A 72,089-nucleotide genomic window follows, 5' to 3' on the forward strand; every position below is an offset into this window, starting at 1 on the left:
ATATATCCAAATTAACCACAGTTATCAACCCGACAATCCGGACACTTTAAAAATTAAGTGTATATATATATATATATATATATATATATATAGATTAGTTAGTTAAAAAACTGAACTTATATTGTTAAAATATCTTGCGTTCATCAAATTTGGTGTTGAATTTAAAATATAAAGTGTTATTAGCTTAGTTGGTTAAACGGTTGTACTTATTTTGTTAGGTTGCAAATTCAAACCATACCTATAGCATTTTTTAATTTTATTTTTAATCGTTATGGCCGGATCAACCCACAATACGACCCAAGTATTCATTTACTATCACATATATATCCAAATTAAGCTCTCGACCTGAAAATCCGGACACTTTAAAAATTAGGAATCATTATATATATATATATATATTTCATTAACATCACAATTAAAACAAAATAAAATTTTGAGAATGACTCGTTTATATTGAATTTATTATGATTTTTTTTATGTTGTTAACAAATATATGTATCTAGGTGAACATATTTAGAAAATTAGATGTCAACCAAAAATTGAATTGTTATTGTCGAAAATCTTTGTGTTAAATAATGGTTCATAAATAGCACTAGGGGTGGCCAAAAAATTCGATTCGAAAGATCTGATCCGTTGATCCGATCGATCCGATCCAAAAAAAATCGTATTCGATGGATCGAATTCAGATATCGATCCGATCCGATATTTTTACCAGATTTCTGGATTGGATACGGATCGGGCAAAAAAATCGGATACCCGAAACCGATCCGATGATATTTAAACTTTATTAAATAAATCTAAAAACAAAATATTATTAAATAAATCTCTCTACCTTTCTTTTCCTTCCCGTTCTCTTTACAAACCCAATATCAAACAAAAATCATTGCCTCATTTTCCAGATCTATTTCTTCCATTCGTTCTTCTTCACATTTTCTCAGAAGATTGATTTTTTTGTTCTTCTTCACATTTGTTCTTCAAATCATTGTATTTTTGTTTTAAAAAATATTGATTTCATTTTGACATTTGAATTATATTTTTGATATGTAATTATATTTTTGATATGTATCGTATTTATGACTTATGAGTTGAATTATGAGATTCTTAATGAACAATTTTAATTTTCTAGCGTACGAAAAAAAATTAAAAATATGAAAAAAAATTAGATCAGCGAATATTCGGCTGTCCGATCCGGCGTTTTTGGTGTTTTGGATCGGATAGTGGTCGAATACCGGATCGAATACGAATCGCAATTTTTGAAAAAAAATAGAGTCGAATATCCAATCCGAAATATCGGATTATCCCACAAATTGAATTTTGCTTTGTCAACACTTCTTTAATCTATTATTCTAAGCCACCTTTCAAAAAATATTAATTTTATATATCTAGAAATTAAAATAGATATATTTATTTGTCTACGTGAAAATTAAATTACAAAACTAGAACCTAACTTCAATTAAATGTTGTGAATATTCTTCATTTTATTCATAAAATTATCATTTTTTGTGAAAAAATAATATAAATATATTTGAAAGATCTGCAATGTTAAAAATAAAAATTGGTCTTTTATATAAAAAAAAAAAACAAAACTATATTTGAATATATATATATATATATAGGGGCTGAAAAATATTAAAGAGTATTGTTTTAAAATATTAAACTATGAATTTACTTATAAATACAAAATAACAAAACAAAAACAATTACAAACGCAAAAAATTTCTTGTCAAGCAATATTTTAAATCAGTCAGTTCATGTATTTCACCAAACAAATTTATTTTAAAAAAAAATCTAAAATAAGCAAAAATTTAAACAAAACCAGCTCTAAAACAAAAAGGTTAATGATTCATATGAGCAATAAATTAAACATAACCTGAAGTGTCTTAAAAAGCCATCTAATAAAAAAAAGCTCCAAAATCAGATTCATAAAAATTCATTTTAACAACAAAAATTATCCAAAACATGTTTTGCAAATGGCATCAACTAACAAGCATAGAACCTTAGTTCATTCTCTGAGCAACTTCCTTAGCAATAACCTTCTCCTTGGCCTTGGTCTTGGCTTGAGACTTAGTACCCATAATTCCACCACCCCATTTCTTCCTGTTTTCCTCAAACTTATCGTTGAAGTTTGCCTGAAAAACAATAAAAACAAACGGTTCAACACATTACGCTTTCTTAAAATAAATTTGGATCAAGATTTCTAAAAAATGACCTTGATAGCCTCCAATACTCTGCTGAACTCCATCTTATCCTCGTTCTTGACAGTGGTCAAGCACAGAACAGATGCAGTTTTCTGGTGAACAACCTGTGAATATGGGTAAATATTTGAGTACCCACAAAAAAAATTCAAATCTACAAGGGATTTTGTAATTATTAATTAGATATTACCGTTCCCAATCTAGACTTTCCCTTAACAATACAGTATGGAATTTCCATTTTCCTGCATAATGCTGGCAGCCAGACAACCAACTCAATTGGGTCGACATCATGAGCAATAACAACAAGCTGGGCTTTGTTCTGCATTGATGATAATTGTTAGATCAAATAATGTAAAGAATATAAAGTTTTACAAATCTTCAGTACACAAGATAGACAAATGACCTGTTCAATTAGATAGGTGACATGGTTAAGACCATATTTGACAACAATAGGCTTCTTTGTCTCAATTGTCTTTCCTTCAGCCTCGGCCTGAGCCTTCTTCAAAAGTCTATCTTTCTTTGCAGCTTTATCCTCAGGTCTGTATTTGATGAGCATCTTGAAAAGGTTTGTGGCTACATGTTTCATAGAAACCAATCAATGTCCATTCATGATAGTTTCAGTAAAACTATATAAGTTCATTACTTAACAAGCAGATATCAAAAGGATATCCATTGAACAGAACCTAAGAAGCACAAACCAATTATTCTAATCATCAATATGTTGTGGATATTGCTTTGTAAGTAGTTTCAAATCAACATTTAATCATATATAAACATGCTGCTGAGATATTCAACATAAGCCTAGGAGATGTTAATCTAATCTAATCAAATCAACTAAGGTTGGCACAAACAGAGAAATTTAATTCAGTTAGTGATCATAAAGAGATTACAGCTACAAATGATCTCATTTCTAATACTAAAAAAAGAAAATTGATTGAACAAGTCCTAATCTTACCTAGGTTCTTGTCAAGGGTCTTGGTGAATTGGTTCAATGCTGGGGGCACCTTCAATCGCTGCCTGAGAATTCTCCTTTGCCTTTGAATACGAACAACCTTAGGCCATTTCACATAACGGTGTAGATCCCTCTTGGGAGGCAAAGCTCCTCCGATTCCAAACTGTTTTGGTCGCTTCTCAAACAGAGGATTCGCAACCTTCTCCTACAGATTACAACAACGGATAAATCAGACACGACCATCGCAGTGTGTTAACATAGTAATTGAAAACGATAATATACCGGTTTCTTCTTGGAAGCTGCAACTGGTTTCACACCTTTCTTAGGAGCCTTGAGATTGAAAAAGATAGGAAATGGCAATTAGATTAGAATGAATCGAAGCATAACGATGAAAGTTAAGATCTAGAAACAGCATAAACAATACGAGTAGAGATTAGATAGAGAGAGAAACTCACCATTGTTGAGGGATTGCTTCTCCAGAGGCTCGGCGATTAGGGTTTAGTCTTGAAGCGCAAAAGTGTTTGAGAACGTATTTCGTGATTTTATATTATCAGCAATCAACCCTATTTACCTTAATGGATATTAGACCCATTAAATTGGGCCCGTAATTTGAGAAAATCAAGCCCAAATATTGTTCGTCTTGGGCTTTCATATCTTAAACTAAATTATCATTGATTAGTGTATTAGTGTAAAATTCAAAGAAGTCTTTTTTTTAAAAAAATTACAACAATTGATGATTTTTTAAAATAAAATAAAAATATCAATAAGTGAAAACAACTTATCTTGGATATTTATTAAACTAGATAAAAATAATAATATAATTAATAATTTATTTATTTTAAATGATTGATGCAATGATATTATGAAAGGTGTAGTGGTTTAAGTAAAACAAACAATTTTAACAGTTAAAGAATAATATAATATAACTAATAATGTATATACAGTAGGTGAAAACAACATATAAAATATTTGTTCAAATAAATAAAAATAATAATATACATAGAGTATATGGGTTACATGGTGGTCAGATTTTTATCCCTATAATTTTTTATTTTGAATTTTGGATTATCTGGTTAGGAAAAAAATGCCGAACATTTGACAATGAAAATATGTCGTTAAAAATTATTTACAGTATCATTATTATGATGACGTGGGAGATTAGATTCGAAAATTCGTTGATTCGTTTGAGAAGCTCAAGACTTTTAGCTAATTAGTTGTATTTTTGTAATTTTTTTTATTTTGAACTATATTTTTCTTTCCTGTTATGCTATTATCTGTACTTCAACTAATTTTATTTTAAATTACATGGTTATTTAAAAAAAATATGGGTCATAATGGTCATTCCATAATAAATCTGTTATAAAAAAAAATCATATTTTAAAATTAATTTTAAGAAGAAATGAGATTCTTTTATGATAAAAGTTGTAAGGAATGTGGTCCAACTTTTGAGATATACTTGAAATCACATCCTTACTTATACAAACACTATTTAAATGTTTTTTCATACAAAAATAAAATAAATTGTAAAAATAATTAAGGCTTAACTTAATTAATATATGAGCAAAATTGAGACCAATAATTTACACAATATTATTGAATCTTTTTTATATAAAGGGCCCTATATTTGGGTACAAAACACAACATAGATCTGAAAATAAAAGGCACAACATACTAATTGATAAAAGTAATTAATCAGTCTTGCACAAAGCCATATCATGTTTAGACGGCCTATAATTGAGAGAATTCATACTATAAATACATAGATTAGCTTGAGTAGATTTGATAGTTATTTCATCAGAAGTAGTTATACGACCAGGAACATTACAAGATGAAGAAGATGAACTCTTGATAAGACTCGCCCTACAAGAAGTTTGCACAGATCTTTCTCTAGCACATTCAACCCCATCTACAGAAGCTATTTCCAGCTTATAGATTCCATTTCTATCTGTGGTTCTGTTCACAGAGAACGATATTAGCTCAGCTGTTCTTGGAGACTTTGCTTTGAACAAACAATCTATTCTCACTTCAACTCCTGTTTCAATTCATCAATCAAATTGATTAAAGATTGCACTTTTAATTATGTACAAGACATTGTTGGAAATTACATGAACCTGGGATGAAGTAGCTGTGAGTGGAGAATGTGTTATTGGAGCAGATGTCGCAATAGACCATACCCATGACAGTGATTTGAGGGTTGGACTGGGCCATCTTTCTGGGTGTCACTGCCATGGATTCTGTCGAGGTTAGAGCTAGTGGAGAGAGAAACATGAGTAGGAGGAGGAGAAGAAGATGGGTTGCTTCCATTGTTATTGTTTTGTAGAGAGATTTGAAAGGATTAAAGGTTTTGACAACTTTTTTATAGTTGGTCAGAAGAACAAACAAAGACATGTGAATGTCCTTTGGATTATTGTGGGGCTGGATGAGTAGGAGAGAGAAATCTTTAATTGGTTTTTTAGATCTGTAAACTCATATATAGGAGCTATAGTTAGCAAAGAAAACACAGTTTTATGGATTAAAATGATTATAAGATTCAACTAGTAGATATACTAACAAAAAAGTTGTTTGTTGTGGGGTTATTGAAATCTATTGTGCAATTAAATCCAAGTCTTTCAATAATTATTCCATATTTGCATTAAGACAGATGATATGGTATATCTAAATGTAACAATATAGATTATTTTTTAGCTAATTTATATCAATTTTTTAAAACTTAAGATGTTTTGCATGACACCCCACATCAGTTCCGTTTGATTATACTTATACCAATGGTATTTTCTGAACCAACTAATTATATTTGACATTGTATTTTTTTGAATTTTAAAATTGGTTGGTAATGAGAAAATTAAAATTAAAATTAGAAAAAAATAAAATAAAATATGCTTTAATTTATTATATATATTTTTATTAAATCGTAAGGCACAATCATGTCGTGTGGGATTGTGGCCCGTTTTCATTCGTGACATGTCGTGTCTTGACCCACTCAAAATATTATGACCCACAAATGCATTCATGTTTTTGTTATCTCGTGTTTTCAGACTTAATCGGGTTAACTCTTATTTAAATATATTTGTTCGGTTGTGACTATTAATGTATATATTATTATTATTATTATTATATATATATATATACTATTTATTTATTCCTAATTTGTCTAAAAGTATAAATACTATTATAAATTTTAATTAAATAAATAATTGACTTATTTTAAAGTGTCATTTAAACAAAATTTATTTATTTCATTCTCAAATATAAAAATTAACAGATACAATATAAGTTGTTTCTAAAATTATGAGGATATGTGAAGAAGAAATCATCTCTTACCACCTCTTCCTCTTCTTCAACACTAGTGAAGTTTTTGTTTAATGACTTCTTCAACTCTTCTCTTCTTCAATTCTTGTTTTAATCTCTTTTTCAATTACATATATACTCTTTGTGTATTCCTTGGTTGTAACTCTCCATCCCATGGCTTATTCTCTCCACCCCACGGCTTAATCTCCATATTCATAATTTGACATTTAAGTATATGCAATGATAATTCATTCAACTAATAAGATTAATTCATTGTACATATTAAGCATGTGCATCATTGCATGCAAAATTAAACAACAATATTAATTATAACTAAACATCGTGCTTAAATAGTATTAAATAGTCGTATTCGACTCGGATAATTCTTATTAGATTTTCAATAGTGTCGTGTCGTGCTGTGTCTAGGGACAAAGCCAATTCGTATTAGATTTTCAATACGTGTCTTATCCAGGGACGGAGCGGGCTGTAGCCTGTAACTCGGAGGCGAAGGGACTCATCTCCCTAGTACTAATACTAATATAATATATAAATTATATACTTCCTGAGGCCCACAGCTAACTAATAGAATAAACAACCTACATCTAACTAATTACATTATATAACTAATATATATATATTTATTCTATTAAAACACCTGATTTAATATATTTATATAACTAATATATATATATATATATATATAATATATATATAATATATATATTAATATATTATATAATATATTTATTTTATTAAACCACCTGGATTTAATTTAGTTGTTGATAAATTAATTGAAAAAAAAAGTCTAACAAGACAATACTAATATATTATAGGGCAAATTATCTGGGCGGCCCTCGAACTATCTCGATCGCTCACTTTTGGCCCTCAAACTAATTTTTGAAACAAATCACCCCTTCAACTTTTATAAAGGTCACCGGTGGCACTTCCGTCAACTTTTTGGTTAAACCTAACGGTTTAAGTTTAAAATATTATTTTTTTATATATTATCTTTAATCTTATATTTTATATTTATATATATAATTATTAAATCGCTTATATATAATATTATATATATATTATTATTATTAAATTTTATATAATTATTAAATCTTTTATATAATAAATAAATAATATATATTATTTATTTTTATCTATATATATATATATAATTTATATATATTATCTTTAACTAATTTATATATAATATTTATATAATATATATTTTAAAAAATATTTTGAGTGTTAAAAGTATTTGAGTAGTTAGAATGTTTCAATTACTTTTAATTTTTCAAATTATTTTGTAAAATATATATTATATAAATATTATATATAAATTAGTTAAAGATAATATATATAAATTATATATATATATATATAGATAAAAATAAATAATATATATATAATATTATATATAAGCGATTTAATAATTATATATATAAATATAAAATATAAGATTAAAGATAATATATAAAAAAATAATATTTTAAACTTAAACGGTTAGGTTTAACCAAAAAGTTAACGGAAGGGCCACTTGTGACCTTTATAAAAGTTGAAGGGGCGATTTGTTTTAAAAATTAATTTGAGGGCCAAAAGTGAACGATTGAGATAGTTTGAGGGCCGCGCAGGTAATTTGCCCTATATTATATAATATTTTTGTTCATAAATAACATCCTAAATTATTTATTCCTAAATAAATAGTTTACTCAATAATATATAATTTATTTATTTCTAATTAAAGAGTCTATAACTTAATATTCCTAATTAAATATAGTTACTTACCATTAAGTTATATAATTTATTCATCTTAATTAAAAAAAATATTCTCTAATAATAATAGTCACAGTCACAATTTAAAAATTAATTTTTTTTCCTCACTGACTCTTAGGTCTCTATAATCTATAATGTGTAAGACTAAAACGAAGGATGTATTATGCTGGCTTAGATTGAAATTTATTTTCTCATCATGATGGTGGTATAATTTCAATTTTACAGTAATTTGTATTTATTTGAATTATTTTTACATTATTAATATTTCGATGATAAATTTCTTAGTATTAAAAATATTATATTTCAAAAAATCTTAAATCCCAACTTCGATAGTAAATATCATGTTTTTTTTATCTTTGATCTAAGATATTTAATTTTCTTTCTTTATTTTTATTTTCAAGATGTCATGCTTTGTTTCGTTGTACTTAATTAATTCTTATTTTTTTAATAAATCAAGGACTATTTAAAAAAATATCGTGTTATATTATTTTTTGTAAAAATATTTTTAGCCCGGTAGATTTGAAATCCTGGCTCCGCCCTTGGCTGTGTCGAAATTAATTCTCATTAGTGTCGTATCGTGTATTGACTCACTCAAAATATCATGATCTACAAATTATTCATGTTATTATAACTCGTGTTAACATGCTTATTCATATTGTGTTAACTCGCGTTCAAACTTTTGTGTCACGTTGTGTCGACTAGAACAGATAATCATGTCGGCACAATCGTGCAGTGTCGATACCGTTTTTATACGTGACATGTCGTGCATTGACTTACAAATCTATTCATGCCTGTTATATATCTCATGTTCTAGGACTTAATTGTGTTAAATCGTGTTCAAATATATATTTTTTTTTGTTCTATACATGCCTATTATTATTATAATATATATATATTAAATATGGAAATTTAGGTGTGTAATTGATTTATTTTTCAGAAAAGGTTAAATTAAATTTAAGATATGATTGTTAAGTAAGATTAATTTTCAATTCAACTACTACATTAAAGTTTAAGTATATTAAAAATTGATAGTATGGTCCGGATATTGCCTATCAAATAATCAAACAAAATTATGCATTCAAAATATATTAAATTAAAGATGATTTACTCAAAATTTAAAAACTATACTTCTTTGTTTTAAGAAGTATTTGAAATTATTATTATATTAATTTTCTTTTTATTAATAACAAAATTAATTTTGAAACATATCAAATATTTAAAAAATTATTAATAATCTTATCCGAGTCTTATGTTAGAATATAAGGATATATTTAAATTTATAGAATGAAAGTGGTTGGGTAGATGGAGAGATATATTAATTAAACCAGTTACAGAAGAGTGATTTTGATGAAATAATTTATTGTACACCTTTAATAAGGTCACGTTTTTTTAACCAAAAGCGTACCACGGCAGATTTGTGATAGTTAATTAATTATTATTTTTAAAATTATTATTCTCTTGTAAACTACTATTAATTATACATATTTTAATTTTTTTTTAATGTTAGAAACTACATTACTCAATAGTTATGAAATATACTTTAATTTATGCCATTTTAAGGGAGAATAAAACTCGTGACATTTTATTTCTTAAAAATTTATCTTGATATTTGAGATACCTTATTTATCCTAATTTTTTAATTCCCACTTTTTGAAAATAATTATTTTATTATAATTAAAATTAAACTAAATTAAATTTGTTGAGATAAAAAGTAGAAAAAAGAAGTGAATTAAAAAGTAATATTTTTTTAAGTCATGCTTAAAATGTTTTTTTTTTTTTTTTTTTTTTTCCAGTTATCAACCTTTTACCATGTGATATTTTCTTTTGCCACTAAGAGAAGAAACTAAACTAAAGTTCAAAGGAATAATCGTGGATCAGAAACTATTTAGATTTTGGACAGTTGTAGTGGGCTGAAATATAAGCCCATTAGAACTTTAATTAATAGAATTGGATTTTCACCCTATTTATTTGGAAACATATTACCCATAAAAGTGAAGTCCAATTTCTTTTATCCTAGCTACGACCTACCATTCAGTTGACCCATTAGAATCTCAAAAAAAGAAAAAAGGTCTGGATCCATCCTAGATGACCCTATAAGTAACTTTTGCAATACAATTTTTTTTTTTTAAGGATAATAAATATATATGCGTGATAGAGAATATAATAACGTGATAACGTCACATGACGTTGTTGACGGAGAAATGAAATATATAAGAAGAGAATAGAGAGAAATTTTTTAATATCTTTTAAGTTATGTCACATCATTTCTTTGTTTATTTTTTTTTAAATTTTCTTTACAATCATTTCTCATAAATATAATAGTTAATGAACATTTAACTTGTGTTTTAAATATTTTTATTATTGGTTTTATTTTAAATTATTCTTTATATATTTATTTTTACTTTAAATTATTTCTTATACATTTATTTTTATTTTGAAATACTTAAGCTCTTTCAAGTAATACAAATAAAGAATCAAACTCTATGAACAATTTTTATTATATTGTCGAATTTTGAACCCTCTTAATAATTATCTTAAAATTATCGATCGCCTAAAGTTTCAACTAAGTTGTGTTTATTAGATTTTGATTAGAGCTTATTTTAACTACTAAAATCAATTCGTCTTTAAATTAAATTACATTCATTTTCACTAGGAGGATGATCGTTATTTTCGTACAAGTCTTGTTTAGTAAGTTGATTCATTCATATTACGTGTTTTTATTACAATATCATATTTTATATTTCATAATCATTATCATATTATTTATATTTTAACTATATGACTATCAAACATCATTATTTTCTTCAATATTAATATTCTTTATTACTTAGGGGCAAACACAAATACATAATATCTAAATATGGAAGGAAAGAATGAGTAACAACCTCATTATCGTCTTAGTCTTTAACATGGTTGTTTGAAAATACTGTAAGGATGAGCAAACGGGTAAATTCAATCCATTTTACTCGATCCATATTAAATTCAAATTAAATTAATCAAATCCGTAATCCAATTTGTAATATTGATTAATACAGATTGAATTTGAATTAGATTAGTATGATTTGGATAATCCAATTTAACATTTTTTTATCTGATTGTTTAATTGATTTTATTTATTTTATTTTGTTAAATTTTAAATCACTCAAAAAAAATTATAATTAATTTTTTAATAATATATTATAATATTTTATCTATACACTAGTTACTAAGAAAATAAAGAATATATAAAATTGATTACTTTAAAAAAAAAATCCTTAAATGTTATAGAAATAAACTAAAAAATAATACTATATTAGGGTGAAATAAGTAAAATTAAAAAAAATATATTTTATTTGATATTTGGATAATTTTAATCCAATTCGAATTAGTATTTCAGATTCGAATTGAATTGAATTTCAGATTAATCCGTGCACGTGTAATGCTCACCCTTAGAAAATAGTACGGTTTTGAAGAAGTCATCTCATGACAAATATGAAAGTTTTGCCTGCAAGATTTAGAAATTTTTTTTGATACACCACGTATATAAGAGGATTTTATATGCATATTTTCAATATAAATTTACGGTTTTATAACATTTTAAATGGTTTAGATATTTATTGTATAAATTCAAACAAAAATAAATATATAAAAAACAATTTCAAATAAAAATAAATGTAAAATGACAAAAACAAATATATAAAAATTAATTTAAAACAAGATAATGTGCATAGAAATATTTCAAATTAATTAAATGAAAACTTATTATTTGTATTTTTTTCAATTTTATAGGATAATTTTTATGGAATGAAATCCTTTGTTCCAATTTTCATGTAATAATGTGTTCCAAAGGATAAAACAATACCGTTTTAACTTAATTAACCTAGAAAAATTGAAATGAAAGAGTAATTCAAGAGGCAGGACGAGATTATGAAACACTTTGATACATACAAACCCGTACATAATATGTTATGTGAATTTTTATGCCCTTCTTAACTCTTCTAATATTGAGATTGATAGATCCTTATGGTTGAAAGTAATAGAATATTTATTTCTCACGCAACATAAGTGACATCTTTTCATTATTGTCATCCAAGAACAATATTAAAATAATACGTTCTAAATGTTTTAATATGTCACGTTATCATTAAATTTATAAGAAATACAAAACTGAAAATTATATTTAAAACAAGAACGAACTATAGAGCGAGGTCATTAAGCAGCCCGCCTAAGCTTACCCTCTCGCCTAACACTCTAAAAAAAATTAAAAACATTTTTCTTAAGAACCTAAGACTATAATAAATACTATCTAACATTTAATCAATTATACTATATTACTTGAATTAATTATAATTCAATATAATATAAAATACAAAAAGTTAAACAAAAAAATAATAAATAATTTTTTTTTCTCCCTAGGACACCCTAAACTTCGAGTCCTCTCTATCGATACCCAACTCATGTTCATGTGTATAACGTACTTAATGCATATGAAACACACTTAACGATAATCACGAAGGTAATATTATTAAACGGTTGTGAAATGAAACTAGGCATATTATGTATGGAAAGAAAAGGTCCTAGAAGAGGACAAGTAGGTAAAGTTGTCATGGGAAATCCAAAGTTGTAAACCTAGGCGGCGCCACCGACGATTTCGGCAACGTCCAATCTTTTGTCGATTTCCACCTCTCTCACTCTTTTTATATCCATCTCTAACCATATCAAATGCTTCCCCCCTCTTCCTAATTTCCGATTTTTTTTGTCTTTTGTTAATTCCCCACTCAATACTCATCCATTATTTATTTATTTATTTTTATTTCAAAGTCAATATAGGGATAGTTTGATTAGTCTGAGTTTCATAATTAGTTAGCACCTTCTATTTGTTTGATATCTTAGAGATATTTATATTGCAATCTTTTAAGTGTTTGATAATATATGCTTAAACACTAAATGATCATTATTTAATAGAAATAGTTTAGGATGATCTTTTGTGTATACTATATATTTTTAGTATTTTAACTATATATATGCATGCTATTGATATTTAATATCAATGTTTACTTTTTAAAATAACATATTTTATCATTTAATTGTTTTAGCAAAAAATAATAATTATATAATTTATAATAAATGAAAATGAAACAATCTTATTATTTTTATTGAATATATACATTTATTAAACTAATTATTATTTATTGAAAAAATCATGTAAAACCATTTCATTTCTTCTAATAAAAACTATTTGATTGATGATGATTTTTTATTTTTTTATATTTCTATCTTGGTAAAGCACATTTGTAAAACAAGTTTATTAAATATTTTTTTTGTTTGGAATAACTTGTCTATGTGATAAAAAAATGTAATTTATGCACAACAATAAAAATATGTATAAAGTCTATATGATACTCTTACATTTTAGGATTAACCTAAAACCACATTCTATACACATAAGAAAGTATCATCAAAACAAACAAATTAGGGAAATACACTTAAAGAAATAAAACAAACTCTTAAAAACTTACTTCCCTTAAATCCCTTTCCATTCTACTTTGCATCTTCTTCCCTTGTCCATGTTTCCATACTATATTATTTTCTTCATTCCTTTGATATTTCTTTATTCAAGTCTTCTTTGATTCTTTCTCCCTCATTTTCCTATTTTAGCTTTGTCAATTGTCTATTATTCCTTTCTTTTTATTAACTATTCACATGTACTTCATTAGAACATGAAAATTTATAAATAAATAAAAAGAGCCAAAGCAAGAACTTCCCCTCCCCATTAAAACAATATGATAGCTAACAAGAAATCAATGCATAAAATAATAAAATAAAATACATAATTATTCTAGTCTAATCCTTGAAAATATTGTCCAATCTTGGAGAAAATATAATAATTTTAGTGTTTATAAGGCTTAAGTTTACGTTTGAGTGTTTTAAATCTATTTTCTTAACGTTAGAATATAACCTAACTCTCCACAGCCCTTGACATATATATATTTGAAGTTAAAGCGTTCTAAATTAAATAAACCATCATGAATTATTTTATCTTTTAAATGATTAATTAATTAAAATACCCTTAATTATATTATTGTCTATACATTTTTAAATATTCAGTATAATTTATTCAATTAATCAAACATTTTTCCAAATCAATTGATTTTATATGAAAAAAAGTCCAAATCAAATTAACAAGCTCTTGTATTATTTTTGTTTGATAAAAAATATTTAATTTGGTGTTTTCAAATGGGAGCATTGGTTGAAACTTTTATTGGAAAAGAAAAAAAGAAGATAGTCAAACATTTAAAAATGAAAACCAAATACAGTTTCATCTCATCTTTTGTTTTAGGGAAAATTCTCATTTTAGTTACAACTATATATATACATATAGTTATACAAGAATAAGTCATAAAGAATATGCTTACAAATTAATTATATTAGTAAAAGACTTGGAGTTTGAATGTATTCTCTAATCATGTAACTAAAACTTTTATTCTCTAGCCAGGCATCTAAAAAAGGTTTTTATTCCTATTTTTGTTTCTTACCTGATTCCCTTCCTACACAAACAGATGTGCCAGATTTTAATTAATAATTATCATTATTTTACTTTTCTCCATAAAATTTGATAAAGAAAACATATTTTTTTATTGCAGAAAGATCCGCACAATTTTATTTGTAATTCAAATAGTTTATAACTTAAACTTGAAATGAAGGGTACCAAAACCTACCTTCAACACAAAAAAAAACTATAGAAAAATCAAACAAAATTTTGAACACACCTTATAATAAACACTAAATAACTTATAAAAAATTTAATCTTTTCACATGTAGGAATAACTTCAAAACGATAGAATACTTTTCAAACCAAGAATGATACCAAAATCAAGTTCTTTCCCCATTGCCATATGTAAACTCAAGCAATTTCCAAAAGAGCCTTAAGAACTTCACTAACAATGCATGTTAAGAAATATCATTTCTTTAACAAATTAAAATGCATCAATTTGATCCAAAGTCAATCTTGTTTATTGGACAAGACCCTTAAATGTTTTAAGATGAGCACACACAATATGCAATCCTTTAGTCTAATGCCATACATATTCTCTATTTACTTTCTTTCTTTCTGAGACTTTAGTCCCCAAAATAATGTATTTTATGAAACTATCACATTCCTTCATAACTTTATTTTGAAACACAAAATATTGACATCAAAATCTTTAGATACCCATCAATCTGCTCTTAGTAAACTCGATCCTTCCAGCTTATGACAATTGTTTTGTACGCTATCCATCTTGACTTTCTTCGTAAGAGACCGATAGTGTGAAGCTTGCAACTAACTCGAGATATAAGGACTCTTGTGTAGAGGACAAGAAGACCATTGAGAGTTGAAGTAAACAAATGTTACCAAATCCTGGGCAAACTAAAGAGAGGCCAATTAATTTTTCAGTGATGTCAATTATGACATTATTGTTGATTATTTACAAGATCTTGTTACACCCTTTGAGAGGCTTCAAATCCTTACAAGATCATGAGTTTGTACCAAAATTTAAACCTTCAATATTGAGTTTTGAAAATCTTTTTGAATTTTATTTGATTTTATGTTCATATCATTTAATCCATGGCAAATGATGATATATATATATATATATATATATATATATATATATATATATATATATATATATATATATATATATATTAAGAATGTACAATAAATAAATATAATTCTCCAGTAAATTAATCAAATGATTTTATAAGAATAAAATTGTCTTTTTTAGAATTTTTACTATACTAATTCTACAGTTTATCAAATAAAAATCAACTTATTTTTTTTTTTTTAATTTTATCGTTTATATATTATATATCTCTAAATGTTCTTTAAAAGAATATTGATATATATATATATATATATATATATATATATATATATATATATATATATATATATATATATATATATATATATATATATATATATATATATATATATAAGAAAATACTTGTTTACTAATAATTAATACTATTTTGTAAAAATGAACTAATACTATTATTTTATTATCATATATATTAAATTATTATAATTCAATATCTAATAATTGCTACTGTTTTTTTGTAAGTTGTATGTATTAATTAATTAAGTGTCACGGATTGCTATATGTTAAAAGGTAAAAGGAACATTAATGAAAATAATTAAATTTTTTGGGATTGGATGTCACAAGATGATGGCACTAATGGCTTATGATCATATATGGATGAAAAGAATATGAAGACTTTCAATAATAATTAATTAAGACCTATAAATATTCGAACTAACCTATCTTTATTCTTTAAATGAAGGGTGGTTAGGCTAATATATATATATATATATATATATATATATATTTTAAAAAATTATATATTTTTTTAACAAACTAATACAAGAGCATATATTTTTTTTTTAAGTAATAATTGAATATAAAACTTTTAATCTCTCAAATAAATCTCTTTACGTGAATTTTAAATATTTTGTTCAAAATCTACTTAGAATATCAAAAACATATTTAATCTCATTCGTTTTCTTCTAAATTTCGTAAATACTAGCCATAAACGAGCAATTGTAAAAAAAATAAAATTAAAAAGAAATTTTCTATTGAGATAATGATGTTATTTATGTAAAATTTTAAGGAAAATAAATAGTGATTTATAAAATATGGAAACAAGAAAAGGTGGGTACTCCCTCCCTTGTTACAAAGGGTGAGCCGGCTCAAGAAATAATTGGACCCACACCAAGCTCCAAAGTTGAATAAATAAATAAAAAATGGGCATTTTGATAAAAGTTAAAGCAAGAATCCAAACTACAAAGTTGTTTGCCTAGTAGTTGAATTGATGATATTTAACCATAATCTCCGTCTTCATCACACCAAGCCAAAACACCTTTCTTACATATATAAACCATTTATTATTTATCATTCATTTCTTATAACAACTACAAATTAATATATTAAACAAAAGAATTTTTTTAGAGTTATAAAAAGTTTATACACAAAGTTAAAAAGAACACTTATTGTTATGAGTTCGTAGGAGAATTTTGAACTGAAATATTAAAACTTTGTTTAATTTTTAGGTGTTTTGATGCTCATTATTTTTTTAAGTTAATTTGATTTTGTTGAATTACTTAACTCTATCACAAATTATGTAATCTTTAAGTTGTATATGATATAATGAAAGAAACTCAAATCAGAACACTTCTCCATAAGGGACTACTTTAAGTAAAGACCAGTTGAAACAAAATTTAAACTTCGAAAATTAGATTTATACTTGTACTTTGGATGGATCTTTCTCGATCCACTAACTTACTTGAATAAAGAAAGACATATCTTAAACTTAATATTCGCTAATGAATATTTCAATTGGAGTTTTACACCAAGAAACATGTGAAAATATGATCTTTCAAATTTGGTTCAATTATTTTAAAAGTAAAAAAAAGACCATGATTGAATAATTTATTTAAACATTTCTAATGAAAAAAATATAGTCAATATATTTATAAAGAAGTAAAAAAATATTTAAGATTTCTCCTAAATTATATATATATATAATAATAATAATAATAATAATAATAAAAATAAAGACTAAAAGATGTGAGAGATTATTGAGAAAAGTTATTTAATTAATTTTGTTTGAAAAGTAAAAAATATTAGGGTTACACTTAATTTCTTTGAAAAAAAATAAATTTATATATCGATTTAACATACAACTCGATTCTAGTTATATAAAATTCCTAAAAAATAATGGAAATATCAAATACAAATATGTGACATGAGTTTTCCCAATTTAAAAGGAAAGAACTTATACCAAAATTGAAAAATAACGTTAGACTAATTTGAGTTAGACTAATTTGAGTCATTTTCAATTTAAGAAGGAAAAACAAAATATCAAGTTTATCCATATTATTAATGAATTAAATTACTAGCTACATTCTCTGTCTCTTACTATGTACTAGACTATAAATAGAATGCATGGGGCATTAGTTCGATGTTCCTTTAGTTTTAGAGAAAAAAAGGAACCAACATTTCACAATTTTCTTTGAGACTCTCTCATTAACTTAACCAATTTACCACTAGGACTACTAGCTAGTACTATTATTATCATAATAAGATGATGAGTTCTCTATGTGGTCGGATGGGTACTTTAACAACCGAAATGAAGACCGAAATCCCACCAACAAACAATCGAAAACAAACCGACGAATCAACAACACCCGCCAATGTTAACAAGCAGAATGGGATCATGATCAATAACTACTCCGCCAACAACATTATTGATCATAACACCCTCAGCCTCCCACCAATCAAACTCGAGGCCCCAGATGGAATATCAGCACTGATCAATAGCGAAGAAGAAAAATTCCAAACCCCTCCTGATCAAAGTAGCAGCAGCAGCTCCTTCTGGGTTGAATCTCTCTTCTCAGATCAATTGACCGACGGTGATTTCATGATCTCTTCTCCGGTTAGGAATCACGATCACAATCACAATCACCATTACGGTTATGTCTCATCATCGTCATCATCTTCAGTAATAGTACAGCCAAGTCCACTTGGTAATAATCATAATAACAATAATAGTAGCAGTTATAGTAATAATAGTGGAGCCAATAATAATATTAAAGGGAAAGGGTTGAGTCCTCTTCATAGAGCGTTTAATTCACCAAACAATCAGTATATGCAGCCTGATAGTATTTGGCTTCCTGCTTTAGAAAGTTTGTTTGATGATTTTCAAAGAGATGACGTTGATTTCATGCCCTTTTCTCCGATGAAAGGGATGGAAGACGAACTTTTGGATTGCTTAACTCAACCGAACCCTTCTAGATTCTTTCTCGAGTCTATGGCTACTCATGATGACATAGTTGTCGTCGACACTCAACAGCAGCTAGTTAATAATAATAATAATAATAATTACCAAATGAAAACTTCTCTTTCGAGCATCTCTTTGTCACAGCAGCTTCAATTAGAAGATCTGGAAGATCATAAGCAACCGCTGCCACCTGCCCCATCACATGTCGTTCCTGACCAGGTAAGTTTGTTTAACGAACTCAACTAATAGGCTTTTGTATAATTCTCTGTTACCTTAGTTCATGGGCTTCAGGTTTTAGACAGGAACGACCTTAAGGTAAGCCCAACAAACCATCGGGATTAGTATAATAATGTATGATGACTGCTTTGCAGGAACAAGATAGCGGGCTTGAACTTGTTCATCTTTTGCTAGCATGCGCGGAAGCGGTTGCGAAAGAAGAGTACATGATAGCAAGAAGGTATCTTCACAACCTCAACCGTGTTGTTAGTAACATAGGGGACTCCATGCAACGTGTTGCGTCTTACTTTACCGAGGCCCTCTCCACCCGCCTCGCATCCACACTCGTGACCACAGCCACATCTAGCCGACCCTTCATCAACCCTTTCCCTCCCAACTCCCTCGAAATTCTCAAGATCTACCAAATCCTTTACCAAGCATGTCCGTACATCAAGTTTGCACATTTCACCGCCAATCAAGCTATCTTCGAGGCATTCGAGACCGAAGAGCGTGTCCATGTCATCGACCTCGATATCCTCCAGGGTTACCAATGGCCCGCCTTCATGCAGGCACTGGCATCTCGCCAGAGCGGGGTTCCATTTTTACGTATTACAGGCATTGGACCATCTCCCGAGGCTGTTCGGGAGACGGGACGATGCCTGAATGAACTGGCACAATCTCTACACCTTCCGTTCGAGTTCCACCCAGTCGGGGAGCAACTCGAGGATCTCAGGCCCCACATGTTCAACCGTCGGGTCGGGGAAGCACTAGCGGTTAATTCGGTTGGTCGGCTCCACGAGGTCCCAGGTAACAGCCTCGGGGGGCTACTTTCTATGATAAGAGACCAAGCCCCGAACATTGTAACGATCGTGGAGCAAGAAGCGAGTCACAATGGACCCTACTTCCTAGGTCGGTTCCTTGAGGCGCTTCACTTCTACTCGGCGATATTTGACTCGTTAGATGCAACGTTCCCAATTGACTCGACTCAGAGGGCGAAGGTGGAGCAATGCATATTCGCAGAGGAGATAAAGAACATAGTGGCTTGCGAGGGGGCGGAGAGGGTGGTGAGGCACGAGAGGCTTCAGAAGTGGAGGAAGACAATGGAAGGAAAAGGGTTCAAAGCAGTGCCACTCAGTGCAAACGCGGTTAGCCAGTCGAGAATGTTGCTTGAAATGTACCCTTGCGATGGTTATAGACTGACCGAGGATGCCGGATGCCTCCTTTTGGGGTGGCAAGATAGGGCTATCATTGCTGCTTCTGCATGGCGGTGTTGAAATTTTAATTATTAATTATTTTCACATATTTATAATTGTTAATTCATCATAATCAATCATCAATATGTGCCCTTTTCTCTTATTTTATTAGTATTACTATTTGTTTAATTAATCAATGTTATGTTTGCCACATAAATGGCACAAATATAATTTTTTATTTATTCTATTGTTTTCTAATGGATACTCAATAATATTCATTTATGGATTTCTGAATAAAGTAAATTCATGCTAGGGTTTTGTTCATGTTAATATGGTTACAAGATGGTGCGAAATGAATACAATGAACACAACAATACAATCACGACGTAACCAACAATAATGAGTGTATGTCAATACATGCTAGTAGAAATAAACACATTTCCAACGGAAAATGCACTTTTGACAAGACAAAATCATGATCTATTAGTGGTAGTACTGTTTATCGACCTTTTTTTAAACGCACAGACTAGATGTTCGTCTCGTCTACTAAACACACAACCGCTAAAAACGATTTCCAATCAAGGTTCTTCTTCTTAGAGTATGTAACACCCACATGCATTTTTCCTTGGAACCTCGTCAACCTTTTTTTCTGTACAAATAGTTAAACCAGTACAAGGTAAAGTGTATAAGCAAACACAAACTTTTACACAAGCATCATGTCAAAATTGAGAGACAAAAATGATTCAAGTTCCTAGGTTCAGACAAGTAGTTATATTGTTTTTAGAGTCAGAAGTCTCATGTTTGATTTCCATTAAGAACACAAGTTAAAACGGAGATCATGGCTTGCTAGTTTACTCCAAATAGAGTCTTTGAAAGAGTTAGAAGAACCAATGAACAAATCTGGAAGGTCATTACTGTATGTTGCAGCCTTCTCTAATCTCTTTAAGCTAATTGGTTTGATTTATAGCTTTACCCTCTTTTGAGAATTTGTGTGATTGGAAAGCCTGTTGTTTTAACTCTTTTTCTTTTGGTCATGTTAGCTTTTGGGTTTAGGGTTTACCCCAATTTGAAACACTTTTTATTTATATTCCTCAATCTGGTCAAATATAAAAATAAAAATACAACATAAATGCAAAAACAAACAAAAAATTGTTTCTAAAGGGTCATTAGGTTATATGGCTTACACATGTCTTATATAGCTTATAGATAGTTATTTTTACTTCTTCCCCAAAACTTCAATTAGCTTAACTTCTTTCTGGGGAAGCTAGAACAACCTCACTTCAACTTAGGATGTGAGAATCGAACCTGAGATATCTGTTCTTTTTCCACTTGAGCTACCTTATTGAGCTACCTTAGTGGGTTATTCTTTTATCTTTGGAGTAATTTATATTAAAATAACACTCTTTGATGACATTTAGATTGCTCTTTCATATGGAAAGAATATTTCGAGCACAACTTTTGATCATCCCAGATGACCAAATATAGCTTCTAACTAATCAGTCTGTACATCTTTTATTGCAGTATATACCCAAGACCCTTCACTACTCCACTAAACAGACATTACTATTTGTCAATTGGCTGCTCAGGCAGTCTTAAATTAGGCTTTCCAGAAACTATTCATTTCTCTACAAAGTTACAATTACATTAACCAGCAACAACTTATCTCTTAATCTAAACTTTCGAACAGTTCTAAACATGTATGAATGTTCATTAGCAAAGAAAAATAAAATTAAGTTCACCGGATAACTATTACTTAATTATTTATATTCAATTCTATCAAATTTGGCTTAATTTATTGAGCTATGACTTAACTCGGTAATCTATTTAGAGCATCCGGAAGATAACTTAACCCTGAACATTAATCAACTTATGTTGACATTATAAGAAAAAAATAGTCTCTAAGTACTTTCCCTAACAATATTTCCACATTTTACAATACTTTTATTTGGTTTATTCAATATTTAATTTGTCAAATACTTAACTCATACAGCACTTAAAATTTAATATTCAACATTAAAACTTAATTTTCAGTTTTGTTATTTGAATGTGATATCCTTAAAGGGGTATGTAGTAAATCTCAAGTAACTTATCAATGAAAATATAACAAGGCGTTGCAGACAGGAGGTGTTATGCCAACAATATCAAACTAAAAGGTGCAGTAAGTCAATCACAGGTCAAGGGAATCCTCAAACTTGACAAGGTGTTATGCCAACAATACCAACATACAGAACAAGACGGAATAAAACACTATCAAATTTGCATGAAGAGAAAGAAATACCTGTTTTTGCTTTTACTAAGGATGGTTGTACGACAACATGCATTGTGATGACACCAATTGGAAGCTCACCAAAGGGAATCCTGCACTGGGCAACAGTTTTACTATTCTCCAGGATTCTTCCAGCATTAATCAATTTGACGTCATTTGCTGCCTTTGGTGCAATCTTTTTATCTAAGGTACAGAACAAAATCTTTTCTAGCATTAGACAAGAAAAAACAATAAATTGGATAACTACATAGATATCCTGCAAAGAGCAAGGGCTGAAGAATATGTAAGATTGAACTTAAGCATGTTAAACCTTACAATAAACTAAGAAATGACTTGATCAAATGACATACTAAAAATAATGGAACTCCAATAGATCCACTTGATAAAAGATAACCAACATGTAGTCTTTAACACATGTTAGAAGCAGCTTATTTACAACCATACTATGTGAGATTATAAACCAATGTGTAAATTACTTGACTCCACAGTAATTTAAGGTTGATAATTAGATGTTAAGGGTTGGTTGAACTACTAAAACATCGTTGAATTCACCAAGCCTTATGATTCATAAAAGTATGCAATCATTGATCTGATCCTCAAATTAGACTTATGAAGATCCAATCTTGTTAAAATAACATTTTCATATAAAATCTGAATCCCGAAAAAGAAGATTTGAACAAAGTTCCGATGACAAAAGACCAATTGAAGAATAAGCAAAATCCCTACATTTCATTTGAAACCAATGGAATTGAGAAATGTTAACATGTATGTATTCCCTGACTACAGAATAACACCAGAAACAGCCAAACTCACTAGCATAAGAATTTGTTCTATTAATGGCAAAGAGAACCAGCCATATACATAAATGATTAATCTATTCGACCAGAACAACCTGCACATACAACATAAAGAAATCGTTCTAAAATGACAAAACAGCAAGCTAGGTTCCTGCTCCAACACACAACAATCAAATTGAATAATTATAAAGATATAAAGAAGAGAAACCATCTGTTCAAAACACTACCTTTAGGCCACTCTGAAACAATCCTCTCCTTGAGCATGGCTACAGTTGAAGCAGGTGAGTATCGAAAAGGCCCGATGTCGGTGCCATCGTACAATCGGAACTTGAGCTCTACCAAATCGTCGTCCGGCATCTGCAATTTTTTAGTCGAGTTGATCAAAACCCTCGCGGATCAATACGCAACAACGCCGAAGAAGAAGAAGAAGCCGGATTAAACGTTGGCGATAATTGAAGCCTGGGTAATACCTCCGATGACGACGAATGGGAACATGATAGATTAAAAAGAGAAAAAAGAAGAAAGCAATTGAGTAAAGAAATAGAGCAGTACCAGCATGTGTGTACCTGGAGAAACGTAGAGGAAATTGGAGAGATTTGAAGTGGGATAAAGGTGATTGATTGAGAGAGAGAAAGAAATTGAGCAGCCAACCCTAGACCCGATCTTGAGGAGGGAGAGCAGAGTAGTTACCAGTGTTAATTTCTTGTTTAGGAAAAAGATGAATTGTAAAATTGAGAACTCGTTTCTCCTTCCGTGTTCTAAACCGCGTTAAAACTCCTTTTCAGGGAGCCGTTTCATCGCCGGTGGACAGACCACACACCGTCTTCTTCATCTGCCACTCACACCGGTGGTGGGAGCCTTTTACATTTTTTTTATTTATTTTAAATTTAACTTCTTCTTTTTTTAATTTAATTTATATTTAATTATATATGCAAAGTGGAGGTATCTTTTCTCATTGTTCATATATCCAATGTAAACTGTAAAGTCCCTCATCATCTCATTACTTGAAGCTGTAATTCTTTCCTTTTATTTGCACTCATTTTCCTCCTTTATTTATTTTCTTCTTTTATCATCTCTTTGATTAAAACTTCTAATCATAATATGAAAATCCTAATTATAGTATAGAAAAACAATATAAGGAAAAGTGCTTAGGAGGTCATTAATGACGCCCTCAAGATGTTCCAATGGTGAAGTTTCCACATCTATCATATAAGGAAATTGTTCTCAAATACTCCCTTGGAAGGTTGAAGGCAGTCTTATGTTAGAATAGGAGTGGTCCAATGATGTGTACTTTACATTCACCCCATGAATATTCATATCCCAAATTTGCTCAATTTCCTGAAAAATTACTCAATTCAATTTCTTGATCCTTTCATCAAATGTCGAGTTGTTATTAATATCACACAACCACTACCCAGATGGTTCTTCCTTGCTAGAAAAAATCTACCAAATTGTTGGTTCAACTCAAATATGAACGACTAAGTGTTAGGATATGATAATATCACGTGTAAATATACCAATCCTCATGAAAAGAAAAACCAATTTGGGTCGTGGTTGAGATCATAATGGCAGGATACTTTGCCGAAGATTGTGTTAAGCTTTAAACTATAATCGAGCCTTTCGAGTTCTTTAATTCAAGAAACAGGTTCTTGATGATCGGGACCGATGGTGGAATTCAATACTCAAGCGCAACGAACATAGAATGAGAAGAGAATTCAAGGTTAAGGAGAGAAGACCCGAAGGTGAGAAGAGAAATACTACTAGATTACACCTAACAGTCCAAGATAGGGGTCCAAGACCGGGAGAATAACTTAGAGCCAACTTTCAAAAGATTCAATTCATAGCCCCAAAAAGTGGGGTGAACATCAGCATTTAAAGAGGCTGAATTACCCAAGAGTCGGTTACAAACTTGTTACAACAACTTCCAAAATAACAGAATTCGGTTTTAAATAAATATAAGAGAAGATAAAAGATGAATTATTAAACAGAACATAAAGCTGACCCAAATGCACCATAGGGCCGAGAAAAAGGTGCTGGATTTGTCTTAGGACCGAGGGCTTGATTGTTTACCCTAACATAATCTCCCCCTTCAAAGTTCGTCGCCCTCGACGAAGAGAATGTGGCCTGGTCAGCCTCTAATGCGCATCTTCAACTTCAAAACTATTGCTTCGGTCGGGCTTCAGAATGTTCAGCAAACTTCGCCGCATAGGACCGGTCTTCTTAAAAATCTTTCGGTAGAATCGTTTCAGTGGTGGAGCTAGTCGGCTCCTCGCGGTCTTTTCCACTGCCGGGTCGCTTGCCACTCCGCCCATGTGAGGAATTTCTGTGCACTCAAGGTCGAGTTTTTCAGTGTTTAGAGCTGACCTTTGTTGCTGCAATGTCTCCAGCGCCTGGTGCAAAAATAATTTCTTCCAGCTTTGATTAAACTCTATAGTGTTATCAAAAATCCAGGCCAAGTCCTTTTCCCAAACCAGCATAACAGCGATATCGAACGAGCCATAACTTCTAATTAGATCTTCAGGAATATCTTCCAAAGTCATTGCCACGAGGGAAACAGTTTGGCCTTCGGGCTTACTCTTTATTTGCATTTTGGCAGCAACACTATATTCATCTACGGTCTTTTCCAGCTGATTTCCATGCATCAAAGTGGCCTGCGACCGAGGAATCCCCTTTAGGACCGTGGTTCTGTCTTGCTTCTCATAGGATATGGTTAGTTTTTCAAAGTCCCAAGATGACGGGCCTAGAGTAACCAGCCATTCAATTCCCAACACAATATCATATTCGTCCATGGAAATTACCTTCATTTCTGTTTGGTATTCATTGCCTTCCATCGACCACTTCAAGTCTTTGCAAACACTAGAGCATAACACATTAGACCCATCGACTACTCTAACCGATTGCACCCGGGTTGCTATGATTCTGTGGTCTATTTTCTCCCAAATCCTACTATTGATAAAATTGTGGGTGCTGCCTGTATCGATGAAGATCACTACCGGCAGGTTCCCAATTTTGCCAAGAATCTGGAGAGTTTGAAAAGCTTTAGACCCGGTCAAGGTATGTAAGGATATGACTGGTTCATCCCTTGGGCCGAGCAACGAAGGTAAATCATCAAAAACAGGTTCTTGATCGGGTTCTTGGTCTTCTTGATTGGCCGAGACCATGAATAATTTTGATTTACACCTATGGTTTGGTTGCCATTTTTCATTGCAAGAGTAGCATAGGCCCTTCTTTCGCTCTTCATTCACTAAGGCCGAGTCTAATTGCTTAACATGGCCCTGGTTTGCATTTGAAGAGGACCCATATGATGAATTCTTAAAGTCGGTATTGGTGCTCGGCCCGACTGTGTTGATATTGGATGGCGTGGACAGCAACGGTGCTTCAGCGTTGTATAAGTTACCACTACTCATTAAGGACTGATATGTTGCTTCTTGGACTTTAGCCGTGGCCATGGCTTCATTTAAAGAATCTGAGAATCGCATCCTGATGTAGTTCGCAATCTCTTCCCTTAGACCGGACACGTAACAATCTAACCTGTTTTAAATTCATCAGCTGTCTCATTGGTGTGTCATGTATAGATGGCCCGAATTGAGTCATAAGGTCTCTCTTGAACACGTCCCAAGATAAGGCCTCCATATGATTTCGGTTTTGAAGATATGACCCATACCACATTCTTGCTTCGCCAGAAAAGTGAATGGGGGCGATTTCTAATTTAGTGGCATCCTTAGTTTTGTCCACCCTGAAAAATTGCTCGGCAGATATTAGCCAGCCCTCGACATCTGACCCATCAAACCGAGGAAAATCGACCTTGGTTAGCCGAGTGGGAGGAGCATAGTGTTGGTCGCGGTTCTGGCCAGGGTGCTAGGGCCTAAATGGTGAAGGACCGTGATAAAAATTATCATCATAGGGTCTGTGGCGGGGTTCTTGCACATTTCCAGATGCCCCGCTCTCAAAGGCTGCCATTCTTTCTTCAGCCGCATCAAATCTTCAGTCTATGGCAGCTTGCATCGCAGCTGTTTGTTGGGACAGATTTTCAATAAGGGCCTTGAGCGCATCCATTTATGATTGCTGGCGAGTTTCTACCATGTTGAGAATCGGCCAACTCTAAAACCAATATGTTAAGCTTTAAACTATAACTGAGCCTTTCGAGTTCTTTAATTCAAGAAACAGGTTCTTGATGATCGGGACCGATGGTGGAATTCAATACTCAAGCACAACGGACATAGAATGAGAAGAGAATTAGAGGTTAAGGAGAGAAGAGCCGAAGGTGAGAAGAGAAATATTATTAGATTACACCTAGCAGTCCAAGATAGGGGTCCAAGACCGGAAGAATAACTTAGAGCCAACTTTCAAAAGATTTAATTCATAGCCCCAAAAAGTGGGGTGAGCATCAGCATTTAAAAAGGCTGAATTACCCAAGAGTCAGTTACAAACTTGTTACAACAACTTCCAAACTAATAGAATTCGGTTTTAAAGAAATATAAGAGAAGATAAAAGATGAATTATTAAACAGAACATAAAGCTGGCCCAAATGCACCATAGGGCCGAGAAAAAGGTGCTGGATTTGTCTTAGGACCGAGGGCTTGATTGTTTACCCTAACAGATTGTTACGAGAGGATGCAATCGTATCAAGATAAATGAATCAAGAAGATTGGTAGCTTTGTAGCTTTAATATAAATTAATAAGTTTAGGTTATTATTTTTAATAAAATGTTTTAAGTTACTGAAATTTTAATACATGTAAAATATAAGTGCTATTTGTTACTTTAGTTAAAATTAATTTGGGGGTTTTAACTGATTGATACTTTGTAACTTTAATAACTGAACGATAATGGATGTGGATAAATTTCTTAGCCTTCTCTCTACAATTTGTTTTCTTGATTAGTCTAGCAAAGTCATAGTGATCTTGCTGGATTTGTTCATGGTATCAGAGCATGGTTCATATTATTCTTCAAACTCAGAGGAGAGCGATTCAACCGACAAGAATCAAGAAGTGAAGATTTCAAACCCTAATTTGACTATTAGCGAAGGATCGTCGTCTTCAAACTCAGATCAAGAAACAAAGGCTCGATTGAAGAGGAGAATGACGAACAAGAAAAAATACAACACTGATCCACTACTTCTTCAAACTGGAGACATCACAGGTGCAATAATTACTAATTCTATACTAACAAGATCTCAATACTATGAGTGGTGTACAAGTATTAGACTAGCATTAGAGGCAAAAATGAAACTCGGATTCATCGACGGATCTTGTAAGATGCCACTAGATGTAGATGGAGTAATGCAATGAAAGCTAGTGGATGATATGGTGAGAAACTAGATAATGAACACTATGGATCAAAACCTAAAAATTCATTTCCAGAATGCTGTAACTGCTCAACAACTATGGAAAGATATTCGAAGTACATATGAAGGCAACAACGGACCAAGACGTTTTCAGTTAGGGAAGGATATATCCACTATTCAACAAGGTACTTCTAATATTGTTGAGCATTATTCTAAAGTTAAATTGATTTGGAATGAAACTGCACATTTAAAGCCAACAAGAAAGTACAACTGTGATAGATCAAATGCTGTCAATTGTTATGGATGTAAGGTTGTAAATGAAGTAGCGCAAGATGTTGAAGAAGCAAAGTTGCTTCAGTTTCTAATGGGAGTAAATGACTCTTATGAATATTTCGTAAATAATATGTTAGTATCAGATCCATGACCTTCAGTTCATAAGGCATTTACTATTCTAGGTAATGTTGAAACTAAGAGGAATATTAGCATATCTAAAGGAGAATACACTGCAATGATGGTGAAGGAGAAGACAAAATTGAACAACAAGAATCAGAAAATTGAAGGGAGTTCAAAATTACCTACTGAAAAATTCAAACATTACAAGAACTCTATCTGCACTCACTATGGATTAAAAGGTCACATTAAAGAAGGTTGTTTCAAATTGTTTGGATATCTGGAGTGGTTCAAACAATAAAAAAAACAGGCTACTGTCAACACAACAAATGTGGAAAATTCTCCATTGGATGACATTGAAGAACATGTAGAGGTGATTGGAACAAAATATAAATAGTTCAAAGAATGGTACAAGACAAATTCAAAAGAAAAAGGGAAGGTAGCAGCAGGAACTTCAGAGTATAGTGCAGGTAAGTACAATAAAATTCCAACCCGTTATGATTCTTGTTATGCATTTACATTTGAACATAGTATGAGTACATATCATGATGATAACAATGATATAATGTGGCTGATAGATTCAGGGGCTAGCAGTCATATTTGCAATACTAGAAAACTGCTCATTAATATTAAAAAACTTGAGAAAGTAAGGATCCTATATTTAGCGAATGGATCAATTAAAAAAATAGTTAAATTAGGAGATATGAAACTAAATGAAAGATTAGTGCTAAAATATGTTATGATAGCAAAAGACTTCAAATACAATCTAATATCAATAGCAAAATTGATTAAAGATGAGAACATGATGTGCATATTTGATGAAGATGAATGTATTTTGCAGGACCGTAAATTGGTCAACAAATTCCAGCTTGGGAAGAAAATTGGAAATTTGTTTTTTTCTTCTCTTCGCTATTGTTCTAAAGACATTTCTAATAGTAGTTCTACTGAATTTTCATCTATTGTTATTGATTGTATTATAATGCATAATAGACTTGTCATCCATCTCCTAAAGTCATGAATAATGTCTACCCTGGTTTGGGAAATAAGATACATCATTGTGAAGTTTATTCCATTTCAAAAATGTCAAGATTGTCTTTTCCTGATAGTTTGGTTTTAAAAAAATGTTTTAAACTTATTCATGTTGATCTTTGGGGACCTTATAAAGAACCTTCAATAATTCAAGTTTCTTATATGTTAACCATAGTAGATGATTATAGTAGATGGACTTGGATTTTTCTTCTCAAAGATGAAACATGTGTATTTGAAAACATGAAATTTTTTATTACTTTGGTAAAAAGTTAATATGAATCTTCAATTAAAATAGTAAGAAGTGATAATGGTACTGAATTTATAAATTCAAAATTCAATATATTTTTTAATTTTTTAGGTATCATTCATCAAAAACTTGTGCCTATTCTCCACAACAAAATGGTATTGTGGAGAGAAAATATAGACACTTGATTAATGTGGCAAGGTCATTGATGAATCAATCCAAACTTCATATTAAATTATGGCCTTTCTCTCTTCTTACTGCAACTTATTTAATTAATAGAATGCCATCTTCAGTTTTAGATTTTAAAACACCACATTTTATGCTACATCAAGATAATTGTTCGTATAATCATCTTAAAGCTTTTGGATGTTTATGTTACATTGCAAATGTTTTTCCGCATAAAACCAAATTTGAAGATCGTGGCATTAAATGCATTTTTATTGGTTATCCATCTGATCAAAAAAGCTATTTAGTTTATGAAATTAATAACGATGTTGTTACAATTTCGAGAGATGTTGTCTTTTATGAAGATATATTTTCATATCAAAATATAACTCATAATTCACATGACACAATATCTGCTCCAAATAGTTATGAATCATCTATTATTTTTGATAATGAAATACATTTTGATGATGATAAAACACATGAAGAAATTTCTGACAGTCCACTTGATTTGCTTGAACATTCTTCTCAATCTAAGTTATAATTATCTGATAATCAACCTACTTTATCAACTGATCATATTGTTACTTTACCTAATTCAATTGATTCTCATCATGTTTATACAAAATAGAAGAAAACTAGGGAAAAACATTCACCTTCTTGGTTGAAAGATTTTGAAATAAATTATGTTGACATTGAATCCACAAACTCTAGTAAATACATCCCTAATCCTTTTATAAATTCTCTATTAGACTGTGAATACATTAATTTTCTTTGTAATGTTGATCATACTTACACATCACAATCATTTTTAGAGGCTTCACAAAATTCTGATTGGATTCAAGCCATGACCCATGAGCTTGAAGCTCTAAAACATAATCATACTTGGGAAATTACAACTTTACCAAAAGGAAAAAAGGATATTGGTTGTCGCTGGATTTTCAAAACAAAGTTAAATTCTGATGGAAGTTTAAACAAATGTAAGGCACGTTTAGTGGCTAAAGGTTTTAATCAATAAGATGAAATTGATTTCCATCAATGTTTTGCACCTGTTGCTAAAACAGTTACGCTTCATTTTTTAATTGCACTTACTGCCTCTAAACGATGGGATTTACATCACATTGACATCAATAATGCTTTTCTTCATGGCAATCTTGATGAGGAAATTTATATGAAACTGCCTGAGGGTGTACATTATGATTTAAAAAATCCTGTTTGTAAACTTAATAAAAGTTTATATGGTTTAAAACAAGTTTCAAGACAATGGCATGCTGAAATTTCTTTAAGTCTAACTACAATAGGATTTATTAAATCAGAACATGAGCACTGTCTTTATATTAAACATTCTAAATATACCATCATTGTTTTGCTCATATATGTTGATGATTTTCTTATTGCTGGAAATGATTTGACTGAATTTTCTTTGGTAAAGAATTTTATTAATTCTAAATTTACCATAAAAGACCTTGGGAAAGCAAAGTTCTTTCTCGGTTTTGAAATTGCACAAACTTAGAATGGTTTTTGTGTTAACCAAAGGAAATACATTCTCGATCTTATTGGTGATATTGGTCTTATGGATTGTAAACCAACTAAAATACCCATGATCAAAGATATTAAAATTTCCAATGATCATGAGATTATAATAACAGATCCTTCTAAATATAGGAGACTTATTGGGAGATTGTTATATCTTAATTATACTAGATCATATATTAAATTTTCTGTACAACAATTGTCTCAAATTGTTAATCAACCAATGAATTGTCATTGGGAAGCAGATTTACATTTGGTTAAATATTTAAAGGGTTCAATCTCTTTGGGACTGTTTTTTCCATTTGATAACTCATTACATATTGAGGCATTCTCTGATTCTGATTGGGGCTCATGTCCAGAAACAAGAAAATCATTATCAGGTTATTGTATCATATTTGGAAATTCGGTTATTTCTTGGAAAACAAAAAACCTACTGTATCTCGTTCTTCAGCCGAAGCCGAGTATCGCAGCTTAGCTGTGACAGTTTGCGAGATTAAGTGGCTTTTATATCTTATTAATGATTTCCGAATTGTTCTTCAATTACCCATTATATTACATTGTGATAATCAGGCAATTATTCATATTATGAAAAATCCTGTATTTCATGAGCGGACAAAACATCTAGACATCGATTGTCATGTAGTTCGAAATCAGTTTTTATAAAATTGCAGTACATATCCACTAAATTGCAGATTGCGATTATTTTTACAAGATGTGCATCTTGAGGGGGAGTAACAAGTTAAATGAATCAAGAAGATTTGTAGCTTTGTAGAATTAATATAAATTAATAAGTTTAGGTTATTATTTTTAATAGAATCTTTTAAGTTACTGAAATTATAATACATTTAAAGTAGGCTATTTGTTACTTTAGTTAAAACTAATTTGGGGGTTTTAGCTTATTGATACTTTGTAACTTTTATAACTGAACGATAATGGATGTGGATAAGTTTCTTTGCCTTCTCTCTACGATTTGTTTTCTTGATTAGTCTAGCAAAGTCATAGTGATCTTGCTGGATTTGTTCAAATCGTCATTCAGTTTGACGATTTCATTGATCATAAAAACGTAACTGTAGTAGAAAATGTAATTGTTGTCCTCTTTAATAAATGAACTATTGAGATTAACTATTACTATTACTGTTGGAAAAACCTCTTTATAATGGAATAGTTCTTATTTCTCTATTTCATGGCACAATGAGATAATCAATAAAATGAATCTGAATATCAAGAATTTTCGTATGGAAAAATCTTAACTGTCACGTTCCAAACCCAAATTCATATGTTGGACGTGTAGTCGCCTGAAAGTAGATAATTCATTTATATTTATAAATACTAATACAATAGTAAGATAATCTCACAATGTTCTCAAAAGATGCTAATGATACCATATCTTCTTCTAGGCTAATAATTCTTACAAAACATCGTATCCTTGTTTTAAATTATACTTTTGTGAACAAAATACAGAGTGTAGAATATAAATGCCTTCATCATTAGTACTTATATATATATATATATTTCAATCTCTTTGATCCTTCTAGACTACTCCAGATCTCTTTCTGAAAAAAATTCATCCAATTGAAATGATCTAAATGCGCTTAGTAGGAAATAACAATCATTTAATAACTTAATTAAGTTACATGTATTATGATGAAGAAAACAAGATATGCATTATGTAAGACATACATTTATCACAATTCTACTCTAAAACTCAACTGACAAAATCCCCATTTATATATTTTCTTTAACAACAACATACACATAAACACAATTTATCATGAATTAGGACTCAAAGTTAATTCTATGAAAATAACTTCATTACTCTAGAAGTTACTTTTAATAGTCTAACAATCAACTTAGCAGCATAAGATTCATACTTATTCATTTATTAGCTTAGCAACATAAAACTTTTAATGATCCATATGTTATCATGATGGCTCAACGCCCTTAAGTTAGCATAATGACAAAGCCCTTAGGATTCAAATGTTAGCGTATTGGCATAATACCTTAAAGTTTAAATGTTAGCATAATGGCCTAAGCCCTTAAAGATTCACATGTTAGCATAATGGCACAATGCCCTTCCAATTCACATCATTTCAGCACAACCACATATACATAATAATAAATAATTTCTTCACATATTTTCATGCAATCTACTTTCTCAAATGTCTTCAAATAATCTTAACATTCCTCTTTCGAATAACTCGTATCATCAAATATCTCCAATATCTTCAACTAACTCAAGCATTCATGTTTCATATAAGTCATATCCTCAAATATCTTTCAATACTTCAATCATTTCAAACGTTCATATTTCTCTTCAGATATAGTCCTATACAATTGTAAATCTACTACGTCTTCAACTATTCCTATCATTTATATCTAATCTAAGTCATATCATCATATATCTACACATTTCCTAAACGCTAACCATATTTTATAATTTCTTCATCAATTCGTCTCTCATAAACAAGACTCAACACTAAATATATATTCCTTTATCAATACCTATCAATATTACATTATCTCAAATTTCCTAATGTATTTTTAGTCTCCTTTAATCGTCTATCATTAACATCAGATAATGTAGTTTAATTAAGACTAAGAAAATAGTTAAATTTACCTACCTTGTTAGTTCTTTTTTGTCCTAAGGCCATCTTCAACCCAAATACCTATTCTCAAACCCAAAATGCAGTAAACATCCCATCAAACAACAATTCATCTTCAACCCAAAAACTCAAACTCAAACTCAAAAGAATATTTTCAGAATATTCCTTTTTATAATAATTTTTTATTTTTTCAATATTATCTATATATTTATCTAAAATTACAAATTGAACCCATAACTTTACAACAACTTATTAATTACTTCAATTATTTATATATAAATAAATAAAATATGTAAACAAATTAAAATATAAATAAGTTATATAAATTAATTAAAAACAAACTAAAAGGACTGAAATGAAAGTTTTGAAAACCTTTTGAGTATATGAATAATGTCTCTGCATATTTGGGTTTGGAGAAGAGAGATTTTGCAAGAAAACCCAAAATGTAGTTGAGTTTGCAGGTGAATTGGAGGGTTAAAACCTATAATGGAGTTGAGTTTGCAGGTGGGCTGAAGATGATCTAAGCCAAATCATTTTTTTTTTCTCTTAGCCTTTCTCTTAGCCTTTCTCTTCTCTTCTTCACTCTCGTAAAAGAGTCTTACCAAATCAAAAAGGGGTAATGCCAAGTATCACACATGCCCATTTAATACATGGTGGACCACACCCTTTTTTATAAAATAATATATATTATTTTATATCTTTTATTATTATTATTATTATTATTATAATAATAATCACACCTCCTTAGAAGAAGTTTCGTCCTCCAAACTATACACAATTGTAGATTCAAACAGTTTAGGATACTTCTTTCTTACTTCATCTTCAAGTTCCCATGTGGCTTCTTTCTCAGAATGGTTACTCCACTGGAGTTTAACATATGAGATAGTTCGACGACGAAGCACTTGTTCTTTTTTGTCCACAATCCGAATAGGGTTCTCCTCATATGTTAGATCATTTTCCAGCTTTAGCGGGGTATATTCGATAAAATGTTTAGTATTATGAATATATTTCTTCAATATGGAGATATGAAAGGCATTATGAACTCCAGCTAATTGTGGCGGTAATGCAAGTTCATATGCAACTTTCCCAATTTTCCTTAATATTTCGAACGGTTCGACAAATGGAGGATTCAATTTTCCTCGTGATCCAAATCTCATTACTCCCCTCATCGGTGATACTTTGAGAAATACATGATTGCCTTCACCAAATTCTAAATCTCTTCTACGATTGTCAGCATAACTTTTCTACCTACTTTGGGCGGTAACTAATCTTTCCTTAATTACACGCACTTTATCTATCGTTTCTTGTAATATATCTGGCACAATGTACCTTCTCTCTCCCACCTCATCCCAACATATCGGTGAACGACATCTTCGACCTTATAATGCTTCATAAAGAGCCATCTGAATACTAGATTGATAACTGTTGTTATAGGCAAACTCTATAAGAGGCAAATGATCATCCCATGAACCTTTTAAATCGATGATAGACGCACGAAACATGTCTTCCATGACTTGATTTATCCTTTATGTTCGACCGTCACTCCGATGGTGAAAAGCGGTGCTAAAATTCAGCTTTGTCCCCAAACATTGGTGTAGACTTTTCCAAAAGCGAGAGACAAACCGACTATCTCTATCTGAAACAATAAACGACGAGTTACCGTGCAATCGTACAATCTCTTTAAGGTATAATTGTGCTAGATTGTCTAATGAAAGTCCTGTTGTTACCGCCAAGAAATGTGTTGATTTAGTTAATCAGTCAACAATCACCCATACTTTGGTATTTCCTCTTTTCGTTTTCGGTAGTCCCGAAACAAAGTCCATAGAAATGTTTTCCCATTTCCATTGTGGGATTGGCAATGGCTGTAACAATCTTGCTGGTCTTTGATGTTCTACTTTTACTTGTTGACAAGTGAGACATTGAGAAACGAAATCAACTATTTCTCTTTTCATGTTGTTTCACCAAAAATTCTCTTTCAAATCTCGATATATCTTCGTGCTACCCAGATGAATCGTATACCGTGAGTAATGTGCTTCCTCTAGTACCTCTTTTTCACCGTCTCATTATTCGGAATACATAGTCTATTTTGGAACCCTAGAAATCCATCATTATCCAATCGAAGTTCGATTTTTTTTTTCCGTTTTGTTAAATCTCTTTTAACATTCGTTAAGTAGGAATCACCTTGTTGAGCATCTTTAACCTTTTTGAATAGAGTAGGACGAATCATTAAGCTCAAAATCTGAACAGGCTCTACTCTTGATGGTTTCCTACTCAAAGCATCATCAACCACATTAGCCTTTCATGAAAAATACGGAACTCATAGGTCTCTTAAATCACATTCAGTATATTAAAACGAGTTACACCAAAATTTTCTCTAGCACTTAGAGATTCACTAATATAAAGTCTTCACCATTAATTGTAGATTACAACAACAAAAATAATAACAAAAAACTATCCTATAAAAGTGGAATACTCAAACGAATATCTGAAAAAATCTAAATAAAGATCTAGACAGATTAAATTCTAGAGAATCACGTTGCAAAGAGAAAATCTATACTCATGACTGCCTAATCTTCTCGCATAAACTCTAAATATATAACCCTTACCTTGGTTTATATTTTATCTCTCTTATTTTTCTATCTTCTGTATCTGTCTAAAAACCTTTGCTGCTTATTATATAGTATATAATAATATAATATATTATTATATAATAATATATTATATATTATTAATCCAAGCTTAATGGGCAAGTCACCTCAACACCCATGATATTAGTTGGACCTAACAAACTCCTCATCCAAATTATTGTGTAGTCTGTGCCCAACTAGAATAGACTCATCACTACCAAAACATAAACACACCTTTGAAGTGGCTTTCAGATACCTCAATATTCACTTGACTATTTCCTGGTATATTTTTCTTGAATTTGAGAGAAAACTGCTAACAATGCCAACTACATGAGCGATATCCGATCTAGTGAACAACCATAGCGTACATCAAGCTCCCAATTACAGATGCGTATGAAATTTTCTCATCTTCGCGTCTTCTTTCTCACTTGTTAGACATTTCCTTTTAGAAAGTTTAAAGTAACCCGTAAGTGTAAAGTTTACTACTTTCTCTTTACTCACGTTGAACCGTTCAAGAACCTTCTCGATATAGCTTTCTTACGATATCCACAACTTTATATTTTTCCTGTCACGCGAGATCTTCATTCCAAGAATCTTCTTCGTTTACTCTAAGTTTTTCAATACAAAAGACATGCTCAACTATGCTTTCAGTTTGACAATCTTGTCAACACCGCGACCAATGATCAACATGTCGTCGACATACAACAATAGAATGATGGAGTTGTTATCTGAGTACTTTTTAATAAACACACAATGATCTGATTTAGTCTTACCATATCCATTACTTATCATTAATGAGTCAATTTTTTTGTACCACTGCCTCAAAGCTTGCTCGAGTCTATAAAAGTTCTTTTTTAATTTACACACAAGTTGTTCATTGTCTCTAACTTTGAATCCCTTGAGTTGCTCTATATAAATCTCTTCTTTCAATTCATTATGAAGAAAAACAGTTTTCATGTCAAGTTTTTCCACCTCTAGGTTTAGGCATTCAACCAACCCTAGTAAAACTCGTATTAAGCAATTCTTTACCACCAGAGAGAATATTTCTTCATTGTCGATCCCCTTCTTCTAACCAAAACCTTCATAACTAACCAAGTTTTATATCTAAGTTGTGAGCTATTATTTTCGATCTTCAACATGTATACCCACTTATTTTTGAGTGTTTTCTTTTTTACTCGAGGTAGTTTTATCAAGTCGTACATGTGGTTATCATTAAGGATTGAATATCTTCTTACATGACTTTCAACCACTCTTTCTTGTCATTAAGTTTGACTCCTTCTTGGTAAGTTTCTGGTTCTCCTCCATCTGTGAGCATTATATACTCATTGTAAAATATCGAACAAAGGGATGACTTTCCCTATTAGATGTTCTCAAATGCTGTTCAATTAGCGTCGATGTAGTTTCTTCCTCAATATGTTCAACTGTCTCGTCATCGTTAACACCATTACCGCCGCCTTCCTAAGTGTCTCCCCCATGATCAATACTCATGGAAGGTGGAGTTGCATCCAAAATAATAGGAATTTTAGTAGAGGAACTAGCATTTCAACCTTGTCTCTATCACCTATAACTTGGTCTTTAAAAACACAACATCTCTACTTCTCATGATTTTCTTTGTCATTGAATCCCATAACTTGTATCCAAACTATTTATGATCGAACCCTATGAAGACACAATTTTTCTTTATTGTCAAGCTTCGATCTTTCATATTTTGAGATATGAACAAATGCTCTACAACCAAAGACTCTTAAATTCTTATAAGAGACATCTTTTCTTGTCCAATAATTCTTTTCGAAACGTCATTATTCAATGTTGTTATAGAAAAAATATTTATCAGTTGAACTCTAGTTCTCGCTGTCTCCCAAAAGGATTTGGGTAACTTTGAATGAGACAACATACATCGCACTTGTTCTTCAATCGTTCAATTCATTCTTTTAGACACACCATTGTGTTGAAGTGTCTTTGACTATATTTTCTCCAATCTAATGTGTTAGATTATGGTGACCCCAACTATTTGATATTGGACCCACTAGGCCCAATTATGTGACTATAAATATATGATCTTAGTTAGAATTTTATTCACTCAACACAATTTGACACACAAAATATTTGTCATTCTTCTTCTCTCTCTAAGTTGATCTTCTATTTTAACCATAGTGAATTTTTCTTCTATGCCCATGGTTTTTCCCATCTTGGGTTTCCACGTAAATCTTGGGTTATTTATCGTGCTTTCTTGGTTGATACTTCATCTCTTATTTATATTATTAGTCTTTGATTCATATCCAGTTTTTTCAACAATTGGTATCAAAGCCTTCGGCTTTTTTGATTTAGAGACAATATCTATTTTTGGAGATGTCAAGTATGAAGTACGACATTCCATTGTTGGATCACAACACCAGATTTTATTTATGGAAGATAAAGATGCGAGGTTTGCTCACTCATATGGATTTGGACGAAACTCTATTAGGGTTTGATAACATGCCCAGTTCTTGAACCAGTAGAAGAGAAAAAGAAAAGGATCGAAAATTTATGTCTCATATACATCTACATCTATCCAACAATATTCTACAAGATGTTCTGAAGGAGATGAGTGCTTCTAGGTTATGACTGAAGCTAGAAAAACTACATTTGAAGCAAAATTTATAATTTCATCGTATGTACGAAGGTACGCCTTTACAAGAGCATATATCAGCATTTAAAGAAACTGTTGCTAATTTGGAAGCCTTAAAAATCAAATATGACGATGAAGATTTATCTTTGATTCTTCTGTGTTCGTTGCCCCCATCATATATCACTTTTCGGGATACTATACTATTTAGTCGTGATGTAGTTACTACTACTGATGTTTATGATGCATTATTCTCTATGATTGAGAAATAGACAGAGAAACCAATAAAACATTTGTGTATTGATAATGGTTTAGAGTTCTGTTCTGAAGAATTTAACTCTCTATGCAGAACTAAAGGAATCGTAAGGTACCATACAATTCCTAAGAATCCACAACAAAATGGTGTGACAGAGAGGATGAATAGAACTTTGGTGGAGAATGTGCGTTGTATGCTTTTTAATGTTGATTTATCAAAGTCTTTTTGGGCTGAAGCTGCAGCTTTAGCATGCTTCCTCATTAACCATTCTCCGTGAACTGCAATTAATAAACAAACTCCGCAAGAAGTATGGTATGGTATTCCTTCTAGTTATTTTGATTTGAGAATTTTTGGTTGTTTGACGTATACTCATGTTGATCAAGGAAAATTGGAAGCTCGATCTGTGAAGTGTATTTTCATCGATTATAAATCTGGTGTAAATGAGTACAAACTATGGTATCTAAAAACTAGAAAGGTAATAATTAGTCGAGATGTTACTTTTGATGAAACACATATGTTACATGCCACCTCCTCTATATCTTTACGAGATAAAATTTATCAAGAATTTAACAAACAGGTGGAGTTTGAGAGAAGATCAAAATTTGAACCTACAACACTACCGTTAACTACACCAGAGTTGTTAGACTTCACCGCTTGCACCACAATATCATATTACTGTAGATAAGCTCATATATGAAATTAGACCTTCTCGAAGACTCGATGAGGAAGGTTATAGTCAAATTCCGGAGATTGATTTTACTAATGTGTTTTCTCTGGTTGTGAAATATATTTTGATTTGAGTATTACTTGGCATCGTGGCGATGCATATTTTGGAGCTTGAGCAGTTAGATATGAATACTGTGTTTCTATATGAAATTTTAGATAAAGACATCTATATGCATCAACCTAAATGATTTACTGTCTTAAGAGAAGATAACTGTATTTTTTATTTGAAGAAATTCATTTATGACTCTTTTATGACCATTCATGATTTCAAAAGAAGTGATTTTGATAGTTGCGTCTACTTCAAAATTCTTTATCTGTTCAACATTTTTATGCTAGTTTTGTGAGTTCTCCATTAACAACTCAAATTAAACTCTTTTTTGTTATGCCACCTTAGTCTAATGAGGATATCGAGTATATATCACGAGTTCCATATTTGAGTACAGTTGGATCACTTATTATGCAATAGTTTGTACTCGACTAGATTTGACATATTTAATAAGTGTAGTTAGTAGATATCTGACAAATCCAGGTAAAGAGTATTGGAGAGCAATTTAGTGGATATTAAGTTATTTGAAAGGTTCAACGGATGTTCACCTATAGTTTGGTAGAACTAGAGATGGAGTTGTCGGTTATGTCGACTCTAATTATGATGACGATCATGATAGAAGAAGGTCACTTACATGTTTTTTTTCTATATTGGCGGTTGTGCGATTAGTTGGAAAGCTACTCTAAAAAGTATAGTCGCGTGTCTACTACATAGGCATAATACATGGCCATTATAGAATCTTGTAAATAAGTTATTTGACTGAGTGGACTGATATTCAGGGAACTCAAGAAATATTTACAGATGACGATAGTCTTTTGTGATAGTCAAAGTTTTATTTTTCTGACAAAAGATCAGATGTTTCATGAAAGAACTAAACACATTGATGTACAGTATCATTTTGTACATGATGTTATTGCTCGTGGTGATATTGATGTGAGCAAAATTAGTACTGTTGATAATCTTGCTGATATAATGACGAAGACACTCCCCATTGTTAAGTTTGAGCATTGCTCAAACTTAGTTGATCTTGGTTGTTGAAGCCATATGGCTTTTGGAAGAGGTGGAGACTGCTATGATTGTTGTCTATATTTGAAGATCAAATTTTCTTTTGACATACTGGATCCGTGTTAAGGTGAAAATTGCTAGATTATGGTGACCCAAATGAGTTTTGATCGGGGCCTGGGCCTAGGTTCACGATATAATAAAATAAAATCCTAATTGTTTGATATTGGGCCATCTAGGCCCATTTACGTGACTATAAATATATGGTCTTAGTTAGAATTTTATTCACTCAACACAATTTGACATTATTCTTCTCTCTCTACAATCTTTTACTTTGTGTTGTATACCCATATTATGTGTGGTTGAGAAAGGGTTGATATAATAAAAGTAATGTCACGTCATTTAAAATAGTTGGAAAAGGCTCAAATGACAAAATATTTAATAGTTCGAGCATCAAATGATTCAAGTCAAAGTTGAAGTCCCAAATAGTAATTAAGCGAATACAAATATTTATAACACATTACTTCATATGTTATAATAGTCTTTGGTTTAGTAAGAAACTCCAATCTTTTTCTTTCACTTTTAATTCCCCAAAACTAAAGTTACTAGAGTTATTCCTATTATTTAATGGCATTATTGGTTGATTTGTTCCATTGGGTAATGTTATATCTTAATAACAACATGTAGTTTTAGGTATTAGTGGTCATTCCCCAGCTTAATAAACTTATCAAACCAAAAAAACTCAAATAGCACAAAGTGAATGATATATCTTCTTAAACACTATCAAACCAAAAAGAAAAACATTATACATAGTTATTAGAATTTTCATTTTAGAGTCAACCTAGGCAGTGGCGGATCCAAGGGGTACAAAAAGGGGCTTAAGTACCCCTGACTTTTTCAATACCCGATTTGGGTTTTTCTCTTTTCACCATGTTGTAACAGAATGCATGAGATGATGTAAGTAATAAAGAACGACACAGATTTTAACATGGTTCACCAAGATAAAACTTGGATATGTCCACCATAAAGAGAGAATCTTATTAGGAGATCAAAACAAAGATTACAACAGCATAGACTAGGGTTATGACACGAGTTTATGTAACACTCGGTCCCCGAAACCCTAATAGATACATTACTAAGATGGAAACGATGCTCTCAAGGTAAAGACTTCAACTTTCTAAAGTGCCCGACTACATCTTTAAATAAGCTTCAACTAGGTTAAAACTAATATTTTGGTAAATAATTTCCAAAATATTATCACAATACTTTTCTAGTTATATATTACCATAACAAAAGATCACATTTCCTTTTGTGTTAATCTTATTTCCATAAATCAAGATTACACACCAAAAATATATACTTCCCTTTTATTCAATATTCTCTTTTTTGCATCATCAATTCAAGATATCTCAACAAATCTTCACCTTGACTTAAATTCCCTTAAATTCCCCAAATGCATTAATCAATGCCCAAATATTCTATCTCCTTTCTCTTTAATCTGGATTTGTCATAAGACAACTTAGTAGATGCATTCGTCAATGCTAGATAGCCTAGATGCACTCGTCGGTGCCGGATGACCTATGTGCACTCGCTAGTGTATGGCCCAAAAGTACTTGCCAATGTCGAATGACTCAGATGCACTCGCCGGTATCGGATGGCCCAAATGAACTCTCCGGTGCCGGATGGCCCAGATACACTCGCTATTGCCGAATGGCCCAGATGCATGCGCCGATGTAGGATGGCCCAGATGCACGTGCTGGTGTCGGATGGCCTAGATGCACTCGCTGGTGCCGAATGTGGCCCATATGCATTAGTCAATTCCATATGTGGTCCTAGACGCTTTAGTCAATGCTAGCGGTGATCCAGATGCATTAGTTAATGCTAGAGGTGGCCTAGATGAATTAGTCAATATCAATGATGGCCCAGATGCATTCGTCAATGTTAGAGGTGGCCTAGATGCATTAGTCAATGTCAATGATGACCTAGATATATTTGTCAATGTTAGAGATGACTCAAATACATTAGTCAATTCTAGAGGTGGCCCATATGCATAAGTCAATTCTAAAGGTTCCTTAGATACATTAGACAATGCCAATGATATCTTAGATGCATTTGTCAATACTAGATGTGTCCTAGATAATTAGTCAATGTCAATGATGACTCATATACATTTTCAATGCTAGAAATAACCTAGACGCATTTTTCAATGCTAGAAATAACCCAAACGCATTTTTCAATGCTAGAAATAACCCAGATATATTAGTCAATATTAGAGGTGGCCCGAATGCATTAGTTAATGTTAGTGGTGTCCTAGTTAACTTCAGCTTTCTAGAGTGCCTGATTGCACCTTTAAATAAGCTTCAACTAGCTCAACATGAATATTTTGACAAATAATCTCTAAAATATTATCACAATACTTTCCTAGTTATATATTACCACAACAAAAGATCACATTTCCTTTTGTGTTAATCTTATTTCCTTAAATAAGATTTACACACCAAAAATATATACTTTCCTTTTGTTCAATATTCTCTTTCCTTGCATCATCAATTCAAGACATCTCAACACACCATAAAGATTGTTTTTGATCTAGATTTTCTAATGACAGTTTGTTGGTAAAGGAACATTTCCCAACAGAAGCAATCTCTAATGACTCGTGCAACCGTAGTAGCCATGGGCGACGGGATAATAAGATTTAGAGTTTTATCCAGTCAACGCCGTCGCCGCCGACGGTTAACTACTGTACAATGAAGAGGAGAAAGAGAATTCCCCATCATGCCCCTATGGGACTAGTTGTGGAATATTAAGAGAACCACTTAAAAATAACCGGACGGTGAAGAGGAGAAAGAGAATTCCCCATCGTGCCCCTATAGGACCAGTCGTGGAATATTAATGAAACCACTCTAAAAAAATTTTAATAATACAAGTCAAAGTTTGGCCTCTTTTATATAGTCTTCCCCACCACTACAACTAACTCTTGTTCTTTTACTAAAAAAAGGACGATGTTTACTATAGAGAAATATGTGGGAAAATGTAAAATGACTGTGTACTTTATTTAAGGTGATCAAATGTTTAGAATAAAAAATAATATATATGAAGATAGAAAATCTTGATAGAAAATGAGAGTTTTCTTAGGAATGAGAGAGAACCTAAGTACAAAATTAGGTTTCCTTTAGAAGCGGCCAAAGAGATATGAAGGATTTCTTTCTAATGAGATCATTATGTTCTTATTTTATTCATTTCATTGGTATAAATTATAATTCAGTTCCCAAATAATTTTAAATTTACAAATATATTAATAATTTTTTAATAAGTTAATATGCTTCCAATTTTATAATAAAACATAATATACAAAGGCTTTGCTTAATTAGATGAAAATAAATTACAACTTAAATTAGAATTTGGATACACAGTCTAAATTTTCTACATGATTTTTTATTAATCAAGCAACTTTATATATATATATATATATATATATATATATATATATATATATATATATATATATATATATATATATATATATAATGTGTTAAAACAAAAGAAAACAAAAAAAAATTTAAAAGAATAATTACCAACATAGATATAAGGATTATATAAAGAACTTCTTCAAATTTAATCTAAAATATTATGAAAAATACTCTTAGACAGTGGCGGACCCATAAATGTTTTCTCGGGGCCAAATATATAGTAATGTTGCAATTTTTTGACGATCAAATAAATGCATTTTCTAATTAAAATTTTACTCGGTAATTACATAAAAATACTAACAAGTACAATTACTAAATTATTCTTGTCAATGAGTCGGTACAACAAAAGACAAATTTATTTTACGAGATTTCATTTGTTGAAAATATTGCAATATTGGCTCATTTTCAATTGTTGAGAAAATATATTTCTCAACATATACAACTAAACTATCATTCATCCATTCATCTCCCATTCGATTACGCAAATCAGTCTTCACGGTCTTCATTGTTGTCCGCTGGAGCTAGAGGAATGAACAAATAGAGATTAGAGAGAATGAGAGATCAGATGGATAGGAATTAGAGTAGATAAGAAAAGAAATGAGGGAATAGAGAGAAAGAGAGATCAGAGATATGACATACGGCAGAAAGGAAAAGGTGGAGCCCAATTATTTTATGAAAAAAAAATTCTAAGGATGGGGTGGCCTAGGCCTTAAGGCCATCATAGTAGGTCCGCCACTTCTCTTAGAATATTAGAAAATAATATGGGATTAACAAACATTTACATGTGAAAATTTTGGGAGGGATAACTTTATTTCGTACTTATTTACATCAAAAAAATGTAATTCCTTCTATACTCCATCCACATAAATATATCACTAAATTTAATAAAATCAAAAAGAGAATCTTATTATGAGATTAAAACAAGGTTTACAACAGTACAGACTAAGGTTATGACACGAGTTTATATAAACTCAGTCCCCCAAACCCCAACAAATACATTACTGGGACGGAAACGATGCTTTTAAGGCAAAAACTTTAGCTTTCTAAAGTGCCCGACTACACCTTTAAATAAGCTTCAACTAGGTCAACAGTAATATTTTGACAAATAATCTTCAAAATATTATCACAATACTTTCCTAGTTTTATATTACCATAACAGAAGATCACATTTCTTTTTGTGTTAATCTTATTTCCTTAAATAAAATTTACACACAAAAAATATATACTTTCCTTTTATTCAATATTCTCTTTCCTTGCATCATCAATTCAAGACATCTCAACACACCATAAAGATTGTTTATCATCTGGATTTTCTAATGACAGATTGTTGGAAGAGGAACATTTCCAACAAAAGCAATATCCGATGACTCGTGCAACCGCAGTAGCCATGGGCGACGGGATAATAAGATTCAGAGTTTTAGCCCGTCAACGCCGTCGCCGCCGCCGCCGACAGTTAACTACCGAACAATGAAGAGGAGAAAGAGAATTCCCTATCGTGCCCCTATGGGACTAGTCGTTGAATATTAAAAGAACACTTAAAAATAACCTGACGGTGAAGAGGAGAAAGAGAATTCCCCATCGTGCCCCTATGGGACTAGACGTAGAATATTAATGAAACCACTTAAAAAAATAATTTAATATTACAAGTCAAAGTTTGGCCTCTTTTCTATAGTCTTCCCTACAACTAGCACTTGTGCTTTTACTAAAAAAAGGCCAGGATTTACTATAGAGAAATAAGTAGGAAAATGTAAAATGACTGTGTACTTTATTTAAGGTGATCAAATGCTTAAAATAAAAAATAATATATATATAAATGTGTGGTATAAGACTTATGGTAAAATAGGAATAGAATAACAAGCTTTGTTTACACCTTGTGTTGTTTCATTTAGATAATGTAATGTATATAATTATTTTCTTTAATGAAGTAATATAATATAACTCATAAAACTAGATGATTCTTAATGCATAAGAGTTCATGATTAGAGATTTGGGAAGTCTTGCTAGGAAAATTGTTGAAACTAGGAAATATAGAGTTTTTATATTGGTATATTGGTTGATTGAGTTAAGATTGGTTTTACCTTTTACGACTATTTCTGTTGAAATAATATTTTCTACGATGAAAATTATTAAGACTGATTTATGTAATAGAATGGGCGATGAGTAAATGAACGGCAATTTGGTAGTATACGTCGAGAAGTAGATTTTTACCATAATTGAAAATGAATAAATTTTACAACATTTTCAATAAATGAACACTTGAAGAACTCAATTGTCTACATTTGTTTGTACGTTTAGTAGTAGTTGAATTGAAAAGAATAAATATTTTATTAGTATCAGTGTGATTTTGTTTCTTTATTATTATCACTATTAATTATACTTTTAATATAAGTGTTGTATATTAAAAAAATATTTATACTTGTTAAATTTTGACCATTAAAATTTGGTTATTTATTCGCCACTGACCCTAGGGTAGAACCTATTAAAATATTCATACCACACTAATTCATGCATTATAATAGTCTTTGGTTTAGGAAGAAAATTTCATATATGATAATAGTCTTTCGCTTAAGAAGAAACTCCAATCTTTTTCTTTGTCATTTTAATTCCTTAAAACTAAAGTTACTAGTTATTCCTATTATTTAATGACATTATTATGGTTGATTTGTTCCATTGAGTAATGTTTATTGTCTTCACCTTTTACTTTAAAGAAAACTTTGATCCCAAAATACTTAAAATCTTCCCACTAATTTGTCATTTTGGTTTGAAATAATGAGTAAAAAACAAATATTAATATAATAGCATGTAGTTTCAAGTATTAGTATGCTTAATAAACTTAATACAACTTAATCTAAAATATTATAAACTGCTTTTAAAACTCAAATAAATTTGAACAAATTCACAATCATTCATTCAAATTAAGCTCACACATTACATTAAACATCTAACAACACATTTTGGATCAACATCAACTCATTTAATTTAATTACATTAATATGTTACATATTACACCTTCTTAATCATTTCAAAACAATTAGAAAAAAAATCCTATCCAAAATTATTTTTTAAGCTTCTAATCTTATTTATTGAACTATTTATATCTCACTCATCTCCTTTCATTGACAATACATTTATCTTCAATCATCTCCGTTCATTGACATTATATTTATCTTCACTCATCTCCGTTCATTGACATTACATTTATCTTCAAATTCAACTTCCCAGCTTTGATATTGCTTCATTTTTTTCCACTTGGCCTCAATCTTCTCTTCTCCAAACTCGTCCCCGATCTTCTCTTTTCCAAACTCGTCCTCAAACTTATTCAAACTCGGCCTCGAGTTCTCCTAGAAGCTTACCAAGATCATTTATAGCACCCAAACACAAAAATACTAGTTAGTACCTAGGAAATAAATAAAATAAATTTGGGTTAAGATAAAATAAATTTGTAATAATAAGAGATCAAATTAAAAACTGAAGATGAACATAAGACCATTTCACGAGAAAATCTACAACCAAACTCATTCTCGAAGCTGATTCTAGAGTTAATCTTATACAAATAATAAAGATAGATAATATACCTGAATTGTGTTTGATATAAATGTTGCAGCATTCCTAACACTTCTATATAAATCACCATACACATAAACTGTATCACTTATATATACATTGTATATGAATCCTCCCATGATTCTGATTCTCTATCCGCTTTGAAAACTCATTTGGATTGAAAGGTCGCACATAAATCTCAACTTTCATCGGATCAAAAATCTATCACCAAAGTCTTAATCGTCTTTGTGATCGAACTATGATCAATGAAAAAAGTAGAACGAATCAGAAATGAATTCGGGGAGAGAAAATCTAGATAGAAAATGAAAGTTTCCTTAGGAATGAGAGAGAACCTAAGTACAAAATTAGGTTTCCTTTAGACGGCGGCCAAAGAGATATGAAAGATTTCTTTCTAATGAGAGCATGTTCTTTTTTTTTTTCACTGGTCTAAATTATAATTCAGTTCCCAAATAACTTTAAATTTAAAAATATATTAATAATTTTTTAATAAGTTAATATGGTTCCAATTTTATAATAAAACATAATATACAAAGGCTTTGCTTAATTAGATGAAAATAAATTACAACTTAAATTAGAATTTGGATACACAGTCTAAATTTTCTACATGATTTTTTATTAATTAAGCAACTATATATATATATATATATATATATATATATATATATATATATATATATATATATATATATATATATATATATATAATGTGTTAAAACAAAAGAAAAGAAAAAAAAAGGTTTAAAAGAAAAATTACCAACATAGATATAAGGATTATATAACGAACTTCTTCAAATTTAATCAAAAGTATTTTGAAAAATACTCTTAGACTGTGGCGAACCCAGAAATGTTTTCTCGGGGCCAAATACATAATAACGTTGGAATTTTTTGGCGATCAAATAAATGCATTTTCTAATTAAAATTTTACTCAGTAATTACATAAAAATACTAACAAGCACAATTACTAAATTATTCTTGTCCATGAGTCGGTACAAATGAAGACAAATTTATTATACGAGATTCCATTTATTGAAAATATTGCAATATTGACTCATTTTTAATAGTTAAGAAAATATCTTTCTCAACATATACAACTAAACTATCATTCATCCATTCATCTCCCATTCGATTACGCAAATCAGTTTTCACGGTTTTCATTGTTGTCCGCTTGAGCTTGGAGGAATGAAGGAATGGAGATTAGAGTGAGTGAGAGATCAGATGGATAGGAATTAGAGTAGAGAAGAAAAGAAATGAGGGAATAGAGAGAAGGAGAGATTAGAGATTATCCATACGGTAGAAAAAGGAAAAGGTGGAGCTCAATTAGTTTATTAAAAAAACATATTCTAAGGTTGGGGGGAGGCCTAGGCCTTAAGGCCACCCTAAAATAAAAAACATATTCTAAGGTTGGGGGAGGCCTAGGCCTTAAGGCCACCCTAGTAGGTCCGCCACTACTCTTAGAATAAAAAAAAATATATTATGGGATTAACAAACATTTACATGTGAAAATTTTGGGAGGGATAACTTTATTTCGGACTTAGTTACATCAAAAAATGTAATTCCTTCTACCCACATAAATATATCACTAAATCTAATAAAATCAAAAAGAGAGAATCTTATTAGCTATGTAGCACGGATACTCCAAAAAAAAATTAGGAGTATCGGATACGGATGCGGCAAAACGAGTATCGGATACGGGAAAAGAAGTGTCGTTGACTTTTTATGGAGTTGACCAATCCGATACGGTTTGGATACGTCTTGGATACGTTTTGGGTAAATTTTAAAAAGTAAAAATTTTAGGAGGATTGAACTGCTTAAAATAAAATTAACCCTAAATTAACATTTCCTCTCTTGACTAAAACTTCCCTTATCTTACTTTGTCTATCTTATGTGTATCTTAGATAAACAAGATAAACTTAAGATTCACATCAACTTATGAACTAACTATTAATATTTTTTATTTTTTTAATTATTATTTTATATATATTTTTTAATAACTTTTAATAATATGCATATCTTAAACGTATCGTATCCTATATTTTTAAAATTTTCTGTATCGCCGTATCCGTATCGTATTTGATATGAAACTCGTATCCGTGCAACATAGCTTATTAGGAGATTAAAATAAGGGTTACAACACAGACTAAGGTTATGACACGAGTTTATATAACACTCGATCCCCGAAAACCCCAACAAATACTTTATTGGGACGGAAACGATGCTCTCAAGGCAAAAAACATCAGCTTTCTAAAGTGCCCAACTGCACCTTTAAATAAGCTTCAACTAGGTCAACAGTAATATTTTGGCAAATAATCTCCAAAATATTATCACAATGCTTTCCTAGTTATATTTTACCATAAAAAATATCACATTTTCTTTTGTATTAATCTTATTTCCTTAAATCAAACTTACACACCAAAAATATACTTTTCTTTTGTTCAATATTCTCTTTCCTTGCATCATCAATTCAAGACATTTCAACATACCATAAAGATTGTTTATGATCTGGATTTTCTAATGACAGATTGTTGGTAAAGGAATATTTCCATACAGAAGTAATCTCCAATGACTCGTGCAACCGCAGTAGCCATGGGCGACGGGATAATAAGATTCATAGTTTTAGCCCTTCAACGCCGTCGCCGCCGACGGTTAACAACCGAACAATGAAGAGGAGTAAGAGAATTCCTAATCGTGCCCCTATGAGACTAGTCGTGGATTATTAAAAGAACCACTTAAAAATAACCGGACGGTAAAGAGGAGACATAGAATTCCCCATCGTGCCCCTATGGGACTAGTCGTGGAATATTAATGAAACCACTTAAAAAAAATTAATAATACAAGTCAAAGTTTTGCATCTTTTCTATAGTCTTCCCCACCACTACAACTAGCACTTGTGCTTTTACTATAAAAAAAGGCCAGTATTTACAAAAGATAATTAAGTGGGAAAATAATGTAAAATGACTGTGTACTCTATTTAAGGTGATCAAATGCTTAGAATAAAATAATATATATATATATATATACATACGTGGTCTAAGATTTAGGGTAAAATAGGAATGGGATAATAAGCTTTGTTTACACCTTGTATTGTTTCATTTGGATAATGTAATGTATATAAATATTTTCTTTAATGAAGTAATATAATATAACCCAGAAAACTCGTTGATTCTTAATGCATAAGAGATCATGATTAGAGATTTAGGAAGGCTTGCTATGAAGATGGTTGAAACTGGGAAATATAGAGTTTTTACATTAGTATATCGGTTCATTGAGTTAGGATTGGTTTTACCTGTTACGATTATTTCTGTTGAAATAGTATTTTCTAAGATGAAAATTATTAAGACTGATTTATATAATAGAATGAGCGATGAGTGAATGAACGACAATTAGGTAGTATACATTGAGAAGGAGATTTTTACCATAATTGAAAATAATAAATTTTATAACATTTTCAATAAATGAACACCCGAAGAACTCAATTGTCTACATTTGTTTGTACGTCTAGTAGTAGTTGAATTGTAAAAAAATAAATATTTTATTAATATCGGCGTGATTTTGTATCTTTATTATTATCACTATTAATTATACTTTTAATATAAGTGTTGTATAGTAAAAAATAAATATACTTGATAAATTTAGACCATTAAAATTTGGTTCTTGATTCGCCATTGAACCCTAGGGTAGAACCAATTAAAAATATTCATACCACACTAATTCATGCATTATAATAGTCTTTGATTTAGGAAGAAAATTTCATATATGATAATAATCTTTGGCTTATGAAGAAACTCCAATCTTTTTCTTTGTCATTTTAATTCCTTAAAACTAAACTTACTAGAGTTATTCCTATTATTTAATGACATTATTATGGTTGATTTGTTCCAATGAGTAATTTTTATTGTCGTCACCTTTACTTTAAAGAAAACTTTGATCCCAAAATACTTAAAATCTTCCCACTTATTTGTAATTTTGATTTGAAATAATTAGTAAAAAAATATTAATTTAATAGCATGTTGTTTCAAGTATTAGTAAGCTTAATAAACTTAATACAACTTAATTTAAAAAATTATAAACTGCTTTTAAAACTCAAATAAATTTGAACGAATTCACAATCATTCATTCAAATTAAGCTTACACATTACATTAAACATCTAACAACACATTTTGGATCAACATCAACTCATTTAATTTAATTTCATTAATATGTTACATATTACACCTTATTAATCATTTCAAAACAATTTGATAAAAATATCCTATCCAAGATTATTTTTGAAGCTTCTAATCTTATTTATTGAACTATTTATATCTCACTCATCTCCATTCATTGACATTACATTTATCTTCAAACTCAGCTTCCCAACTTTGATATTGCTTCATTTTTTCCACTTGGCCTCAATCTTCTTTCTTCAAACTCGTCCCCGATCTTCTCTTTTCCAAACTCGTCCTCAATCTTATTCAAACTCGGCCTCGAGTACTCCTAGAAGCTTACCTAGATGATTTATAACACACAAATATAAAAATACTAATTAGTACCTAGGAAATAAATAAAATAAATTTGGGTTAAGATAAATAAATTTGTAATAACAAAAGATCAAATTAAAAAACTGAAGATGAACATAAGGCCATTTCATAAGAAAATCTACAACCAAACTCATTGTAGAAGCTGATTCTAGAGTTCATCTTATACAAATAATAAAGATAGATAATATACATTGTTAGGATCTAGGTCGCCGCTGGTGAACCGGGGGTTGGACCGGTTAGCGGTTCTCACTCGTAGGGTGGTGATTAATCCGGTTAGAGATTAATACCGGGGTTTCAATACTACACAACCTGTCACAAACCCTTGAACTAGGTTCAAGCGCGGAAGAGGTTTGCTTTCAAGTTGAAGCGGTACACGAGTATGATAGGCGGAGTCGGTTTCGGATGATGGAGATTTGAGGAATGGTGGGTCGGTTTCGGTTATCTGGATATTCGGTATGGTGAGTATGGAGTTGGTTTGGAGCGGTATGGTTAAGTTAGTCGGTTATATAATGAAGCCAACAGAAAGTAAATAACACAACAGATTTTATGGATGTTCGGAGATAAAACTCCTACGTCACCCCTTCCTCTCGAAACCGCGAGAAGGATATTCACTAAGGAATACAAGTACAATTCGATCGAGACTTATTTCCTGCTCGATAACACTCTTACAATTCACACCGAAATTGTAGCACACACTTAGAATTTAGCACTTAGGCTTTCTTAGAATACCACATTGTTATCACTTGTAGTAAATGCTCTCAACGCTTCACTTGTCTCGCTTAATGTCCCGCTTAGTAACTCTTAGTAACTGCATTTACTCTTCTGCAACTGCCTCCTTTTATAGGTGAAATATGCCAACGGTCATATTTCGAACCCTTGAATATGATTGGCTGATCAGAGATGCAGTGATTCAGTGTCTCAGACCTGCCGGTCGTCTCAGACCTGGTATCCTGTTTCAGACCTGCCGGTCTGTAAGGCAAACCTGCTGGGTTTGTCTTTTACTCAATGTAGGCACTGTCTGCTTGGACAGTTGTCTGTACTTTGAAGATTTCCTTTCTGGTTTATCCCGAAGTAGAAGGATCCGGTAGTACTGTCTTCTGCAGCCTACAGGCTTTCCTCAGACTTGCATGGATATGGAAGTATTCAGTCTGTTTCTTTGGTATCATTCTCAACAAATACCCAAAGTGTCTTCTTGTACTAGTCGGCCTCTTGACTTGGCCGAATGTCTTTTGGTAGTGAAGTAACCGGACTTCTTCCGGTTATGCTTGTCTTGTAGATAGTCGGCTATTTGATGGATCTGGCTTTTAGGCTTTGGCCGATCCTCTGTGCGGTCACGTACCGAATACTCTTGATCGGTTTGGTAGCTTGACCGGTTCGGTTTCTTCAGTTGGTTTTCTTTTGTTCATCCGGTCCGGTTTCTTGTTCCTGCATGGGAAGTTTGTTTAAGTTAGGTTTATTCGAACCGGTATGAATTTATCTAACAATTTCTCCCTTTTTGATTATTTTATTTAAAATTATCAAAATTATGTAAGTTTGCAACCGTAGGCCGGTTGTTTTGTTTGGCCGGTTTTTGAAAAAGACTTAGAGAATTTTTCGAAAAATTTTGAGGGAGGAGTTTTTGAAGGATTTTGGAAGAATCTCTATCATTTATCTAACAATTTCTCCCTTTTTGATTATTTTATTTAAAATTATCAAAACCAAGTAGAAATGCAACATAAGGCCGATATTCAAAAATAACTTTTATATATATTTATAGATAACCGAAAGACAAAGCATAAATACTGAGACAAGTAAGAAAAGGAAAGATAGTCCCTATTCCGAGTCCGTGAATTCATAGGCACTCTTCTTTTTCTTCGGTTGCGGTGGCGGTTGCGGTTGCGGTTGCGTGGAGTGTCGTGGTCGTTTAGATCGGGACCGCAGCTGTTCTTCGAATTCATCCTCGACTTGATCGTCTTGCTGCGAAGTACCCGTCTCGACCGGGTCAGAGATTGTATTGAGCATTTCCACAATCCGAACTTTCTTAGGAGCCGGCTTCTTTCTTTTCTTTGGTTCTGAAGCAGAGGCGGCCGCCTTCTTCTTTTTCTCGTGTTCCTTTGCAAATCCCGCCAGCCTTCGTTGCTCCGTTTCTAATCTTTCGGCATCCGCTGCGGCCTGTCTTGCCACTTGTTCAGCATATCCTGGATATAAAAGCCCGGCCCTTCTTATTCTTTCGGCCTCTACTTCTTCCTCGGTCAGCTGAGTCGCTCGCGGCGCCTCTTTGTCTTTGCTAACTTCGGCGTCCAGCCTTTCCTGGACTCTCTTAGCAACCAGAGCATCGGCCTCTATAGCCGCGGCATCCGCGACTTCCTTAGCTTTCAGGATTTCGGCTATCTGTTCTGTAAGTGCCTTTACCTCGGACACGAGAGTCTTATTTGATTTTTCCAGCACCGAGACTCGGTCAATTGTCGTGTCGACCCGGTCGAAATCCTTCTTTAATTCCGAAGTGATACCCTCCAGAGCTACAATATGCTGAGCACAGTTTGCTCGCTCACCGGCTTCTTCCCACAGTCCGGTGCTGAGTTCCGCTAGGCGTGCTTGATGTTGATCCACAACCTTCTTTGTCACATCGGCGAACTGCATGGCCGTATCGAAAATGTTCTCGCATCTATCCTTGAGCGGTTGAAGCTTAGAGACGTTGTGGTCAAGTATGCGGTCATCAATCTGCTCTGATATTGATGCCTCAAATTTCTGAAGCCGGTCTTCAATCTGCCCTGATGTGGACACTTCAAATTTCTTAAGTTGCTCACCAATCCGTCCTGAAACGGATGCTTCAAACTCTTGGAGCCGGTCTTCAATCCATTCCTTAGGAGGAACTGAAACGGAGGCTTCCGGTGGTGGAGAGGGGATTGACTGTTCGGTGGGATCGGGATCGGCTCTTGCACTGGAATCTATCAGTGCAGCATTCTCATTAGGAGGTTCCAATGTGACCGCATCCTCCAAGTTCATTACCGCAACCTCTGAGATTGGTACCTCGACATTTTCTAAACTCTGTACCTCAACAGTCTTTGAAGTCGGTATCTCAGCATTTTCCTGCATCGGTGTCTCAATGTCCCTCGGTGTCTCAATGTCCCTCGGTGTCTCAGTGTCCTCTCTTGAAGTTGTTGTCCAGTCAATTGGAAATTCTTCGATGACTGGAGCGGTATATACCGGTACTTGTTTCTGATTGCATATGGCTTCCAGCCGCTCTATTTCCTGCCGAATTTCCAGTTTGCCCTTTTCAAGCTTTTCCAATACTCGCGGTGCTACTGTAGACACCGATCCCCCTTCGGCATATTCTTCCTTAATCTTTCTGATACGCCTTCTTAGCTGTCGAAGATGACTTCTCGGTATCAGTAGGCAAGTTCGGCATTGTACCTCATGAATGGTATTGGATTTTGTGAGGCTTAAGATCATCTTCTCGACTTCCTCCAATCTGGCGATGCAATTTTCTTGCGAGAGGTCTGATAGGATGTCTTTATACTTTGTATTATACCGGTACTCATGCCACTCCAGATATAAGTCTATGACGTCCTCGTCCCGCTTGTTGATGCCGAAAAAGATATTCTGTGCTAATCTTTCGGCCTCGGCTTCATCGGCTTCTTCCCTGCTGAGGCCTTCATTATTGGCACCTGTGTCAACCCCGTCCTCACCCTCGGTGGTCTCAGGATTGAAGCTATGTTCGGCATCGTTCGGACTTCTAGCCGAAAGATCATCGTCATGGTCCGTTCTATTTTCGGTTCCCTCTGTGTCGGCTTCCTCATTGTCCCACTCCTCATCCTCTGTTTGTTGAGGTGGGTCTTCGAAAATTACCTTTTCTTTTCTCTTTCCTCCGGTGTTTTCTTTTGCCGGGGCATTTTTCTTCGCGGCTTTCTTCTTTCGGCCACCTGAGGAACTGGAGGCCGACTGCTTTCTTGGAAGAAATTGCCTCGAACGAATGATACAACGTTTTATTATCCCAACACCGGGACCGACATTGATGTTTAGGTGTAAGAAGATCTTACCGAGTTGTACGGCATACCCCCATGACCTGGCTGAATCTGATCTTACCATGTCCATGAGGTTGCTGAATACCGATCTTGCCCAGTTCACTTCTGTTCCTTCCATCAGACGAAAAATCATTTTGATTTTGTCTCTTGTCAGATTGCTGAAATTCCCTCCTCTTGCCAGTATCGCCCTGGCAAATACGTCACATGCCGGGATAAGCTCCGGTTTCAGCATCCGTTTCTTTCCGGATGTGGTAACCGGCTTGTTGGTCGCCGATAAGACGCGGCGAGCTGTTTTATAAGTTTCCTCGTCTATCTCTGCCATTGCGTCCATGCCGGTAGTTGGAAGACGCAAACTCTCGGCCACCACTGCTTCGGTGATCTCAACTTGAGAACCGCAAACTGTTGCGAGGATCCTATCGTATGAGATGGTTGCGGTTTTGAAGAACTCTTCGACCGCGTTCTTGTAAATTACGTGAGGGCCATCTAGAAAATATCCCAGACCGGTTTTAATCAGTCGGTCAATAACTTCTTTTGCCTCGGTTGTTCCATTCTGCCGAATCTCTTCAAAGTCCACTTGAGAGTATAGTTTGAATAATACCGAATCACGACCCATGTTTGAAGAATTTGAGAATGAGAGAATTCGGCTTCAAAGAATTTAGTTGCTTAGAGAGAGAAAGTGAATCTGTGTGAAAATGAAAAATATGACGAAGGCCCCCTTTTATAGGCACGGTTTGGAAGCCAAACCGTCCCATCATGAATGGGCGGGAGTTTTCCCTCCAAAACGAAAGGACGCCAAACAGTGGGCGGTTACGTACGGATCAATGGGCGGCATTTTTGAGCGGGAGATTTCCCTCCAAAATTTGTCTATGTCATGGATGACACAATCTTTTCTTTGATACCGAATGAACAATCGGTTTCAGACATTTCGATTAACAGTTCAGATTTTATGAAACCGGATAGGAGCGAGTTAATATTTGGTTACTTAGATAAATTTGCAAAGGTTAGAGGGACACGGTCATTGAAACTAAAGCAATATTTTAGACCGAAACGAAGGAGTACATAGAGAAAACTGATAAGATGATACGAAAGATAGACATTTAGGCAGTAAACACCATCTTGGAATACTTTTCCACCACCGCATCTGCATCAAGAATGTTTGAGGAGGATGCCGGTGTGCCCGGTCCAAAATCTGGCCGGTACTTGAGAATCAATCTGCTGATGTGGGGTGCAAAGCCGAGACCCTTCTTGGTCCGCACCATTTTCCTCAAGATTTGATAGAGAACCGTTGCCCAATTTATGGGCGTGTGGTTGTAGATGTGAGTCATCATATTATAGGTATTCTTTGAATACCGCTGACTTACAGATTGGCACAGAATGGACCGAGTGACAATCTCAAGAAGTAGCTGAGTGCTACGACCGAGACGGGTCTTTAACCCATGGGGTTCCACCGTATCGAAGGTTGCAGAGCAGCGGAACCCATAATAGTATTCATCGGTTCCCTCCATGGCAGGAAAATCAGAGAACCCTTCTTTGGGCAGATTGAAAAGGGAGGCAAATTCGGCTTCATCAAGCCGGAAGGTATGATTCCTTACAGTGGTTACAATGCGATCTCCCCAGTTGATGGCATTTCTGAAAAATTCCTTGACATCCTCAGTCAGTATGGGACCGGATTCGTCAAGGAAGGCTTGAAGACCGGTAACAATGAGACTTTCAAACATGTGTTTCTTTGGATGGTCATAGTCCCATTCGGCCAAGCATGAGCCGAAGTCAACACTTAGAAAATTTCCCAAAGTTCGGCTTGGCATGATTATGGTCTAGAGAGAAGGGATTCAAGAGGAATACAAGTGATTTTGGATGTGGTAGAGTGAGAGGAAGATGACTCCTTAAATAGGATCGGTTTTGGAGGGAAAATCTGTGCATTGATTGTCAGTTTTGTCTTATTAAGGAAGAGAATCTTTCCCTTTTAATGATGCATGGGGAAGGAGCAGATTGCAAGGCTCGAGGTAAATATTAGTTGGGAAGCAACCAGATTAGTTGGAAAGTAAATATGTAGGTGGTTGGGAGTTATCTCATTAAATAAGATTATCTCATTAAGTGCATTTATCACATAAACAACATTGATTAGATAGAGACCGAAAGTGGTAGAGATAAAGCCGAAATATGTCATACAGAAATAAGAAACACGAATAGAACCGAAGTGGACATGGATGAGGCCGATATGGTCAGATTTGAGTCGAATAATAATACATCCGGTGCATGAAGCAAAATGACCGGATGCAAGAAGGAGTGACTTAGCGGTTCCTCCTCCACTCTTCCTCAACCCGATCGTAGAACGAGTCGATGATCTCCTTGGTGAACACTTGGCTGCGGTCCAGATCTTCGCCTGGACAGGTTGGGACCCCAAGCTCCTCAAACAGTCGGCTGATCTGGGGAACGAGTGCTACTGACCTGGTGCCGATTATCCAAATAAGGACATCGAACAACACCCTGGACCAGTTGACCGGCGTCCTTGTTATGATGGCCGCCATCATATTGAACGTTGCCGTGCAATATGTGTTGGTTACATCTTTCCCGAGGATGCTCCTCCCTATGATGTCGTTGAGGAGCTGGTATTCAGCCCTCAAGGGATATTTAGAGCCATGGTCATCGACGGGCTCATCAGATCGAGAGAGAGAGAGAGAGACCTCAGCCTTAGTGTCGGCTGGAGGATGGAGGTCCGTGAGCCCTTGTTTGGGCAGACCGAAGCACCGAGCAAAATCTTGCTCGGTGAAATCAAAGAGAGTACCTCCAACTTTCGATTGGATGTGGGTATTGAAATATGGTGTCCCCCGGTACACCCTAGCATTGTTGAAAAATTCCACGACAGACTGAGGATAGATGGTTTGATTATCATCCAGAAAGTACTGGAGGCCGGTATCCTCCAGCTGTTTGATCATTCGATACAGATCATAGTGATCTGTATCGGAGCAAGATTCAAAGTTAACTTGTAGGATGTTTGTGAAGATAGACATTTCGCCTTAGAGATGGAGAGAGTGTTTTGCCTTAGCTTTGTTTTGTGAGTGTTTGAGTGAATGAGTATTCCCTTTAAATACTGGTTTCGGGGCTAGCCTATTGTCCGGGCATTAAGTGAGATGATGCGTATTAACTGCAGGGTAGGAATCTTTGCATAAAATAGGCAACTTTGCAGGTCTAGGTGTCGGTCATAGGCCTGGACTGTGAAAGATATTAAAAGATCTTCACGTCTTTTTAGGCACGACCAGGTTTATTTAAAAAGGCAATGATGCAGAGCAGAGACCTTTAACCTCTGATAACTATTCCTCTTTTGTTTGAATTTCAAATAATCTGGGGTAGCTTTCTTCCGAACCGGTCAGCTATCAGTTGTTCATCCCGATGCGGTTATGTGGTGCATGCACCAAGTAGCCGGTCGGTTTACTCTATCTGATAGGCTGTGCGGTTCTTCCACAAACACCCCGAAGATTCAAAGTTCAACATCTTAGGAAGAATTACCGGTTTGTCTGTCTGAACCGATTTCCTTTTAAGTATCCTTTGGGAGGATTTGGTTAATATCGGTTAAGCCGAGAGTAAGTCTAAATTGAGAAAACTTAGCTTCCTGCAGCGGCTTCGTGAAGATATCGGCTACTTGCTGATCGGTCGGTACGTACTCCAGCCGGATATGCTTCAGCGTGACATGCTCTCGGATGAAGTGATGTCTGATGTCGATGTGCTTGGTTCTGGAGTGGAGAACCGGGTTGTAGGTGATTGCAATGGCACTTGTGTTGTCACAGAATATCGGGGACTCTTCGGCTATGATACCGAAGTCCTTCAGCTGCTGTTGGATCCAGAGGAGTTGAGAGCAGCAGCTTCCGGCCGCCAAGTATTCAGCCTCCGCAGTTGATGTGGCCACTGATGTCTACTTCTTGCTATGCCATGACACCAGTCGGTCACCTAGGAACTGACATGTTCCACTGGTGCTCTTTCTGTCAATCTTGCAGCCTGCATAGTCTGCGTCTGAGTAGCTCGTTAGATTGAATGATGAGTCCTTTGGGTACCACAGACCGACATCAGGTGTGCCTTTTAGATACTTCAGTATCCTCTTTGCGGCTGTGTAGTGGGATTGCTTTGGATTTGCTTGAAATCTCCCACACACACCAACTGCAAACAGGATGTCTGGTCTACTCGCTGTCAGGTACAGTAGGGAACCGATCATGCCTCGGTATGCAATCTGATCTACTGATTGGCCTTCATCGTCCCTGTCCAGTTTGATTGATGAGCTCATTGGAGTGGCCGCCGAGGAGCAGGTGTCCATACCGAACTTCTTTAGCAGCTCCTTGGTATATTTCGGTTGACTGATGAATGTTCCTTCCTTAAGTTGTTTAACCTGAAGACCTAGGAAGAACTTAATTCTCCCATCATACTCATTTCGAATTTATCAGTCATCATTTTTGAGAACTTGTCACAGAGCTTTGGATCGGTGGAACCGAAAATAATATCATCTACATAAATTTGAACAAGTAAGATATGTTCCTTCTTTTCAAACTTGAACAAAGTTTTATCCACCGATCCGATGGTGAAGTCATGCTCTAATAGAAATGCGGTTAGCGTATCATACCAGGCCCTATGTGCTTGCTTTAGACCGTATAAAGCTTTGTTCAGCCGGTACACATGATTTGGAAATGCAGCATTTTTGAAACCGGGTGGCTGTTCAACGTACACTTCTTCACGTATATCACCGTTCAGAAATGCACTTTTAACATCCATTTGAAAGACTTTGAAATTTTTGAAAGCAGCAAATGCAAGAAAAATCCTAATGGCTTCAATCCTGGCTACAGGAGCAAATGACTCTTCAAAATCAATGCCTTCTTCCTGTTTGTAACCTTGAGCCACTAATCTGGCTTTGTTCCTCGTGACCAAACCGTCTTCATTGAGTTTGTTTCTGAATACCCATCTTGTTCCTATGACCGATTTATCTTTCGGTCTGGGAACTAAGTACCAGACTTTACTACTCTCAAACTGGTTTAGTTCTTCTTGCATTCCCAAGATCCAATCCGGATCTGACAGTGCTTCATCTATTCTTTTCGGTTCAATCTGGGATATAAAAGCAGAGTTAAAATATCCTTCCAGAAGTTGACTCCTAGTTCGAACAGGTTCTGAAGGGTCACCAATAATTTGCTCAGGAGGATGTTTACTGTTTCTTCTGAGGTTCAGTTCAGGAGTGTCTACCAGGTTGCCGTTTGTTTGATCAAGGCTAGACTTGTCGGTAGGCTGAACGAGATTGTCAGACCGACCGACTCCCTCGGATTGGACCGAAGTGTCAGCTTCCTGTTGTGAAACAGCTTGATCCGGCTGGGTATCAATGTTACCCATTAGGTCATGGACGAATCCCCTGAAGACCGGAGTCTCATCTTCACTATCAGAATGGATATCATTGTTCTCCAATCTGTTGTGTAGGTCAAAGCATGAAGTAGTGTTACTCTCAACCGATTCATCGAAAACAACATGAATTGTTTCCTCCATGGTTGCAGTTCTATTATTATATACTCTATATGCTTTACTTACTGACGAGTATCCTAGCATAATGCCGGTGTCGGTCTTTGCATCAAAAGCAGTGAGTTGAGTTTTGCCATTATTATGAATATAACATTTACAACCGAAAATCCTGAGGTATTTAAGCTTAGGAACTCTGTTAAAATAAACCTCATATGGTGTTTTGTTGTGAAATCTGTTAATCAAGGACCGGTTTTGTGTATGGCATGCAGTGTTGATAGCTTCAGCCCAAAATTTCTGAGCAATACCGGAATCGGCTATCATAGACCGTGCGGCTTCCTTGAGAGTCCGGTTTCTTCTCTCGGCCAGGCCATTTTGTTGAAGAGTCCTAGCACTAGACAACTCGTGTCTGATGCCGGATTCATCAAGATATGCAGTTAATGTACTATTAGTAAATTCGGTACCTCGATCACTTCGAATGCTGTTGATGCGAGTTGATTTTTCATTTTGCAACCGCTTAAGAAGTGTGATCAGATTTGATACAGTTTCACGTTTAGATGGTAGAAAAATCACCCAAGTATATCTAGAATAATCATCAATAACTACCATGGTGTAAAGCATACCGCCTAGACTAATGACCTGAATCGGTCCAAATAAATCCATGTGAAGAAGATCTAGGCATCGACTAGATTGAATATTTCCATTACTCTTAAAGGATGACCTAGTTTGTTTACCCATCTGGCATGCTGAACAGACCTTATCCTGGTTGAACACTATATCAGGAATACCTTCAACTAGCTCTTTACCGCGAATGTAGTTTAAGGTTTTCATGTTTAGATGGTTTAGTCTCTTATGCCATAGCCAGGTTTGATCAGTCTTAGCTATCATGCATATAGGATGTTCTACTCTTGTTCTCCAGTCTACTTTATAAATGTTTCCTATCCTATTTCCGGTTAGTAACACAATACCTTGAGAATCTTTAACTAAGCATGCATGTTTAAGAAATTCTACCGTGTATCCGGCATCACACATCTGACTGATACTAAGTAGATTAAAACGTAGGTTTTCAACTAAAAGTACGTTATCAATAGTTAGGTTACCATGGACAATCTTACCCTTGCCCACAGTTTTACCCTTTGAGTTGTCACCGAAGGTAATTGGAGCACCGGTTACTGGTCTGATGTCGATTATCAAATTGCTATTTCCGGTCATGTGCCTGGAGCAACCGCTGTCCAAAAACCATTCGGAGTTTCCTAGTCGTTTCTTTGGATCCTGCAAAATATACATATTTACAAATGTTTGGTACCCACATTTACTTGGGTCCACATGCGATTAGTCCCTTAGGTACCCAAACCTTGATGAACCGGACAGTTTTCTTTGCTAGGGATTTAACTGTCCTTTTGGCGCTCGGTCTCGTGTATTTCGGTTTTCCTTCAGATAACCTAAATGGAAATGATCTTTGAATCGGTAATCTATAGTTTAACCTACGTGGCTCGGGAAAATCTTTCTTATATTTGAGGATTTCTGCTTTCCTTTTCTCAAGATCAAGCCATGAATCGGTTGGGCCAACATAGTCGTATTTTAACTTCTCTTCCCTATAATATGCGGTTTCCTCTTCTTCGGCTGTCCAGGTGCTCTTAAGAAATTTTATAAAGGGGAGGTTTCCTTTTGTGAGTCTTGATTTCTCTATAGGTTTTCGGTTTTTAGAGCTATTCCCTGTGTATCCTAGACCACGCTTACAACGAGGATGCCTATAGTGTTTATTCATATCCTTTACTATATCGCTAGATCTCTTATAAGCGGCCATCGTATATTGGAATCGGGCATTCTCTTCCTCGGTTAGCTCTCTAGTCGGTTCACTAGGTTGTTCGATCTTGGGATCTAACTCGGTTTCTAGGGTGTGAGTATCATCAGGTTGTGTGACTTCTGGTTCAGTTATGACAGATACCTCTGTTTATATTGGGATCGGTACTATAGGATCGGTCTTGATGTTGAGGTGTTTAGGTAACATGGTTAATAGGTTCTTATATTCTTCTACCATGTCATTTAATGCTTCATATAACTCATCTTTAGTAAATTCATCATAGGGAGAGTCGAATACCTGTTCCTCATTAGCCATAAGGCACGTGAGTTCATCGTCACTGTCACTGCGAGCCCACAAACTTCCTCCATCGTCGGCTATCAGTGCTTTTGGCACCTCACTTCCCTCACCGGCTTGTTGATAATTGTTTCTGTCATTTTGATATTCCGGTTTCTGGGTATCCCTCCTTGGTTTCCTGCATTCCCACTTAAAGTGTCCCATACAGTTACAGTTATAGCATCTTACATTGGATTTGTCACCATAGTAGTTGTTTGTCGGTTGGCTCCTTTTCATGAACCTCCCAAACTTCTGTGCGAGCATGGCCATGGCGTCCTCAGTAAACTGTTCGGCTGTTCTGATGGGTGCAGGTGCAGGGACTGGTATCGGTGCAGGTGTGGGTACAGAAGCAGGTACAGCCGGTTCTGTAGATGTGAATAATGCTCTGGTTGATGTTGAGGCCGAGACTTCCTCTTCGGTTCTGGATTTCATTTCGAACTCGTATGCCTTAAGATCTTCGAATACATCGTATAATTTCATCTTACGTAGGCTCTTTGATTCCCTCATTACCATTGTTTTTATATCCCAGGCGCTTGGAAGAGATCTCAAGACCTTCATAATGACCTCTTTGTTGTCATACTTCTTGCCCAGAGTTGCTAATTCATCTAACACACCAGTGAACCGGTCACTATATTCCTTCATAGTTTCTCCTGGTTTCATTTTGATGCTTTCGAACTTCTGTGTAGCTACCATCATCTTGTTCTCATTTGTTCTTTCATTTCCCTCAAAGATCTGGATAACTGTGTTCCATGTCTCCTTCGCGGTTTTGCAATCTCTGATCTTGCAGTATGTGTTTCTGTCCACGCTGTTGGAGATTCGGTTTCTTGCATGGTTGTCCAGATTGTTTCTTCTCCTATCTTCAGCCGTCCATTCTTTTCTATCTTTATCAATGACTATAGGTCCTTCGGTTAGAATGGATTCCATTTCATCATCCAAGGTGACTAGGTGCAGGTGCATGCGTGCCTTCCAGTTGGCAAAGTCATCACCTTCTAGCATTGGAGGCCTATCCTGATACATGTTTGCTTGAGTATTGAAACTAACTGCTCTGATACCAATTGTTAGGATCTAGGTCGCCGCTGGTGAACCGGGGGTTGGACCGGTTAGCGGTTCTCACTCGTAGGGTGGTGATTAATCCGGTTAGAGATTAATACCGGGGTTTCAATACTACACAACCTGTCACAAACCCTTGAACTAGGTTCAAGCGCGGAAGAGGTTTGCTTTCAAGTTGAAGCGGTACACGAGTATGATAGGCGGAGTCGGTTTCGGATGATGGAGATTTGAGGAATGGTGGGTCGGTTTCGGTTATCTGGATATTCGGTATGGTGAGTATGGAGTTGGTTTGGAGCGGTATGGTTAAGTTAGTCGGTTATATAATGAAGCCAACAGAAAGTAAATAACACAACAGATTTTATGGATGTTCGGAGATAAAACTCCTACGTCACCCCTTCCTCTCGAAACCGCGAGAAGGATATTCACTAAGGAATACAAGTACAATTCGATCGAGACTTATTTCCTGCTCGATAACACTCTTACAATTCACACCGAAATTGTAGCACACACTTAGAATTTAGCACTTAGGCTTTCTTAGAATACCACACTGTTATCACTTGTAGTAAATGCTCTCAACGCTTCACTTGTCTCGCTTAATGTCCCGCTTAGTAACTCTTAGTAACTGCATTTACTCTTCTGCAACTGCCTCCTTTTATAGGTGAAATATGCCAATGGTCATATTTCGAACCCTTGAATCTGATTGGCTGATCAGAGATGCAGTGATTCAGTGTCTCAGACCTGCCGGTCGTCTCAGACCTGGTATCCTGTTTCAGACCTGCCGGTCTGTAAGGCAAACCTGCTGGGTTTGTCTTTTACTCAATGTAGGCACTGTCTGCTTGGACAGTTGTCTATACTTTGAAGATTTCCTTTCTGGTTTATCCCGAAGTAGAAGGATCCGGTAGTACTGTCTTCTGCAGCCTACAGGCTTTCCTCAGACTTGCATGGATATGGAAGTATTCAGTCTGTTTCTTTGGTATCATTCTCAACAAATACCCAAAGTGTCTTCTTGTACTAGTCGGCCTCTTGACTTGGCCGAATGTCTTTTGGTAGTGAAGTAACCGGACTTCTTCCGGTTATGCTTGTCTTGTAGATAGTCGGCTATTTGATGGATCTGGCTTTTAGGCTTTGGCCGATCCTCTGTGCGGTCACGTACCGAATACTCTTGATCGGTTTGGTAGCTTGACCGGTTCGGTTTCTTCAGTTGGTTTTCTTTTGTTCATCCGGTCCGGTTTCTTGTTCCTGCATGGGAAGTTTGTTTAAGTTAGGTTTATTCGAACCGGTATGAATTTATCTAACATACATGAATCGTGTTTGATTGAAATGTTGCAACATTCCTAACACTTTTATATAAATCATCATACACATAAACTGTATCACTTATATTTACATTTTATATGAATCCTCCCATGATTCCGAATCTCTATCCACTTTGAAAACTCATTTGGATTGATAGGTTCGCACATAAATATCAACTTTCATCGGATCAGAAATCTATCACCAAAGTCTTAATCGTCTTCGTGATCGAACTATGATCAATAAAAAAAGAAGAATTAATCAGAAATGAATTCGGGGAGAGAAAATCTTAGATAGAAAATGAGAGTTTCCTTAGGAATGAGAGAGAACCTAAGTACAAAATTAGGTTTCCTTTAGTCGGTGGCCAAAGAGATATGAAGGATTTCTTTCTAATGAGATCATTTTCTTATTTTATTCTTTTCATTGGTATAAATTATAATTCAGTTCCCAAATAGCTTTAAATTTACAAATATATATTAATAATTTTTTAATAATTTAATAAAACATAATATACAAAGGCTTTGCTTAATTAGATGAAAATAAATTACAACTTAAATTAGAATTTTGATACATAGTCTAAATTTTCTACATGATTTTTTATTAATTAAGCAACTTTATATATATATATATATATATATATATATATATATATATATATATATATATATATATATATATATATATATATATATAAAATGTGTTAAAACAAAAGAAAACAAAAATTAAAGTTTGAAAGAAGAATTACCAACATAGATATAAGGATTATATACAGAACTTCTTCAAATTTAATCTAAAATATTATGAAGAACACTTTTAGACCGTGGCAGACCCAAAAATATTTTTTCGGGGCCAAATACATAGTAACGTTGCAATTTTTTGGCAATCAAATAATTGCATTTTCTAATTAAAATTTTACTAAATAATTACATAAAAATACTAACAAGCACAATTACTACATTATTCTTGTCCATTAGTCGGTACAAAAGAATACAAATTTATTTTACGAGATTCCATTTGTTGAAAATATTGCAATATTGGCTCATTTTCAATTGTTGTGAAAATATATTTCTCAACATATACATATAAACTATCATTCATCCATTCATATCCATTCGATTACGCAAATCAGTTTTCACGGTCTTCATTGTTGTCTGCTGAAGCCTGGAAGAATTAAGGAATAGAGAATAGAAAGAATGAGGATCAGATGGATAGGAATTAGAGTATAGAAGAAAAGAAATGAGGGAATAGAGAGAAGGAGAGATCAGAGATCAGAGATCAGAGATAGGCCATACGGCCGAAAGGAAAAGGTGGAGCCCAATTATTATATTAAAAAAAATTCTAAGGTTGGGGGAGGCCTAGGTCTTAAGGCCACCCTCGTAAGTCCGCCACTGCTCTTAGAATATAAAAAAATATTATGAGATTAACAAACATTTACATGTAAATGTAAAAATTTTGGGAGGGATAACTTTATTTCGGACTTAGTTACATCAAAAAATGTAATTCCTTCTATGCTCCATCCACATAAATATATCACTAAATCTAATAAAATCAAAAAGAGAATCTATTAGGAAATTAAAACAAGGATTACAAAAGTACAGAATAAGGTTATGACACGAGAGTTTATATAACACTCGGTCCCCCAAAACACCCAAAAATACATTACTGGGACGGAAACGATGCTCTCAAAACAAAAACTTCAGCTTTCTAAAGTGCCCGACTGCACCTTTAAATAAGATTCAACTAGGTTAACAATAATATATTGGCAAATAGTGTACAAAATATTATCACAATACTTTTCTATTTATATATTACCATAACAAAAGATCACATTTTCTTTTGTGTTAATCTTATTTCCTTAAATAAAATTTACCCACCAAAAATATATACTTTTCTTTTGTTCAATATTCTCTTTCCTTACATCATCAATTCAATACATCTCAACACACCATAAAGATTATTTTTGATCTGAATTTTCTAATGACAGTTTGTTGGTAAAGAAACATTTCCCAACAGAAGCAATCTCCGATGACTCGTGCAACCGCAGTAGCCATGGGCGACGGGATAATAAGATTTAGAGTTTTAGCTAGTCAACGCCGTCGCCGCCGACGGTTAACTACCGTATAATGAAGAGGAGAAAGAGAATTCCCCATCATGTCCCTATGGGAGTAGTCGTGGAATATTAAGAGAACCACTTAAAAATAACCGGACGGTGAAGAGGAGAAAGAGAATTCTCCATCGTGCCCCTATGGGACTAGTCTTGGAATATTAATGAAACCACTTAAAAACAATTTAATAATACAAGTCAAAGTTTGACCTCTTTTCTATAGTCTATCCCACCACTACATCTAGCACTTGTGCTTTTACTAAAAAAAAAGGCCTGTGTTTACTATAGAGAAATAAGTGGAAAAATGTAAAATGACTGTGTAATTTATTTAAGGAAATCAAATACTTAGAATAAAAAAATAATATATATATATATATATATATATATATATATATATATATATATATATATATATATATATATATATATGGTCTAAGACTTAGGGTAAAATAGGAATGGAATAATAAGCTTTGTTTACACCTTGTGTTGTTTCATTTGGATAATGTAATGTATATATAAATATTTTCTTTAATGAAGTAATATAATATAATCCAAAAAACTAGATGATTCTTAATGCATAAGAGATTATAATTAGAGATTTGCAAAGTCTTGCTATGAAGATGGTTGAAATTGGGAAATATAGAGTTTTTACATCGGTATATCGGTTGATTGAGTTAGGATTGGTTTTACCTGTTACGACTGTTTCTGTTGAATTAGTATTTTCTAAGATGAAAATTATTAAGACTGATTTTTGTAATAGAATGGGCGATTAGTGAATGAACGCTAATTTGGTAGTATACGTCGAGAAGGAGATTTTTCCCATAATTCAAATGAATACATTTTACAACATTTTCAATAAATGAACACCAAATTGTCTACATTTGTTTGTACGTCTAGTAGTAGTTGAATTGTAAAAGAATAAATATTTTATTAGTATCGGCGTGATTTTGTATATTTATTATTATCATTATTAATTATACTTTTAATATAAGTGTTGTATAGTAAAAATTAATTATAATTTTTACCATTAAAATTTGGTTCTTGATTCGCCACTGACCCTAGGGTAGAACCTATTAAAAATATTCATACCACACTAATTCATGCATTATAATAGTCTTTGGTTTAGGAAGAAAATTTCATATTTGATAATAGTCGTTGGCTTAAGAAGAAACTCCAATCTTTTTCTTTGTCATTTTAATTCCTTAAAACTAAAGTTACTAGAGTTATTACTATTATTTAATGACATTATTATGGTTGATTTGTTCCATTGAGTAATATTTATTGTCTTCACCTTTTACTTTAAATAAAACTTTAATCCCAAAGTACTTAAAATCTTCCCACTAATTTGTCATTTTGGTTTGAAATAATGATTAAAAAAAATATTAATTTAATAGCATGTAGTTTCAAGTATTAGTAAGCTTAATAAAATTAATACAAATTAATTTAAAATATTATAAACTGCTTTTAAAACTTAAATAAATTTGAACAAATTCACAATCATTCATTCAAATTAAGCTCACACATTACATTAAACATCTAACAACACATTTTGAATCAACATCAACTTATTTAATTTAATTTCATTAATATGTTACATATTACACCTTCTTAATCATTTCAAAACATTTAGATTAAAATATCCTATCCAAGATTATTTTTTAAACTTCTAATCTTATTTATTGAACTATTTATATCTCACTCATCTCCGTTCATTGACATTACATTTATCTTCAAACTCAGTTTCCCAACTTTGATATTGCTTCATTTTTTTCCACTCGACCTCAATCTTCTCTTCTCCAAACTCGTCCCCGATCTTCTCTTTCCCAAACTCGTCCTCAAACTTATTCAAACTCTGCCCCGAGTTCTCCTAGAAGCTTACCTAGATCATTTATAGCACCCAAACACAAAAATACTAGTTAGTGCCTAGGAAATAAATAAAATAAATATGGGTTGAGATAAATAAATTTGTAATAACAAGAGATCAAATTGAAAATATGAAGATGAATATAAGGCCATTTCACAAGAAAATCTACAACCAAACTCATTCTAGAAGATGATTCTAGAGTTCATCTTATACAAATAATAAAGATAGATAATATACCTGAATTGTGTTTGATATAAATGTTGCAGCATTCCTAACACTTCTATATAAATCATCATACACATAAACTGTATCACTTATATATACATTGTATATGAATCCTCCAATGATTCTGATTCTCTATCCGTTTTGAAAACTCATTTGGATTGAAAAGATGCACATAAATCTCAACTTTCATCGGATCAAAACTCTATCACCAAAGTCTTAATCGTCTTTGTGATCGAACTATGATCAATGAAAAAAGAAGAACCAATCAGAAATGAATTCGGGGAGAGAAAATCTAGATAGAAAATGAAAGTTTCCTTAGGAATGAGAGAGAGAACCTAAGTACAAAATTAAGTTTCCTTTAGACCGCGGCCAAAGAGATATGAAAGATTTC

At 33.0% G+C, this 72,089-nt stretch overlaps 4 protein-coding genes across 6 annotated transcripts; 1 reads left to right on the forward strand and 3 right to left on the reverse strand.

Moving 5' to 3' along the window:
• Positions 1-1,876: 1,876 nt before the first annotated feature.
• Positions 1,877-3,621, reverse strand: LOC124921131 (60S ribosomal protein L7a-2-like). Its single transcript, XM_047461748.1, has 7 exons — positions 3,603-3,621; positions 3,430-3,477; positions 3,151-3,352; positions 2,599-2,768; positions 2,386-2,514; positions 2,210-2,302; positions 1,877-2,129 (listed from the first exon to the last, which is right to left on the reverse strand). The coding sequence occupies exons 1-7, from the start codon at positions 3,603-3,605 to the stop codon at positions 1,998-2,000; spliced, it is 777 nt and encodes a 258-aa protein (XP_047317704.1). The 5' UTR covers positions 3,606-3,621; the 3' UTR covers positions 1,877-1,997.
• Positions 3,622-4,713: 1,092 nt separating this feature from the next.
• On the reverse strand, positions 4,714-5,484 carry LOC124921263. Its single transcript, XM_047461892.1, has 2 exons — positions 5,259-5,484; positions 4,714-5,179 (listed from the first exon to the last, which is right to left on the reverse strand). Exons 1-2 carry the CDS (start codon positions 5,449-5,451, stop codon positions 4,836-4,838), a joined length of 537 nt encoding a protein of 178 aa, XP_047317848.1. The 5' UTR covers positions 5,452-5,484; the 3' UTR covers positions 4,714-4,835.
• Positions 5,485-18,351: 12,867 nt separating this feature from the next.
• On the forward strand, positions 18,352-20,540 carry LOC124929837 (GRAS family protein RAM1-like). The gene is made up of 3 exons (XM_047470226.1): positions 18,352-19,221; positions 19,294-19,317; positions 19,374-20,540. The coding sequence occupies exons 1-3, from the start codon at positions 18,352-18,354 to the stop codon at positions 20,490-20,492; spliced, it is 2,013 nt and encodes a 670-aa protein (XP_047326182.1). The 3' UTR covers positions 20,493-20,540.
• Positions 20,541-20,764: 224 nt separating this feature from the next.
• On the reverse strand, positions 20,765-24,317 carry LOC124918173 (membrane-anchored ubiquitin-fold protein 4-like). Of its 3 annotated transcripts, none has more exons than XM_047458393.1 (4): positions 24,041-24,317; positions 23,702-23,831; positions 22,690-22,860; positions 20,765-21,060 (listed from the first exon to the last, which is right to left on the reverse strand). In XM_047458393.1, exons 2-4 carry the CDS (start codon positions 23,829-23,831, stop codon positions 21,005-21,007), a joined length of 357 nt encoding a protein of 118 aa, XP_047314349.1. In that variant the 5' UTR covers positions 24,041-24,317; the 3' UTR covers positions 20,765-21,004. The 3 variants fall into 3 exon arrangements, with proteins under 3 accessions (XP_047314349.1, XP_047314338.1, XP_047314343.1); XM_047458382.1 differs by having other exon boundaries at positions 24,027-24,317; XM_047458387.1 differs by having other exon boundaries at positions 23,702-23,933; positions 24,041-24,315.
• Positions 24,318-72,089: the final 47,772 nt, after the last annotated feature.

This window comes from Impatiens glandulifera, chromosome 1 (genome assembly GCF_907164915.1).
Source record: "Impatiens glandulifera chromosome 1, dImpGla2.1, whole genome shotgun sequence".
NCBI lineage: Eukaryota > Viridiplantae > Streptophyta > Magnoliopsida > Ericales > Balsaminaceae > Impatiens > Impatiens glandulifera.

What these genes read in the sequence shown, in the direction of transcription:
- LOC124921131 (XM_047461748.1), bottom strand. An exon ending in GACCCTTGACAAGAACCTAG is followed by an intron (nt 2,769 to 3,150) that starts GTAAGATTAGGA and finishes TGAAACATGTAG; the next exon opens with CCACAAACCTTTTCAAGATG. An exon ending in TCACCTATCTAATTGAACAG is followed by an intron (nt 2,515 to 2,598) that starts GTCATTTGTCTA and finishes TCATCAATGCAG; the next exon opens with AACAAAGCCCAGCTTGTTGT.
- LOC124921263 (XM_047461892.1), bottom strand. Translation starts at nt 5,451, where the DNA reads ATGGAAGCAACCCATCTTCTTCTCCTCCTCCTACTCATGTTTCTCTCT. An exon ending in TCACAGCTACTTCATCCCAG is followed by an intron (nt 5,180 to 5,258) that starts GTTCATGTAATT and finishes GAATTGAAACAG; the next exon opens with GAGTTGAAGTGAGAATAGAT.
- LOC124929837 (XM_047470226.1), top strand. Translation starts at nt 18,352, where the DNA reads ATGAAGACCGAAATCCCACCAACAAACAATCGAAAACAAACCGACGAA. An exon ending in CACATGTCGTTCCTGACCAG is followed by an intron (nt 19,222 to 19,293) that starts GTAAGTTTGTTT and finishes CATGGGCTTCAG; the next exon opens with GTTTTAGACAGGAACGACCT. An exon ending in TAGACAGGAACGACCTTAAG is followed by an intron (nt 19,318 to 19,373) that starts GTAAGCCCAACA and finishes ACTGCTTTGCAG; the next exon opens with GAACAAGATAGCGGGCTTGA.
- LOC124918173 (XM_047458382.1), bottom strand. An exon ending in TGTTTCAGAGTGGCCTAAAG is followed by an intron (nt 22,861 to 23,701) that starts GTAGTGTTTTGA and finishes TCTGTACCTTAG; the next exon opens with ATAAAAAGATTGCACCAAAG. An exon ending in CTTAGTAAAAGCAAAAACAG is followed by an intron (nt 21,061 to 22,689) that starts GTATTTCTTTCT and finishes CTATTTGTACAG; the next exon opens with AAAAAAAGGTTGACGAGGTT.